This window comes from Chiloscyllium punctatum, chromosome 38 (assembly GCF_047496795.1).
Source record: "Chiloscyllium punctatum isolate Juve2018m chromosome 38, sChiPun1.3, whole genome shotgun sequence".
Lineage (NCBI taxonomy): Eukaryota > Metazoa > Chordata > Chondrichthyes > Orectolobiformes > Hemiscylliidae > Chiloscyllium > Chiloscyllium punctatum.
In genome coordinates this window covers 65,907,871-65,979,959 of record NC_092776.1, presented here as the reverse complement: position 1 = coordinate 65,979,959, position 72,089 = coordinate 65,907,871, and the positions used below count along the sequence as shown (strand labels likewise).

General features: G+C 45.6%; 1 long non-coding RNA gene across 1 annotated transcript; it reads left to right on the top strand.

The window, feature by feature from the left end:
- The first annotated feature begins 29,154 nt into the window (after positions 1-29,154).
- Positions 29,155-67,184, top strand: LOC140463687 (uncharacterized). The gene is made up of 3 exons (XR_011954728.1): positions 29,155-29,280; positions 63,685-63,819; positions 65,081-67,184. It is a non-coding gene; the product is annotated as an uncharacterized lncRNA (long non-coding RNA).
- Positions 67,185-72,089: the final 4,905 nt, after the last annotated feature.

The window sequence follows — 72,089 nt, the reverse complement described above, 5'->3', positions numbered from 1 at the left end:
ATCTTCAACCACATGGGAAAGGAAGTTCCGGTCTTTCAAGAAGGAGGCCATCTGGTGTGATCTGTGGTGGAACTGGTCCTCTGGGAGCAGATGCGGCACAGGCGGAAGAGTTGGGAACACAGGATAGCATTTGTGCAGGAGGTGGGGTGGGAGAAGGTGTAATCCAGATAGCTGTGGGAATCAGTGGGCTTTTAAAAAAAATATCTGTAACACAGACCTCCAGGGATATTTTTCCCTCCCCACCTCTATCCACTTTCCCCAAAAACCGTTCCCTCCACGACAACCGAGTTAAGTCCACGCCCTCCAATGACCAACACTGCCCTCCCGACACCTTCCTCTGCCAACACAGGAATTGCAAAACCTGCGCCCACACCCCCCACCTCCGCCCAATGCCGCAAAGAAACCTTCCACATCCATCAAAGTTTCACCTGCACTTCCACCCATGACATTTATTGCATCAGCTTCTTCCGATGCAGTTTCCTCTACAGTGGGGCCACTGGACACTTTCTCATAGAGCGCATCAGAGAACATCTCCAGGACATCGGCAACAATCAACGGCCCGTGGCTGAACACTTCAACTCCCCCTGCCACTCTCCAGAGGACATGCAGGTCCGGGGCCTCCTCCACCGCCACTCTATCATCACCCGACGCTTGGAGGAAGAACTTCTCATCTTCTACCTCATGACAAGTCATCCCCATGCCATCAATGTGGATTTCACCAGTTTCCTCATTTCCCCTCCCCCCCCCCACCTTACCCGAGTTCCAACCTTCCAGCTTGGCTCCGTCGTACTGACCTGACCCACCTGTCTATATTCCTTCCCACTTATCTACTCCACCCTCTTCTCCGACCTAACACTCTTATCTCCACCTCCATCCACCTATTGCACTCTCAGCTGAATTCTTCCAATCCCCACCCCTTCTACTCATCTCTCCAACCTCGAGGCTCCCATCCTTAATCCTGATGAAGGCATTTTTCCCAAAACATCATTATTTTCCTGCAACTCGAATGCTGCCTGACTTGCTATGGTTCTTCAACATCGTCCTAATCTTGACTCTGATCGCCAACATTAACAGTACGCACTTCCATCCAACTGATTCCCCTGTCCATTGATCTTCAGTGATCATGAATGTCCACTCCCAGATCTCTTTGTCTGTCTACATGACATAGAATATTCACTGCTGTTGTTTCTTCTCCCCAATTTCCTTAACGTTCATTGATCTGGATTCAATTCCATTCAGCATTTTACCTTTCCACCTAATTGATGCATCCCTGCTGTCCCTAGCATTCTTCATCATAGTCAACTACACGACCAATTGTTACATCATCAGCAAACTTCTGCATCATGGCAATTACAACTCAGTCTAAATCATTGGTCGACATCAGAAAACAGCGGAACTCCACTGGAAACATGCATCCAGACATGGTTCATTGCTGGTTGGGATTAACAGCTTCAATAACAGCAGAATAGAACTCCTGATGTCATTTGTAAACTTGCTGGTGACTCTGTCAGTTGGTGTCCTGAGTGAACACTTCTCACATATGGGAGTGGTGAATGACCTGTGCGCATTTTGACTGAGCAAGTGAGTTTACACCTAAGCGGGTAAGTGAATCCCTTCCTGCAGTCACCCCATGGCCCTGCCTTCTTGGCCCTGCGGTTATCCTTTTGACTATTTAGTTTTATAATCAGTTGAATTCGAGTCCACACAGACACGATTCCCACTTTCCCCTTTGTCCATGTAATTTTTTATTCTTCCTGATTCTCCCGTGGAATGTTGTTATCATTGGTCTGAAGAGAATTTGTTGATCATTATAATCCACCTTGAACTGAGTGAGAGGGCATTCATGGTTGAACCACATAGTTGTGGATCTGGAGTCACATGTTGACAGGACTCATTACGGTCAGCAGATTTCCCTTTCAAAGGGACAGGAATGAATGAGTTTTCAACAAAATAAAGTTATTGTTTTTGTTCCTGAGATTGGGTTTATTTTCCAGATTTTATTCATCGAATTTAAATAACAGCAGCTGCCACGTTCCAGTCTCCAAGGATTACGAGCCCAATAGAATGCTGCTGCACTAACCCCCTACTGCATTTCTCCATTCAAAGAATGACATTGTCGATTCAGATTATTCCAGATGGAGAGAGAATAGGACGCATTTCTGTGTTGGAATGGAAGCAATATACGCTGGATTGGAGAGTTTACTGGAGCAAGAGACTGATGTGGAGACGATGTGAGCAAAAGAAATTCTTATTGTCAAAATAACAAAATATCGTTTTGTTAAGGAAGCTGTCTTAGAATGCTTTCAATACATCGACCTCTCACTTTAGGCTCCAGCACGCCTCCTCTGAGCAAATCCTCAGTGCGGGTTAATGCTGCTGCTGAATATTAATAATATAATAAATTGAGACCAGTATACCCATCCACCTCGAGTTTGACAAGAAGCACTCCCAATCTCAGCATTTCACGTTCTTGGATCAATGGACAAAGTCTTTTCCCTGGGGTCGGGGAGTCCAGAAATAGAGGGCATAGATTTAGGTTGAGAATGCAAAGATATAAAGGAGATGTAAGGGGTAACTTTTTCATACAGAGGGTGAGGCATGTATGGAATAAGTTGCCAGAGGAAGTGTTGGAGGCTGGTACAATTGCAACATTTCAAAGGCATTTGAATGGGTAAATGAATAGGAAGGGTTTGGACGGATATCGGCCGGGTGCTGGCAAGTGGTATTGGATTGGGTTGGGATATCTGATCAGCATGGACGGGTTGGACCGAAGAGTCTTTTTCCATGCTGTACATCTCTATAACTCTATGATTCTATGACCGCACCTTTACCAGTCATGTCACTGGTGCCACAAAATACCTTCTTGTGCTCATTTCCACCGCCACTTCCGGTTTGGTATTCGCGGCTGCGCCAGAAAGTTTGTCTGATTCTGGTTCTAGTAACTGGGGTTATGTGACTGACTGCAGCAATGGGCACTTCTTTGTGTGGGGAAGTTGGTGAAGAAACTGTTATTAACACATTGTTATTGAAACATACATTGCACCAATATACCACGCCATCCCCTGAAATCTTTCAAACTCAGTCTTCAACATGCAGTACTCAATTGAACCACCACAGAGTCTGGGGATATCTAATTTTAAAATTCAGCTAATTATAAATTCCCACAAGTCTGCTATCGCTCGCCTAATATTCCTGTTGTGCATCTGCTACTCTTCCTAGTATCTCCTCTGTCACTGTAATTATTACTGTTTTTAAACGCATGCATGACTCAATGATGGTTTGAATGTTAAAATATTCTGCATTGTGGCCGCAGTAAGCTCGTTCGAATCCGAGTGACTGCATTTTACTCCTTGTGACTCATGCTGCAGAAACACAGAAAGGAATTAGTTGATTTTGCATGAAAGCATTCCCAGAGATTATTAATTTTTTTCCATCAAACCCCTCTCACTCTCACATCTCTGCGAGTCATATATCAGGATTCAGACTCACCCATTCTCGGAGAATTCCCTCCCTCCCGCAATCACTTACCTCCTTTAAGTTCCTCCTCCCATTTCCCTTACAATCACTTTCACATTGACCTCGTTCAGTATGTGCTGCTGTGCTCATTGCTGCTGGGTGACCATGCCCAAGTCTCACCATCGGGACCTTCAAACCAGGTGATCCATTTCGATACCACGGTCGTGAGATCAATCCTCATATCACAGCTTTTACTGACATGGACCAGGGATTATTAAAACATAAGGCTCAGGAAAAGGGCACAGGGAAGCATTGAGGAAAAGAAACTTTGTTCAAAAAACATAATTTTCTGACGACTTCCGCATCATTGACTTCACTTGTACATTCAGCTCTAGTGAGACTATTGTGTGCAGTTATGCAATTCACATTATAGCAGGGATAGGATAGCACTGGAAACGATGCAGGGGAAATTTGCCAGGATATTGTTTGGGATGATGAAGAGAGATTAAGATGCATAAAGTACTGAGGGATATGAATAGCATAGACTGAAATACCTGTTTCGCTTTGATGGAGATTTCGATCATGGGAGGCTATCGATTTAAGGTCAGAGGCAGAAAGATTATAGTGAATGCGTGGAAAAACATTTTCAAACAGTGGGTGGTTGAAATCTCAATCAGAGTGTATGCAAGGAACGGAGAGGCAGAAATCCACATAACTTTCCGAAGTATTCAGTTGTGAATTTGTGATGACAAGACATACAAGGTTATGGGTCAAGTGATTTAAAAAGGATTTAGGATAATTATTCGATTGATATTGATCAATACAGATACTCCGATCCAAGTAATACCTGTCCTTCCATTCTCGAAGGGAAATGTCACATCAAGAACTGTGCTGTCTGAATCAGCGTGGGGGAGTACTACTGCTCCCTGGGAGACAGAGTGACAGTGACAGTGCAAACACGTGACTTATGCAAGCTGTACCTAGTGTCGGTGTTGGAATGAAAACCATGAAATACTTTTGCTCGGTAGTGCGAAGTTTATTTACAGCAGGTCGCTCAGGAAGATGTACATTCTACTGTCCATTCCCCAAGAGCTCACAACACTGAATACCGGCATTATGCAGGACAATTTCATTCTATACACACTTGTCCAATCCTCCTTGACCCCGAGCACTTCCCTATATGTCACCATGACACGAAATCCCAGAAGGTGTAATGCTGCCCGTTGACGATGTCTCCCCTCACTGTGGAAGGTTCCAGTGATTTATCTGCCCATCACTCAATTTAGCAAACTGCGTTTCCTGCTCATAATGTGATATCGTCTAGACTGGGGAGGGAAAGACAGAGATGGTATCAAACGTGTGTACACCTACGTTCTGTCTGCAAGCAACAAAAGACACTGAGCTTCCAGGTCCCTGTCACTGAAACATCCCACTGTGTTCCCATGCCTCCATTTCAGTTTGGTCTGCTGCAGAGCTCCCGCATCGCACAGCGCGAGTTGGAAGAGCGATACGTCATTTCCTACTGAGAGGTCGTGCGATCTTCAGTGCCCAACATCGAGTTCACTCATTTTAGACCGTGTCCACCTTCTCTGACGTTCCTTCCAAAGGCGGATCGTTTGGCTCGAAAGTCTCTCCCCAGATGCACTAGACCTGCTGGTTGTGTACAGATATTTCTGCTTTTCTTTGGATAATTTTGTTCTGTTCTGATCGCCAGCCTTCAGGAAACATGTGTTTGCACGGGAGAATGGTCAGAGGAGATTTACCAAGGTGGTTCCTGAGCTCGAACATCCTCCTGTGAAGATAAGCAAAAAGTGAGGGCTGCAGGTGCTGGAGCTCAGATTCGAGAATGCAGTGCTGGAAAAGCCCAGCACGTCAGACAGCATCTGAGGACCAGGAGAATTTATGCTTCGGGCACAAGCCAAGGCCATTCCATTACCAGCCGGTGTCTGGAGGAAGAACGTCTCATATTTCACCTTAAGACACTGAAACCACACGGGATAAATGTGTATTTCAACAGTTTCCTTTCTTAACCTCCCCCTACATTAGGTAAAAACAATGACTGCAGATGCTGGAAACCAGATTCTGGATTAGTGGTGCTGGAAGAGCACAGCAGTTCAGGCAGCATCCAAGGAGCAGCAAAATCGTCGTTTCGGGCAAAAGCCCTTCATCAGGAATAAAGGCAGAGAGCCTGAAGCGTTGAGAGATAAGCTCGAGGAGGGTGGGGGTGGGGAAAAAGTAGCATGGGTAAAATAGGTGAGTAGGGGAGGGGATGAAGGTGATAGGTCGGGGGGAGGGTGGAGTCGATTGATGAAAAAGAAGATTGGCAGGTAGGAAAAGTCACGACAAGTCACTGGGACAGTGCTGAGCTGGAAGTTTGGAACTAGGATGAGGTGGGGGAAGGGGAAATGAGGAATCTTTTGAAGTCCACATTGATGACCTGGGGTTGAAGAGTTCCGAGGCAGAAGATGAGACATTCTTCCTCCAGGCGTCTGGTGGTGAGGGAGCAGCGGTGAAGGAGGCCCAGGACCTCCATGTCCTCGGCAGAGTAGGATGGGGAGTTGAAATGGTTGGCCACAGGGCGGTGTGGTTGATTGGTGCGGGTTTCCCGGAGATGTTCCCTAAAGCGCTCTGCTCGGAGGCGTCCAGTCTCCCCAATGTAGAGGAGACCACATCGGGAGTAACGGATGCAATAAATTATATAAGTGCATGTGCAGATAAAACTTTGATGGATGTGGAAGGCTCATTTAGGGCCTTGGATGGAGGTGAGGGAGGAGGAGTGGGCGCAGGTTTTGCAGTTCCTGCGGTGGCAGGGGAAAGTGCCAGGATGGGAGGGAGGGTCGTTGGGGGCGTGGACCTGACCAGGTACTCACGGAGAGAACGGTCTTTGTGGAAGGCATAAAGGGGTCGGGAGGGAAATATATCCCTGGTGCTGGGGTCTGTTGGAGGTGGCGGAAATGTCAGCGGATGATTTGGTTTATGCAAAGGTTGGTAGAGCAGAAGGTGAGGGTTCTGTCCTTGTTACAGTTGGAGGGGTGGGGTCTGAGGGCGGAGGTGAGGGATGTGGACCAGATGCATTAGAGGGCATCTTTAACCACGTAGGAAGGGAAAGTGCAGTCTCTAAAGAAGGAGGCCATCTGGTGTGTTCTGTGGTGGAACTGGTCCTCTTGGGAGCAGATCCGGCGGAGGCGGAGGAATTGGAAATACCGGATGGCATTATTGCAAGAGGTAGGGTGAGAAGAGGTGTAATCCAGGTAGCTGTGGGAGTCAGTGGGTTTGTAAAAAATGTCAGTATTAAGTCGGTCGTTGTTAATGGAGATGGAGAGGTCCAGGAAGGGGAGGGTGGTGTCAGAGATGGGCCAGGTAATTTTAAGGTCAGGGTGGAATGTGTTGGTAATGTTGATGAATTGCTCAACCTCCTCGAGGGAGCATGAGGTGGCGCAAATGCAGCGGAGGAAGAGGTGCATGTGGTGCCAGTGTAATTATGGAAGATCGACTGTTCTTCATAGCCAACAAAGAGACAGGCATACCTGGGGCCCATGCGTGTGCCCATGGCTACCCCTTTGGTCTGGAGGAAGTGGGAGCATTCGAAGGAGAAATTGTTAAGGGTGAGGACCAGTTCGGCCAAACGAATGAGACTGTGGGTGGAAGGGTACTGTTGGGGACGTCGGTAGAGGAAAAAACGGAGGGCTTGGAGGCCCTGGTCATGGCGGATGGAGGTGTAGTGGGATTGGATATCCATGGTGAAGAAGAGGCATGGGGCCAGGGAAACGGAAGTATTGGAGGAGGTGGAGAGCTTGGGTGGTGTCTCGAACCTAGGTGGGGAGTTCCTGGACTGCGGGGGTTGGGCAGTTTCGAGGTAGGTAGAGGTGAGTTCAGTGGAGCAGGAGCATGCTGAGACAATGTGTCGGCCAGGGTGGTCAGGGTTGTGGATCTTGGGAAGGAGGTAGAACTGGGCAGTGCGGGTTTCCTGGACTATGAGGTTGGAATCTGTGGGTGGGAGGTCTCCTGAGGTGATGAGGTTCTGGATGGTCTGGAAGATGATGGTTTGGTGATGGGGTTGGGGTCATGGTCGAGGGGGCGGTAGAAAGAGGTGTCCTCGAGTTGGCATTTGGTTTCAGCGGTGTAGAGGTTATTGCGCCAGATGACCACTATGCCCACTTTATCTGCTGTCTTGATAGTGAGGTTGGGATTGGAGCAATGGGATTTGAGGGCTGCGCGTTGTGAGGGTGAGTGGTTGGAGTGGGGAGGGGGATAGACAGGTTGAGGCGGTTAATGTCCTGGCAGCAGTTGGAAATGAAGAGGTCGAGGGTGGGTAATAGGCCAGCGCGGGGTGTCCAGGTGGATGCAATGTTTTGGAGGTGGGTGAAAGGGTCCTCGGAAGGTGGGCGGGAGTCCTGATTGTGAAAGTAAGCTCGGAGGCGGAGGTGGCAGAAGAAGTGTTCGACATCACGGCGTGTATTAAATTCATTGATGCGTGGACGGAGGGGTATGAAGCTGAGTCCTTTGCTGAGGACTGATCGTTTGTCCTCAGTGAGGGGAAGGTCTGGAGCGATGGTGAAAACTCGGCAGGGCTGAGAGCTGCGATCTGGTGTGGGTGTGGGTGTGGAGCTGGGAGTGGGGGTTGAGCCAGTAACTGGAGTGAGTGTGATGGTGTGGGGAATGGGGGTGGAGTCTTGAGCAGGGGTGGTGCTGCCCCTACATTATCCTAGTGCAAAGCCTCCAACTAGGCACTGCTCTCTAGACCCGGCTATCACCCCCCCCCCCCCGTCTGAACTACCACCTTCTCCCTCTCCTTCATCCATCTATCGCTTTCCCAGCTCCCTGGCCATCAACCCCATTCCCCTCCCTCAACCCCGACTCAAAATTTTCATTCCTGATGAAGGGTTTATGCCCGAGACATCGATTCTTCTGCTCCTCGGATGCTGCCTGCCCTGCTGTGCTTTGAAACCACGACAATCTCGCCACTGCAAAGATAAATGAGCTGGACTGGGGCTCTTTATCTGAGAGCAGAGAAATCTGAGAGAGAAATTGATTAACGTGCACAGAAAGGGGATAGATATGTGTGACTGGAATGAACTTCTTATCTGAAGAGTTAATAATTACGGATATAGATGAAACACTAGAGAGAGGATGTTCAGAGAAGAATGTTTACATCCTGAGAGTGTTGTTTGTAGAGAACTCACTGTTTGAACATGTGGCAACTTCAGGAGTATTTAGCCAAACACTTGAGGAGCGAGAGCATGCACGGATAAGGACCAGGTACTGAAAAGTGGAGAGAGGATAAACAGATGTTTGATGAATGACTTGAACACCGTAAATTTGGGTGCAGTAAAATGGAGGCTAACGCAGCTCGGCAGCACAATGAGAGACGTGTTGGACATCTACTGCATTGTTAAAATTACGATTCAAAGTTTGCGGGTTTGAGTCCTACCAGAATCGGAGTCTCGTTCAGATTTCAGCTGAATCAATGATTTTTTTTTGCTGATTCATCATCAGTTTCCATCGTCTGGAGTTCTTGTCCCTGCTACTGACCAGAAAAGGTTCCTCACTTTCTTGGTGGTGAGTTTTGAGGGAATCATATCATTTGAAACATGATCAGCCCAGAATCGGCTGCTCATTCACAAAACCCACTGCAGAAGCCCACTGTCTCTAAACACATTTCCCTCCCACAGTTGCACAGAGTTTTTCGATTTATCCAGTGTCTTTTTCCCTTTGGGCGACGGGTTGATGGGGATGCACTGGGAAAAGACATTGACGTGTCCAGTCAGCCATAATGATACCAAACGGCGGGGTAGCGCTGGCGGGTGAAATGGCCCCTTCTTATTCCTTTCTGTCTGTGCTGTTTCTAACAGAGAGTTTTAAACAATAACATGATGAGGGCAATGTGAATCTACACCACAGAATTCCAAGGTATCTCACCGCTCTCACAGCTGGAATACACAGCTCCTGTTGCAACTTTAGATCAGACAGTGGAGGATTCTCCCAGGCGCTCTATCAGACTGCATGCTCCTTCACACAGGTTTCCAACTAGACACATGGACCAAACGGCCGTGTGGATAGTGGGGTTTCAGGGACAGAATTCCCCTTTTCCTGCCTAGACTTCTGGCTATGGTAATAAACATGAATTTTGGACATTCAGTATCTTACTCTTGATTCTCGTCACTTTACAATTTAAACTGCAATTCAGTTTACTCTTGCGTAACATTCTTATATCTTCAGTCATTCACGAAAACTGTGCAACATGTCCTTGGATGTAGCCATGGTGAAGATTGATGATTAGATTACTTTACAGTGTGGAAATGATGAGTGCAGTATGTTTCATGTTGTCTGTAGCAACTTGCAGAAGGAAGTTTGTGAAGTGTCGTTGAATCGAATTCTGTGCCAAATTTAAGCTGACTGAATGAGAAGCCCTGTGACAGCGATAATATAACATTGTCTGTAAACAACGCAGCAACCCACGGAAAACCAGTTTTCAATCAAGTCTATTTTACGCAACATTTTTCTCTGTCCCATTTCCTGAACGTGATACTCGAAAAGTCATAGGTCCATATCAGTTCCTCCTCCTCTGTCTTAGCTTTACTTTCAGAACCACAGCAAAAGTAGAACAGGCAGGTCGAAGATCCCAGAGGTACGAGTAGGGCACGTTATAGGCTTGCTGCCGGCGGCTCCAGTGGATCAACTGATCAGCGCTTGGTACCTAACACCGTGTAAAAATGCCGCAGTTGTATCCTTAATCCTTATCTAAAGCTGCTTTTACTGAGGTTGATCAGGAATTATTGGAGCATCAGACTGAAGAGTAGTTGAAGAATAATGTCAAATAAAGCAGAATCTATTCTGAAACTCCAGTTTCTGATTTCTGGGATTGTTCTGTCTTTGGTAAATGTATCAATTATTAACTGTAAATCTGCACATACTCCCCAGGTGATTATCCATCTGTGTATCGAGAAACAGAGGTTATATTTTATCGTGATGATCACTTTCAAATCTCTGACAGTGCGCTGGTTACATTCTTGAAAAGGCTGTTAAACTCGTTTCACTTTGTCCTATTTGCTGCAAACTCAAACAGCTCATTACACCTTTCGAATGTAATTAGATTTATCTCTTTGGGTAGATTGAATGTTGTCAACAAATCTGGTAAAGTCATCACAAATAGTTTTGCTGCTGTGTGGAACAGAGTGTTCAAACAGAAATAAGGATGAGTCTTGTCATTGAATTTTTTGGGCGGAGATCATTGAGTATTAAAAGGACATAGTCCCCGTTCCTAGTCATTGTGACCAAATGTTCAAGGCAAAAGATGGCAATGATAATGATGCTTGACATCGACAGGTCCATTCCTACTCACTGGAGTCACCATTGTATTACAGATCACGTGAGCAGAGGAGATGATGATCCTCATGGCAACGTGAGACAGTGCGATAATTAATCCCATGTTGTTACACTCACTCTATACCATAAACCAGTTAGCCAGCGGACTGAGCTAACCAGCTTCCATTTAATGCAAAGCGAAAACAAACAGCTCAGCACATTAGCAATTTACAGTAGATCACGTAGAACCAGCTGCTACACCTTTCAACACCACCAGATCGTCTTACACTTAACATGTTCAGTTGCAGGTATGTAGCAATTTCTTTCCGATGAACGCTGAACAATTCGCGAGTGCGTCACTATTGCGTCCCCATCCAGGCAGCCCAGAATCCTGTCCTTGTTAAATTCGCTCCTTGTGTGACTTTTCATCTATTCTGGAATCATCTTCTAAAATGTTTTATTCTTTCTCAAAAATAAATTCCGATGCATGGATACAGAAAACAAATTCCAATTTGGCCGATCATTTTAAATTATGCCCCAATTAAGTTTGAATTTGGCATTTGTACAATGTTAAAACCAATGAAAAGATCGGATGTTTTGTGGGACAAATATCGGACATTTTGAATAGTTACCCAGAGCGGCAAAGAACAGCAAAGAGAGCAAGTAAAGGACCAACAGATGTAGAAAGTAAGTAAAATCTCCAAGAGGTGCCTATCTGGAGAAATATATTGCATAGAAAAACAGCATCAACACCGATCTGGAGAAAAAATCTACAAAGGAAGATACAAAGAGAAGATTCGACAAGTCGCTGGTTTTTAAAATTGAATTTTTTTGTAAATGACAATGGGGTCGGGGTTGGGGAAGGTATTGTAGAGCGGAAGATTAAAAACCGTTTTAGCAAAAGTAGTTGTAAGTAGTTGCCTCTGTGGGCGGCACGGTGGCACAGTGGTTAGCACTGCTGCCTCACAGTGCCTCAGACCCGGGCTCAATTCCCGCCTGTGCGGAGTTTGCACATTCTCCCCGTGTCTGCGTGGGTTTCCTCCGGTTTACTCCCGCAGGCCAGGTGAATTGGCCATGCTAAATTGCCCGTAGTGTTTGGTAAGGGGTAAATTTAGGGGCATGGGGGGGGGGGTTGGTGTGGACTTGTTGGGCCAAAGGGCTTGTTTCCACGCTGTAATGCAATCTGATCTTATTGTAAGTTGAATATTCTCTGTCAAATGTTAAAAAAAAGTAAAGTTGTTATTTTTAACTTTAAATTGTGATTTTTGGGATAGTTATTTGCCTGTTGAATTTTAACAGAATACAGCACGGGGTGAATCCTTTCTGTTTTGCTGGTTTACAATAGCAGAGGGGTTTACCCCGTCATGTAACACCAGTTTCTGGGGTTGCGTTATTGTTTCGCTTATTTGTTGTGCATTATGCCTCATTAACGATTTTGAAGTTGTCCCCTCCATAGAAAAGGTCCGTGATTTTGCGTCATTGTCCTAAGGTGCAGTGTGTCTTAGTGACAGGGCTCCCTAAGATAACATTCGACGCTGTTTTAATCTATCTATCCGGATATTGACCCATGGAAACAGTACTGCGCACTCTCATCGATTCTGGAACAGAGTGGTTGATGGTGAAACAATGTCTCATTATTAACCCTAGCGTCTGCGTTCGACAGTCTGCAGCCTCGCGGCTAAGGGACATGGGGATGGATCTCAGTGAGTGAGGGTTTCACTCAGATTGTCAACATCTGGTACAGTTGGGGCTCAGATGATTACTGCTGACCGATTGTAGCAAAGAAGCTGATGTTAGTATTACAAAAGCCTTTCTGCAGGATTGTTGTGTGAAGATGGATTCTGAACAGCAAACAGGCTGCACAAAAATGCCCTCGCAAGAATTTACCTGAGGGTATAGAGTGCGGAGTACATTTCCGTCCTTTCCGTCAGCTCAACATGTTTATCACTGTGTCAGATAAATGATATTTGCAGGGTGGGGGTGGGGAGAAGGTAGCATAGAGTACAATAAGTGAGTGGGGGAGGGGATGAAAGTGATAGGTCGGGGCGAGGGTGGAGTGGATAGGTGGAAAAGAAGATACGCAGATAGGATAAGTCAAGGGGACAGTGCTGAGCTGGAAGTTTGGAACTGGGGTGAGGTGGGGAAGGGGAAATTGGTTAGGGTCTGTAAACCGCTGCCTGACGTTGACAAAGACGTCGTTTCAATCAAGTAGTTTAAAAACTAATTCGATGTTTGTGTTGGAAGTAAAAATATGTAGAGTTACAGGGAGAAGGCAAGAGAATGATACCAAAAGAGAATCACATTTATCTCTGTAGAGAGCCAGCACAGCTAAGGTGGTTTGTGATACATTTGTGATTCTGACTGGAATCACAGTTCGACCAACAGAATGTAGGGAGTTAGACCACGGTGATATTGGCAAAGCCGGGACACGTCTACGCAACAGAATATTATCCAGCACGTACATGTCACAGGGAGGATGGCGCTGTCTGAAAATCCTGCAGGGATTCCTGCGGATCAAACACAGCACACTTCACTATTGAGGTAAAGTTAGCGCTCTGTTGGGTGGCCAAACGACCTAAGGGGCTGGATTTCGATTCCAATCTCGTAGGTTCACATCGCACCGCTGCAATTTCTGTGGCTGCAGCGTGTTCAAAGCCCCAAAGGAAAAAGCAGAACCGTGGGTTTGCTCCTTAGAGAACCAGCTAGGATATGGTCTGTATCATGATCGTGTTCGCCTCCCACACAGTAAATCGCGGGCTCAAGCAGCTCTACTGCTGCAGCTTTGTTCGAGGCAAGTTGAGTTTTCACCGGAATCGAAGAGAGACCGTTGTTTCATCGCTGTTGTGGAACAAAGTCCTGAGGTGACTCTACTCGTCACTATTTGGTTTTCTGGCGAATGGGAAAATAATTCCAATGAATTGCGATGTCATATGTTATTAAATTTCTCCTATTTCCTTCATTTCTGTCCTGGAGACGGCGGAAAGCAAAGGTAATCTAATCGAGACTGTGATTGGTAAAATTCACTTTTTATGGCCCATTCTTATTGTGTTCTTTCTTTCTTTCTTTTCAGCACTTTCTGGGAAGTGGTGGTGGCACTAAGGCTCCAGTATTTTTGAAAGAGTAGTTTGGAATTTAACTGCTGTTAATTGTGAGATTAGTTCATGGCTCATGCCCTCGGACTGTCTCACATTCAGCATTCATGTTTCTCTGTGTCTGAAAATGCATTTGGTTTGTCATTTTTGTTTGTGTTCCCTGTTAGATGCTGCCTGTTTTGCCATTCTATAAATACATTACGAGATAACACGGTTTGTGAGGTAATTTTCAGCAGTAAAAATCCTCAACTGAAGATCCGAGAATATTTGACAGAGTATGGTCAGTCTGGGCAAAAGTAAGGAAGTATTTTGGTTCTTCAGTGTTTCACAATGCTATCTTTCCAGTGAACCGCCACAGAGAGCGATGGCAAGCCACGCTAAAAGTAATCCTTTCAAGTCGGTGTAAGCAACACAACGTTATTAGGGTACCCAGCATGGAAACAGAGTCTTCAGTGGATCTCGTCCATGCTGACCACATAGCCAAAATTAAACAAGTCCCATTTCCCAGCATTTTGTCCCATCCCTCGAAACCCTTCCAATCCAGAAACTCATCCGGTTACTTTTGCAATCTTCTGAGTGTACTAGCCTCCTCCACTTCCTCTGGTAGCCTATTCCATACACCCTCAGCCTTCTGTGTGGGAAATATGCCTCAGGTTCGTTTTAAATTTCAGCCCACTCACCTTAAACCAATGCTCTCCAGTTCTCAACTCGCGCCAGCTTGGGTAAGAAATGTAAATACTCCGTTTACAAACCTTCCATAACATCATGCCCCAGCTGCTACGCTGCAGGTAAAGTTGTCCCAGCCTATTCTGCCTCGCCCTACAGTCCAAACATTGACGACATTCTTGTCTATAATTTGTAAGCAATTTTACATGGTTTCTTATCTTTTCGATTATGCCAATTACGCTGGACAACAACGAGCTATTGGAAACGGAAAGGTGAAGCATAGAATTGCTGCAAATATCAGTATTGCACGCCAGGGAGCAGTGGCAGGCCTTGTTTCTGTAATGTAATGGTTATCACATTCGCTTTAAATGCGAAAGTTCCTCAGTTCGAAACAGCGCCGTTCCCAACGGCAGCCTTTTAGACGGGCGGGAACGGAGCTTTCGTGCTTGCGTTACCATCAGCAAACCTAGCATTATGTTTGCTTGCGCACATCTGCTCTCATGGTGAAAAGTAATGCAATTCCATTTAATTGCTGTGTGAAACATTGTTAAGATTTTCTCCAACCTGGTTATGAACGTGCGCCATTCTGTTGAAGCGTGTAGATTCCGTGTTCTCATCCTTCCACGAAAAGCAGCACCACATTTGCATTCCTTGTATAGGCAGCCCGGTTCAAAGACAAGGAGAACGCTGATGTGAATCAGGGCTTCCTAAAGTATCCTCACTGTCAAATGTATCCCAAAGTAATCTTTGAAAGGCCTCATTTGGAGGGTGGCTGTCGTTATTCAATGTGCGAGAATTAGCACCAGAAATCCTGAATCATCTTTTGCATCATTTTGGACATTAGTGGCTCATTCAATGAGTAAAAACAATGAATGAATTTACATCTCAGATGAACCTCTGGACTTCTGCTGTCAAAGCATCACTCATATTATTGTGTGCCGTGAGATCTAAGCCATGTTGGAACTGAAACTTTGGTAATGACAGACAGGCTACTGAATGACATTGCATCCATTTGGCTTTCTTGAAATCACAGATGAGCAGGAAAATGTAAACGGGGAAGGGGGAGTGGGCAAGGGGAATATCATAGTAAGGCAGTTGCAGCTCTGCTGCAACTCCTTCTTTGTGATTCATTCAGCAACAAGAGACGTGAAAGTGACTCAGGCGGGACAGCTCCTCACATCGAGAACAAAGAGTCCTCAAGTACAGTTATTCTTTGACATCTTCAGGAGTGAGGGGTGGGGTAATCACCTTTTGACTTCTGTTAATATGTTCAGAAACTGCCTTTTACATTGACCTGATCAGTAACTGCATCGATAATAACTACCATAGAATTTAGTAAAATTTACTGAGTCGCTACTCATCGATTCCCACACAGGGTTCCACCTCAGGTGGCAGCCATGTGGCTCATGTCCTGGTGTGGACATTCTGCAGCAATGATTAAGGTAAGAGACAAGGAAAGTGCCAACTCGTACTGGCACCGAGGTTTGATCATCCTCACAATGTGATCTGCATTCTCGGATTGTCCTGCTACCTCCGCCTTTCAGGTGGAGAACATTCTTTGGGACGCTTATTCTGCAAAACAGACAGTAACTGTAAGTATGCTGCACGGTATGATGTGGAACACGCCTGCTCAGCTTTGTGCATTTCCCCTGTAGTCCGGTGTGTTTCGAGTTCCATGTAAACGTGAAAGTTGTTCTGTTTTGAGCAAAGGACGAAATCATTTACCAAGGCAAGAATCAAAATAGCAGTAATGTCATGGAGCTCATGGTTTCTTTGTCAAGGGGGCATAGCTTTAAATTAAGGGGTGGTAGGTATAGGACAAATGTTAGGGGTAGATTCTTTACTCAGCGAGTCGTGAGTTCATGGAATGCCCTGCCAGTAGCAGTGGTGGACTCTCCCATTTTATGGGCATTTAAACGGGCATTGGATAGGCATATGGAGGATAGTGGGCAAGTGTAGGTTAGGTGGGCTTGGATCGGCGCAACATCGAGGGCCAAAGGGCCTGTACTGCGCTGTAATTTTCTATGTTCTATGTTCTATGAATCATAACCGAATATCCATTCTCTCATACAGACATTACATTTGTGGCTTAAGCGAATCTCAGAAGTTTAATTGCAGCTTTCCAATGATTTTTGCCTGGATTGAAAGTTTGTTGCGAGATTGATATTGCAGTCGGGCATATCCCTCCAGCTGTGCGAGCAGGAGATTGATCGCAGAACTGTTTCCCTGTGACTTTGTTTCTAATGTTTCGCAGGAGCACTATGGAAGGTGTAAGAAAACATGCTGCATTTGTGGCTGGTTTCGTGGCCGAGTGGTCGAAGGCACCGTTTTCCCACTCTAAGGTGGCGTGTGTTCAGATCCGACCTATGCCCTTTTTGTGTGTGTTGCTGTGTTTAAATTCCAACACAAACATGCGGTTTTGCTTCTTGGAAATGTACCTGTGTTTTGGGAGAGCGCAGACTCTCCATCCTGTCAATGTTGATGCTGTTATGATCACCTTTGCGTCCCACATGAAATGTCCCGGTCTCAAGCGGTTCCATTGCTGCATCATGTTCCGGCCAAGTTGTGTTGTTCACTGTTTTCACTGAAACCTAATTTCATCGCTGTTGTGAAACAAATTCCTGCAGTGACTGTACTTCTCATTATTTGGTGTTCTGGCGAATGGGAAAATAATTCCAGTGAATTGTGATGTCATATGGTCTGAAATTTCTTTTATTTCCTTCACTTCTGTCCTGGAGACGCGGGCTGCAGGCACTGCTGCATGTTGATCGGATGGGCAAATTAATCTAACCGAGATTGTGTTTGGGAATCTTCACTTTTCATGGCCCATTCATATTCAGTTCTTTCTTTTCCCTCATTTCGGAGCATTTCGGGAGGTGGTGGTGCACTAAGTTTCCAATACATTTTGGGAGTGCTGTTTGGAATTGCTCTGAAGGATCTGGGAGTCGTTTATGGCTGATTGCCCTTAGAGTGTCCCCAGAGCAGCATTCATGCTTCAATTTCTCTGAAAGTGCATTTTAAACAAACTCCCATTTCCCAGTATTTGGCCGCTATCCCTCTAAACTCTTCCTACCCAGAAACTCATCCGGTTGCCTTTGAAATCTTCTGAGTGTACTAGCCTCTTCCACTTCCTCTGGTAGCTGATTCCATACACTTACAACCTTCTGCGTGGGAAAGCTGCCTGAAGTCCCTTTTATATTTTCCCCATCTCACCTTAAACCTATGTTCTCAAGTTTTCAACTTGCCCCACATTGAGGAAAACAAAAACTGAAATATTCTGTTGACAAAGCTTCCTTAAGGTCATGCCCGACGATGAAGGGAAAGTTGTCTCAGCATGTTCAGAATTGCCCTACATTCCAAATTGTGCACCTCTGACAGCATTCTTGTCTATATTTTGTGAACAATTTCACGTGATGTTCATAATTTTTCAATGATGTCAATTACGCTGGAGAATAACCAGCTCCTGGAAACAGAAAGGTGAAACTTTGAACGGCTATAAATTTTAGTGCTGGCCGACTCTGAACACCAGCTGCTCGCGGTGATGCTTCTTGTAGTACAGTGGCTTTTGGAGTCACTTCATTCACAAAAACTCCCCACTTCAAACTCCCCGCTTCAAAATCCGGCAAGAATAGCTTTATTCCCGATGGCAGCCTTTCAGACTGACATGAGCAGAGCAGAGTTTTGTAACTTGCTGTTCACATCAGCAAACCTGGCTTTGAATTTGCTCGCTCAAACGTGCTCTCGTCGTGAAAACGAATGTAATCCCGTTTCATTACTGTGCGAAACATTGTTACGGTTTTCTCCAACCTGGTTCTGAATATGTACAGATGTGTACAGCATTGGTGGTCATTCTGTTTCAGAGTGGAGTTACCGTGCTCTGATCCTTCCACTAAAAGCAGACCACATTTGCTTTCCTTGGGCAGGCGACAGGTTCAAAGCCAAGGAGCAAAGGTTCCCAGCAAAAATCCTCAACTGAGGACCTGGGCATGTTTCATGGGGAATGGTCAGTGGGGGCAACATCGTGGAAGTCCTCGCTTCTGCAATGTTTCTAAACACTAAATTCAAGCGTGATTGGATTTTAGTGTTCTGAGGCATAATGTAAATTGATTGGTAAAATAGGAATTGTTTCCTAATTAGCAACCAACTCAGGTTTGTTTCACAGCCAAATGTTAATCTTTCCAATTTTCCAGGACACGCTGAGACTGCTAGCCGGCCATCACAGGTATTTGTCAGCTCTCAGTTCTGAACAGCATTCACTCTCATTTAAAGGTGGAGGGTACGCCTTCAAAATCATAGCAATGTTCTCATCACAAAATCCTGCAGCTTCTAGTCTTGGGGACAGGGGTTGGAATGCAGACAAACTGCATTGAATGTAAAGATTTTCACAAGGGAAGTGCCGTTCATGAGGTGAGAGTTTCTGTAATCCGTGTCCCAGGGCTCTGCAGAGAGCTGCAGCGGCCACTTTCTGTTCACAGCGGGTGTCTGGAGAGAACAGTGTTTGTCCCTATCGCACTACATGTGGGTTCAGGGAACACAGAGTCATCAATGGTTTGTGCTGCAATTCAACCTTGCCATAGATTTACCGGTTTAAATTGAGGTAGGGTGGTATTCCCATAGTCTGATCTGGAACAACCAAAGCTCCATACCTGGATGGTCTCAAACTCCTAACCTTTATGTTGCAGCCTGATGTTGATCATTTGAGCCACACAGCCTATCACGAAACAGGCGTGCCGATTTCCTGTAAGCAGGAAGGTTAGCTGGGATCTGAAGAACGGAGCCCTCACCGTTTTCAGTCTGTCACCATTTTTCCTGTTTTCATCACTGAGAGTGTCAGAGAGCTTGAGTGGTTCTCAGACACCCAAAGGGAAAGGAACCATCACAAACTGGAAGATACCCAGGCCCATAGATGTGACTGCCTGAGCTACATCACTATGAATCTGGTACTGGGATAATTCAAGCCCACGGCTTGACAGAAACTAAAGATTAAATACAGCGCTTCAGGATACTCAGTGCAACTGTATACCATTGAGATACAGTGGGTATTGAATCCCTTCTGTTTCACCACTTCATCAAAGCCTACCGGTCAAGCTATCCAAAATCTTAATTTTTGTATCTCATCGTCGATTTCCCCCAGCTAATGTGAACATCTTGTTTTCATCTTCCTTATCTACACTAATTGTAAACCAATAAGTTCTGTGGCATCTCGCTTCAACTCCAGTTGCTCCATTGCATCTTAAATAACTCCTGAAACTTTCTGGTAAATGAATGAGCCTATCCCCTCTCTGGACCCTCCTATCCTTCACAATGTATGATGATCGCTGTTGTGAGTATACTGATCACCCTTGGCCAGGAGGAGGGAAATTATAGAGAGAGTGCTCAAGGAACACAATAGGACTGGCACATTTTGGGAGAGAGAAATAATGTTCTTGTTTAGAGACAATTTCTTACTTTATTTTGATTATTCTTTTCTTTCTGCCTTAATAGTCATGGATTTTGGAAGCTTCTTTCTCTGAGGATTGCAAGGAAGGATATACACACAAAAACATCAAAGAAAGGGAATTATTTGTCTGTCTGATTTCTCACTTGGACTCACACTGTCTTTATTAAACTTCTTTGAATATTTGAAGAAGATTCACAGACAGGACACAACAAACAAACATTTAATCAAAATCTGATCGATTCATCAGAAACTGAAAATTATTGTCGTTTGAGTAAGTGTTGCATCCTCAGTCATTACCAATCACTGCATATAATTTCTCCACCATATCCGCCCTGACGATCTGAACCACAGTCTTAGGTGATTGTTGGTTTGTCCCATACATCGGGTAGGTGTGTTCCAGGTCGAGGAAGCTGGTAGATGACTGGATGAACTGGGGTTGGGGAGGAGATGGGTTTTGAGTGACAGACCTTGCGAGTATTTGAACTGAGCTCAATCAGCCATTACCCTCACGCCATGCCAGCTGACCGGGGGAGTATCTAACTGTTATTGTCTCTGTCTGTCTGTGACAGAGTGTGGGCTAGGGGTCACTTTTTCCCTTTTTGCCTTTCTATCGCTCTCTCTCGCTCTCTCTTTCTCTTCTCTCTACTCTCTCTCTCTCCTTCTCTCGTTTTCTCTCTCACTCTCATTCTCCTGCCCTCCCTTCTCCACCTCTTCTCCACCTCTCTTCTGCCCCAATCCCCCTCTTCTCCCCCTCTTTTAACCGTCTCTCTCATCCCCTTCTCCTCCTCCCTCTCTCTCCTTCCCCCTCTCTTCTCTCTCCCAATTCTCCTCTCTCCTCCCCCTCTTTTCTCTCTCTCCCCTCTCTCTTCTCTCTCCCCTCTTTCTCTTCTCTCTCCCCTCTCTCCTCTCTTTACCCCCGCTCTCTCTCACTCTCTCGTTAGGGTGGCACGGTGGCTCAGTGATTACCACTGCTGCCTTTACAGTGCCAGAGACCCGTTTCATTTCCTATCCGAAACGACTGTCTGTGTAGAGTGTGTACATTCTCCCCAGTATCTGTGTGGGTTTCCTCACACAGTGTGCAGGTCAGGGTGGATTGGTCATGGGGGAGTTACCTATCGCATTAATTGAACTGGTCAGACGGAGAAAGGTCTGGGCGGGTTATACTCCTACCCATCTTCCCACCCCCTCTTTTACTGTCCTCCCCTGCACCCCCACCCCTCTGTTCTCCCCCTCCTCCCTACACCCGCCTTCCTCCTCCCTCCTCACCCCCCACTCCTCAGCACTCCACTCCTCACACATACTCCTCACCCCCTCGCCTCACCCCCATTCCTCACCCCCACACCTCACCCCCACTCCTCACCCCACTCCAACATGCCCACTCCTCACCACCGCACTCCTCACAGCCCCCACTCCTAACCCACCCCCTCTTTTCTTCACCCTGTGTCCTCCCTTTGTCTCCTCTGCTGTCTCCTCCCCTCCTTCCGCCCTCTCTCCACCCCATATCCTCCTACCCATTCCTCCCTCTCTCTTATCACACCCTTTCCAAACCCCTCTTCTGCCTCTCGTCATCCCTCTCTTGCTCCTACACTCCGTCTCGTCCACCCCTCGCTCTTCCTCCTTTCTCTCCTCTGCCCCTTTCCCTTTCCCCACCTCTCCACCCCTCTCCAACACCCTCTCCTCCTCCTGTCATCCCCGTATCTGTGTCCTAACCCCCTCAGGTCCACCGCTCTCTCCTCGCTCTTCCCCCCTCCATCCCTTTCCCTTTCCCCGTCTGTCCTCCGCCTCTCCTTGCCACTCTCCTCGCCTCCTCCTGCTTCGCTGCTCCCCTTCTCCCTTCCATCCGTCCACATTCCTCTCCTACCCCTCTCCTTCGCATCTCTCTCCCTCTCCTTCCCCCTCTCCTCTCTCTTCTCCTCCTCCCACTTCCTCCTCCCCTCCTCCCCCGTCTCCCCAATATCTGCTTCCCCACTCCCGTCTATTCCCTCCCCGCACGCCGCAACACACTCTTCTATCCCCTTTCCCCTCTCTGCTCTGCCTTCTCTCCTCTCCCCTCTCTCCTCTCCCCTCTACCCTCTCCCCTCTGCCACTCTCCTCTCTCCTCTCTCCTCTCCCCTCTCCCCTCTTTCTTCTCCCTTCTCCCCTCTCTCCTCATCACCTCTCCCCTCACTGTCTCCTCTCCCCTGCTCCCACTCCCCTCCCCCTCCCCTCACCATTCTCTCCTCTCGCATCTCCCCTCTCCCCGCTCTCCTCTCCCATCACCCCCTCCAATATCACCTCGTTCCATTTCTCTCACTCCTCACCACTCTCTCCTCTCTCCTCACCCCTCTCTCATCTCTCTTCACATCTCTCCCCTCGCTCCTCTCCCCCTCCCCTCTCTGCTTATCCCCTTGCCCCTCTCCTCGCTCCCCTATCCTCTCTCCTCTCCCCTCTCCTCTCTCCCCTTTCCCTTCTTTCCTCTCCCTCTCCCCTCTCTCATCATCTCCTCTCCCCTCTCCCCCTCTCCTCTCGCCTCTCTCCTCTCTCCTCTCCTCTCACTCCTCACCACTCTCTCCTCTCCCCTCTCCTCCTCCCCTCTCTCCTCATCTCCTCTCTACTCTCTCCTCTCCCCTCTCCCCTTTCCATTCTTTCATCTCCCTTTCCCCTCTCTTATCATCTCCTTTCCTCTCTCTCCCTCTCCTCTCACCTCTATCCTCTTTCCTTTCCTCTCACACCTCACCACTCTCTCTTCTCCCCTCCCTCCCCCTCTTTTCTCTCCTCTCTCCTCTCTCTCGTTATCCCCTCTCCCCTCTCCACCTCTCCTCTCTTCTCTCTGCTCGCTCCTCTCCCCTCTCCCCTCTCCCCGCATCACCTCCCCTTACACCCTCTCCTCTCTCCTCTCTCCCCTCTACCCTGTCCCCTCTCCCCCTCTCCTCTACCGTTTCCTCTCTCCTCTCACTCATCAGCATGCTCTCCTCTCCCCTCTACCGACTCTGTTCTCTGCCCTTTCCTCTCCCATCTCCCCCTCTCCTCTCTCCCCTCTCCACTCTCACCTCTCATCTCACTCCTCACCATTCTCTCCCCTCCCCTCCTCCCCTCCTCTCTCCTCACTCCTCTTTCCTCTCCCCTCTCATGTCTCCCCTCTCCCCTCTCCCCCACTCCTCTCACCTCTCCCGTCTACGCTCTCCACTCTCCTCTCTCCTCTCTCCTCTCCCCCTCTGCTCTCTGATCTCCCTTCTCTCATCACCAATCTCTCCTCTCCCCGCTCACCACTCCCCTCTCCGCTCTCCCCACTCCCCCTCCTTCCTCTCCCCCACCCCCTCCCCTCTTCTCCCCTTCCCCTCTCCTCTCACACCTTATCACGCTCTCCTCTCCCCTCTCCCCTCTCTGCTCTCTGCTCTTAATTCTCTCCTCTCCCCTCGCCTCTTTCCTCTCTCCTCTTCCCTCTCTCCTCATCCCCTCCCCACTCTCCTCTCTCCTCTTCCCTCTCTCCTCTCCCCTCTCCTCTCTCTCCTTATCTCCTCTCCCCTCTCCCCCTCTCCTCTCTCCTCCCTCCTCTACCCTTTCCCCCTCCCCTCTCCCCTCTCTCCTCTCCCCTCTACCCTCTCCCCTCACTTCTCACCACTCTCTCCTATCCCCTCTACCCCACCCCTCTCCCTCTCTACTATCTCATCTCCCCTCTCTCCTCTCCCCTCTCCCCCTCACCTCGACCATCTCTCCTCTAGCCTTTAGCCTCTCCCCTCACGCCTCACCACTCTCTCCTGTCCCCTCTTCCCTACCCCCACTCCTCTCTCCTCTCCCCTCTATCCTTTCTCCTCTCCTCTCTTTGCTCTCTCTTCTCCCCTTTCCCCTCTCCCGTCTTCCATCTCTGCTCTTTCCTCTCCCCTACCCCCTCCCCTCTCTCCTATTTCTCCTCTCCCCTCTCGCTTCCCCCCTCCTCTCCCTTCTCCCCTCTATCCTCTCTCCTCTCCTCTCTTCGTGCTCTCCTCTCTTATTTCCCCTCTCCCGTCTCCCGTCTTCCCTTTCTCCTATTCCCTCTCCCCTCTCCCCCCACCTCGCCCCACTCCTCTCACTTCCCACCACTCTCTCCTCTCTCCTCTAACCTCTCCCCTCTCCCCTCTACCTTCTCCCCTCTCCCCCTCCTCTCTCCTCTCCCCTCACCGCTCTTTCCTCTCCCTTCTCCCCTCTCTCCTCATCTCGTCTCCCCTCTGCCCCTCCCCTTCTCTTCTCTCCTGTCTCCTCTCCTTCTCCTCTCACTCCTCGCCACTCTCCCCCTACCGTCTCCCCTCTCCCACTCTCCTCTCTCCTCTCCCATCTCCCCTCTTTCCTCTCCATTCTCCCCTCTCTCCTCATCCCCTCTCCCCTCACCACTGTCTCCTTTCCCCTGCTCCCACACCCCTCTCCCCCTCCCCTCACCGTTCTCTCCTCTCGCCTCTACCCTCTCCCCGCTCTCCTCTCCCATCACCCCCTCTAATATCACCTCGTTCCATTTCTCTCACTTCTCACCACTCTCTCCTCTCCCCTCGCACCTCTCCTCTCTCCTCTCCCCCTCCCATCTCTGCTTCTCCCCTTGCCCCTCTCCTCGCTCCCCTTTCGTCTCTCCTCTCCTCTCTCCTCTTTCCCTTCTTTCCTCTCCCTCTCCCCTCTCTCCTCATCTCCTCTCTACTCTCTCCTCTCCCCTCTCCCCTTTCCCTTCTTTCATCTCCCTCTCCCCTCTCTTATCATCTCCTCTCCCCTCTCCCCCTCTCCTCTTGCCTCTATCCTCTTTACTTTCCTCTCACTCCTCACCAGTCTCTCTTCTCCCCTCTCTCCCCCTCTTTTCTCGCCTCTCTCCTCTCTCTCGTTATCCCCTCTCCCCTCTCCACCTCTCCTCTCTGCTCTCTCCTCTCTCCTCTCCCCTCTCCCCGCTATCACGTCCCCTCACACCCTCCCCTCTCTCCTCGCTCGTCTCCCCTCACCCTTCTCTTCTCTCGCCTCTCCCCTCTCCCCGCTCACCTCTCCCATTACACCCTCCAATCTCACCTCGCTTCACTTCTCTCACTCCTCACCACTCTCTCCTCTTCCCTTGACCCTCTCTCGTCTCTCATCGCACCTCTCCCCTCCTCTTCCTCTCCCCTCTCTGCTTATCCCCTCTCCCCTCTTCCCTTCTCCTCGCTCTTCTCCCCTCTCTCCTCTCCCCTCTCCCCCTGCTCTCGCCTCTCTTCTCTTTCCTCTCCGCTCACTCCTCTCTCCTCTCTCTCCTTATCCACTCTCCACCACTCCTCTCTGCTCTCTCCACTCCCCTCTCCCCGCTATCTTCTCTCCTCACACCGTCGTCTCTCTTCTCTCTCCTCTCCCCTCTCTGCTCTCTCCTTTCCCCCTCCCCTTCTCCTCTCCTCTCCCCTCACCCTTTTCACCTCTCCCTCCACCTCTCCCCGCTCTGCTCCCCGCTCTCCTCTCCCCTGTCTCCTCTCCCCTCTCTCCTTTACCCTCTCCCTTCTACCCATTCCCCTCTACCCTGTCTCCTCTCCCCTCTTTCCTCTCCCCTCTCCTCATCCCCTTACTCCTCTCTGCTCTTCCCTCTCCTCTCTCCCCTCTCCCCTCTCTCAGCTCCCCATTCCCCTCTCCCGTCTCTCCTCTCCCCTCTCTCCTCTTCCCTCTCAAATCCCCTCTCTTACCTTTCTCCTCATCCCGTCTCCCCTCTCTACCTCCCCTCTCACTGATTAGTTCTCAGAGCATTCCGCGTCCATTTCTTTTCATTAAACTTCTGGCTTGAGGTGTTTTTATCGGCGGTTTGTACTGGAGACATTTTGGCAATACCCATTTTCTTAAACATTCATGCAGGAAGTACAGCTGTTTGCGGGTGGAACTCTCTCGGATGGCATTCCTTTCCCATCTTCGAGCAAGCTGTAGCATGTAGCGCCCATAGGTTTTTGCGAGGTTTGTGAAGGTTTGTAGCTCAGGTTGAGGTTTAGGGTGTAGGTTTGCTCGCTGAGCTGTCGGTTTGATATCCAGATGTTTCATTACCTTTCTGCTCTCTTCTTTCTCCTCAATCCTCTCTGCTCTCTGCTCTCGCCTCTCCAGTCTCTCCTCTCCCCACTCCCCCTCCCCCTCTCCTCTCCCCTCTCCAATCTCTCCTCATCCCCTCTTCCCTCTCCGCTTTCTCCTCTCCACTCTCTCCTCTTCACTCTCCCCTCTCCGCCTCCCCTCTCTCCTCTCTCCTCTCCCCTCCCTAGTTTCCGTTCTCCTCTCTTTCCTCTCTCCTCTCCCCTATTTCCTCTCCCCTCTCTCCCTCCTCTCGCTCCTCACCACTCTCTGCTCTATCTCTCTCCGCTCTCTTCTCTCCTCTCCCCTCACTCCCCTCCCCTCTCCCCTCTCTCCACTCCCCATCTCCTCTCCCCTCTCCCCTCCTATCACTCATCACCACTATCTCCTCTCACTCCTCACCACTCTCTGTTCTCTCCCTCCCCTCTCTTCTCTCCCCTCTCCCCTCTATCCTTGTGGGGTTAATTTGTACTTGCAGGATTACATTGTACTTTGCTCAAAACCTGCATGGATTCATGTCGAATTCTGAGCTCAAAAACTGCATGAATTTATGTAAAACTCCGTTATCTCACTTTTTAAGATTAGAATCAATCTAAACATCATGGCATAGACAGAGAACACAGTGGGCCAACCTTCAACATGTTGTCTAGCTATCACCATTGTTAACAGCTAACCCGAGAATGCACCTTTTTTTTAAAATAAGGTTTTGTGATTAAAGCTTAACAGACAATCGATTTTTCAATGTATAGTTTCAGTTACATCACACTGTAATTTTTTTCTATTAATTCTGTGTTAGGACTGCGCCCTCCACTATCACCTGATGAAGGAGCGTCGCTCCGAAAGCTAGTGTGCTTCCAATTAAACCTGTTGCACTATAACCTGGTGTTGTGTGATTTTTAACTTGGTACACCCCAGTCCAACACCGGCATCTCCAGATCAAGAAATTAGGGAGGTGATCACATTGAAAGATGAGGCATACAAAGTGGTCAAAAACAGTATGAAACTGGAAGATTGGGAAAGCTTTAAAGGTCAAAAGAAAGCCACAAAAAGAGGGATAAAGAACCGTAAGAAAATCCAGCAGAGAAAAGATGTATCACTGAATTTAATGACAGATAGTAGAAGTTTCTATGAAAACTTTAAATGAAAAAGAGTGGCTAAGGTAAATGTTGGTCCTTCAGAGGATGAGAAGGGGCATTTAGTTATGGGATGTGATGAAATGGCTGAGGCACTGAACAGGTGCTTTGTATTGGTCTTCACAATGGAGGGCGCTAATAACACGCCAGTGATTTGACAAAGATATGGAATCAGTGAGGATCTGGAAATAAATATTATTACAGAACACTAGTGTTGGGCAAGCACATGGAGCTAAGTATAGACAAGTCACCTCGTCCTGGTGTAATGCATCCCAGGGTGCTAAAAGAGATAGCGGGGGATAGAACAGGTGCACTGTCAGTAATTTCCCTAATTTGCTGGACTCTGGGGCAATTCCAGCAGATTGGAAAACAGTAAATGTGGCGCCAGTGTTTAAAAAAGGAAGGTGAACAAAAGATGGGGAATTTTAGATCCATTCGCGTAAGCTCTGTAGTGGGGAAAATGCTTCAGACTCTTATCAAGGAAGAAAGAGCAAGGCATTGCTGGATCCCCAAGTGAATAGCGCTGAAAATGTGTTGCTGGAAAAGCACAGCAGGTCAGGTAGCATCCAAGGAGCAGGAGAATCAACGTTTCGGGCATGAGGCCTTCTTCAGGAGCCCCAAGTGAATACCTTCCCACACATGGACCAGCTGAATGATGTCTCCTCCATGTGCACAGGGTGATGTTAAATAAAGACCATTGAATTTAAGACCTTTAAGTTATTTTTCCCCACAGTTAGGGGAAAGGTCTCTTGTCAGTGTAAAGCCACTGGTGTGACATGAAGCAGAATGACAAAATAAATCTCTTCCCACACATAGAGCAGGTGAACGGTCTCTCCCCGGAATGTCTGTGTCGATGAGTCTCCAGCTGGTCTGCGAATTTGCAATTCTTCTCACAATCGAAGCATTTCCATGGTGCTGATCTCCTCACATATCTCCAAGTTGGATGATCTGGTGAATCATTTCCCATAGACACAACATATTTATGGCTTCTCTGTCTGTGAATTTTTTTTTAGATTGTTAACTGGATAATGTTAAATAATTTCTGCAGTCAGTTCACTGGAACACTCACTCTCTTATATATGTGCGTGTGTGTGCGCGTGTCTATCTGTCTGTGTTGGTGCTTTACCACACACAAAGTTCTTTGAAACCTTTGCTAACTGATATACCTGATAAACATGTTCCCTTTATATCCAAATGAATTTAGTGACTCTGTTGGATCTTTATATCATGTTTGATTTGTCTCCCTGATCTTCAGTTCTTTCAAATTATTTCTCTGTGAAATGATTTTCAAATATTATCGTGGTCCACACAATGTAAAATCTTAGATCAAACAAATCCAATTTCATAAAGACATCCATTCTCGATTCCACCCTCCTCCCAAACAAATTGTCCAATCATCTTGACAGATGCAAAAAGCACCATCAAATGCAAAAACGAACCTGAGACATTGTGAATCCTGAGATGCAAACCTATTGCAGAATATACATCACAAATTGATGGATAGCACAGCCCCCTCACAGAAGGATGTTACACAAGAGATGATAGTCTTTGCTGCTATTGGACATCAATGGCGAAGGTTGTTGACAATCGAAAGTGCTGTTTTGCCCCAGATGTTGACAAGCTCAGATGACTTACCGTGTGGAAACAACCGACCTGCAACACAACCCGGCCCACTTCCCTACATTTACGCCATTACCAAACACTACGGGCAATTTAGCATGGCCAATTCACGCAACCTGCACAATTTTGGATTGTGGGAGGAAACCGGAGCACCCAGAGGGAACCCAAACAGACACGGCGAGAATGTGCAAACTCCACACATAGAGTCACCTGAGGTGGGAATTGAACCTTGATCTCTGGTGCTGTTAGGCAGCAGTGCTAACCACTGTGTCACCATGCCAGTTCTTGTGTTGCTGAAGCAGCATTCAACCAGTCAAGTGGAGAGGATTCCGTACTACACCTGACTTACATCTTGTAAGGTGGGGAGGCAGGAGGTGAGTTGAGCAGTCATCCTCACTGCCTCAGTCTAATTTCCCATTCTGTCTGTTTCTCTCTATCCTGTAGATTATCAGGATGTTCCTGACTTAGCCGAATTCCTAATTCTCGTCCATTACCACATTGAAAACAATTGGTCTGCCAGAGAGAGATGGGGAATGAAATCTGGAGCCTTCAGTAAATCCTGCAGCCGGTAAGATCACTCACAGTAAACAGCACAGGGAGGAGTTAGTGGCCTTCTGTATTCAGACCCGGAAGACAGGACATAGACACAGTGCTGGGCAAGGAACATCAACATTCTAGACTTCATTCCCACCATCTTGTGAGAGTCGTGCTCTCACCTCTGCTGTACTGGTCCTCACTGAGACAGCACAGAGGATCTCAGCCATCAATCCTGGCCCATGCTGTTTTAGTGATCTCTGTAATATCCTCCAGTCCCAATAATCCTCTCTCTGTTTGGAATTTCCTCTAATCCCTACATTCTTCTAGTAGATGCTAAATTCCTTCATCCCTGTAAACCCAGACAGTGCTGTTTATCCCTGTAAGCTCCACCTACCAACACCACGCTCCATGTCAATGGATTTGTCTTTGACTTCTTCATCTGTCCCTGTCTGTGCAAACTTCTCCAGCTCCTACAATCCTTCCTTAGCTGTGAAAAAATTGTATTCTCCTTATCCTTCTCCAATTCTTCGAACTTAATCTATGTAAACTTCACCCTCAGCACCCCCACCCCCACCAACCCTCCCGACAACCGAACCTCTTTCAGTTTGTGCAATCGTCCCCATCTATGTAACTGTCTCCAACCCAGCAACCTGGCATTGTCCCATGTTTTCCTGTCTACATCGCCTCTAGAGCCTAGAAGTCCACTTACATCTTTGAACGTCTTCAGTCACTAATATCTTCCATATCCCTGATATTATATACAATACTCTTCTCTCTGAAACACCCTGAACCTCCCAGACAACTATAGACCAGTGAGCCTGATGTCAGTGGTGGGCAAGTTGTTGGAGGGAATTCTGAGGGACAGGTTGTAAAAGGCAAGGACTGATTCGGGATAGTCAACATGGCTATTTGGTGTGGGAAATCATGTCTCACAAACTTGGTTGAGTTTTTTGAGGAAGTAAGAAAGGGGATGGATGAGGGCAGAGCGGTAGATGTGATCCACATGGATTTCAGTAAGGCGTTCGACAAGGTTCCCCATGGGAGAATGATTAGCAAGGTTCGATCTCATGGAATACAGGAAGAACTAGCCACTGGATACAGAGCTTGCTCGAAGGTAGAAGACAGAAGATAGTGGTGGAGAGTTGTTTTTCAGACTGCAGGCCTATGACCAATGAAGTGCCACAAGGATCATTTACATAAATGATTTGGATGCAAGCATTAGAGTTACAGTTAGTAAGTTTGTAGATTATTCCAAAATTAGAGGTGTAGTGGACAGCGAAGAAGGTCACCTCAGCTTACAACAGGATCTTGACCAGATGGGTCAATGGGCTGAGAAGTGGCAGATGGAGTTTATTTCAGTTAAATGTGAGCTGCTGCATTTTGGAAAGCAAATCTTTGCAAGAATTATACACTTCATGGTAAGATCCGAGGGAGAGTTGCTGAAGAAAGAGACCTTGAGGTGCAGGTTCATTGCACCTTGAAAGTGGAGTCGCAGGTAGATAGGATAGTGAAGAAGGCGTTTGGTACGCTTTTGTTTATTGGTCAGAGTATTGAGTACAGGAGGTGGGAGGTCATGTTGTGTACAGGACATTGGTTCGGACACTATTGGAATATTGCTTGCAATTCTGGTCTCCTACCTACCGGAAAAATGTGGTGAAACTTGAAAGGTTCAGAAAAGATTTACAAAGATATTTCCAGGGTTGGAGTACTTGATCTATAGGGAGAGGCTGAAGAGGCTGGGGCTGTTTTCCTTGGACCGTTGGAGGCTGAGGGGTGACCTTATTAGATGTTTACAAAATTTTGAGGGGCATGGACAGGGTACATGGACAAAGTCTTTTCCCTGGGATCGGGGATTGCAGAACTAGAGAGCAAAGGTTTAGGGTGAAATTGGAAATATATAAAAGAGACTTAAGGGACATTTTTTTCACAAAGAAGGTGGTACGTGTATGGAATGAGTTTCCAGAGGAAGTTGTGGAGGTTGGTACAATTGCAACATTTAAGAAGCATTTGAATGGGTATTATGAATTGGAGGCGTTTGGAGGGATATGTGCCAGGCGCTGGTAGGTCGGACGAGATTGGGTTGGGGTATTTGTCCATTATGGACGGGTTGGACCGAATGGTCTGTTTCCATTCTGACATTTCTATGACTCTATGACTATGCCTCGATGATTATCTGTCGGTGCCTATCAGTCTGCCTGCCTCTAACATATACCTTTCCCTATCCCTATCTCCAGAATCTAACCCAGCTCCCTCTCTCTCTGTAAATTCCTCCAATCACCAAACCCCTTTGTCCCACTGACGTTCTTGACCACTTGTAACTCTGTTTAACTCGAACATGCCTCTGTCACCGCTATCCATCTGTTCAACCTCCCACTACTGAGGAATGACTCCCTGCATTCGCTATAAAGGAGATGGAATGACAGTGAACAGATCTGATCGAACTGTCATTCCGGAGATGTTGCTGCAGAATGGCCATCGCAGGGAAGTGAATACTGAACGGTTTTGTGGGATCGAGCCAGGCTAGGCAAAAAGCTAACAAGAAGAAAAGATTAGATGAACGCAGTAATGAGACATAAATGTGGAAGTGAAGATCAAAATTTGGAGTCTTATTTGAGTGGAGCTGAGAATAAGCAAGCAGCAGCTGCCCTGAGCGGGAATTATTTTGTAGGAACCAACCAGTGATAGTAATGTCATTATGGTTACAGTCAGGACACTGAATGTACTTGTAGCAAGGGCAGTACAGTAAATGTGTGTGAAAGTGGTCTCCATCCCGACTGGATAACTAATGAGTATCAGGGCCGTAATGGATGGAATCCTGGATTATATACAAGATTTTTTTTATAACATCACATCAAGGATCCATCAACAAAATTGTCTTTTGTAGATCAAAAGCTATGTAAGAATAAATATCTAATAATCCCATTATAAAGATGTTTTGTGAACCGAGCCCCATAATTTTATGCAGGACATATTGAGTTTGAGTTCCGACCATGAGATGAAGGAGCGGAATTAGGCCATTTGGCCCAATGCATATGCTCTGTCCTTCAGACAGATCATGGTTGATCTTATGATCTTCCTCTCTTTTTACCTGCCCTTTCCACAAAACCCTTCTTTTCCTGATTAATTAAAATCTGACCATCTCTACTGGAAATGTTCTTAATGACCCAGCCTTGAAAGCCCCTTGCAGTCAGGAATTCCCACAAACTCACTACCCTCTGAATGAAGACATTCCCCCTCATCTCCATCTTAAATGGGTGAGCCCTTGCTGGGATTTTCTGCCCTCTGGTTGTAGATTCTCACACCATTGAAACGAAAGGAAGTGACAGAGATCATTATTGCAGATGACATGAAATTTGATGGAGTTGGGGTTAATTTGCAAGGAGATCAAAGGTCGCAGGAGGTTACAGATCAGTTGGAAAGATGGTCAGAGAAATGACAAATAGAGTTTAAGCTGGACAGGTCTGAGGTCATGTCAAATTCAAGAAGAAAGTTAGCATCCTGAGGGACATTGATATACAGAAGGATCTTGGTGCAAGTCAGTAACTCCCTGAAAATGGCAACAGAAGTGTTTCAGATGGGAAAGAAAGCAAATGGAGCCTGGCCTTCATCGGTCACAATGTTGGGTATAGTGGTTTGCATCTGACGTTATAATTGTACAAAATGTTTGTTTGTCCACATTTGGAGTACTGTGTACAATTCTCATCTCCACACAATAGAAAGGATGTGGAGGCTTTGGAGAGGGTACAAAAGAGGATTATAAAAATGTTGCCCGTGTTAGGTTTTTGAAGAGAGTGTTAAGCATAAGACCAAATTAAACAACGTTGGATTGTTTTGTGAGAGTATCAGAAGCTGACAGGTGACCAGGTACAGGAAAATAAAATTAGGACAGGGGCAGATTATGTGGATAGTCGTAATCTCTTTCCCAATGTGTAAGTTTCAAATAGTAGATCACATACATTTAAGGTGAGAAAGAGGAAGTTTAAATGAGATGTGTAAGGCACATTTTTCTAACGTAGGAGTGGAAGTTATTGAAGGACGTTGCAGAAGCAGAAATATGAGCAAAGCATTGAAGTGGCATTTAGACAGAAACATGAACAGGGCAGAGAATAGAGAGATATGGACCATGTGCAGGTTGATGGGACTAGTTTAGAATAGCAACATGGACAGCACAGCCATGGTAAGCCGAAGAGCCTATTACTGTGCTGTACTGTTCTGTTTTCTAACTTCCCAGCATCTAACCTGTCAAAGCCTTCCAGAATCTTGAATGTTTCATTGAATTTCTCTCTCATGTTTTCTGAATGTCAATGGGTTCAACCTCAGTCTACTCCACCTCTTCCCAGTAGAAAATCCCCCCATTCGCAGGATCAGCCGAGTGACCATTCTCTGGCCTGCCTCCAATGTGACAATGTTGTTCTTTAGGGCACTCAGACTGCTCATAATATTCTAGGTGTGGTCTGATTGTACCTTACTCTAGATCTCCCTCTTTTTAGACTCTATTCCTTTTGTAATAAATGCCAGCATTTGATTTGCCTTCTCTATTACCTGATGACCCTGTAAGCTACTTTTTTCACTTCGATAAGCAAGAACTCCCACAACCTTTTCTGCTGTCAGTCAGAAACCAAATAGTGTTAGCCTGACAGTAAGTCAGGAGCTGAAATGTGTTAGAAAGGATATGTCAATAAACAATAACAGGACCCTCAGAAACACATTATACAGAAAATGTGTTAGTGAGCCTGTTGGATTTTATTTGTTGGTGTGAATATAAATGGCAGAGTAGATAAGGGTGTCGGAGATGTGTGGTGGTACCGAGGTTATTGATTATTTGAATTTTCAGAAACCTTTGCACAAGTTTTAAGAAGGGCTAAAGAGTAACTTGGTCGACAATAGGGCCCGTTAAGGATCAATGAAGTCACCTATGTGTGGAACCAGAGGAGATGGGTGAGATATTAGACAAAATAGTGTTGTCAGAATTTACTGTGGAGAAAGACACGAAAGCTCAGGAACGTGGGGAAATAAATAGTGATGTCTTCGAAAGAATCCTCACCAGAGAAGTGAAAGTGCTGGAGTCTTAAAACAAATAAAGGTCGATCAATCCTCAGGAGCTCATTAGGTCGATCATAGAACATTGTGGGAAGCTAGGCAAGAGATTGCAGTGTCCCTAACAGAGATATTACATTTCAACAGACACAGTGAGGTACTGGAAAACTGGAGGGCGGCAAGTGTTGTTCCATCACTTCAAGCTGCAGGGAAAAGCCTGGAAATTTCAGCCCAGTGATGGGTAGGTTGTTGGACTAGCTTCTGAGAGAAAGGAGCTAAGTATATTCGGAAGGGCAAGGGCTGGTTGGAGATAGTCAGCATGGCTTTGTGAGTGGATAACAGTGTTTCTCAAACCGGATTGACTTTTCAAGGAGGTGGAGACAGTGAGGTCTGCAGATGCTGGAGATCAGACTTGAGAGGGTGTTGCTGGAAACGCGCAGCAGGTCAAGCAGCCTCTGAGGAGCAGGAAAATCTACATTTCAGGCCGGAGCCCTTCATCAGGAATGAGGAGGTTGCCAAGAGACAGATGAAGGCAGAGCAGTCAATTGTGTCCAATATGGACTTCAACAAAATATTTGACAAGGTTCCAAGGGATATAGAACGTCTAGTCAAGAGGAAGAAGGAAAGTGACTTAAGGTTGAGGAAGCAAGAATCAAATAGAACTCTAGAAGGTTACATGGGGCAGCACGGTGTCTCCGTGGTTAACACTGCTGCCTCATAGCACCAGGGACCTGATTTTAATTCCAGCCCCCGGTGACCGTATGTGGAGTTTGCACGTTCTCCCATTGTCTGCGTGTGTTTCCTCCCGGTGCTCGGCTTTCCACCGACAGCCCAAAGATGTGCAGGTTAAATGAATCTGCCATGCTAAATTACCCATAGTGTTCAAGGATGTGTAGGTTTAGCATTTTAGTCAGGGAAAATGTAGAGTCATATGGTGGGGACATGTGTCTGGGTGGGATACTCTTTGGAAGGTTGGTATGGAGTTGTTGCGCCAAATCGCCTGTTTACACACTGTAGAGATTCTCTGAAGGTACCAGGGAAAGTACTTAGGACAGCTTGAAGGGGGCATGAAACACCTTTGTTGGGAAGGATTCAGGAAAACTGTAAGGCATTCTCCACTTACATGCAGAACAAGAGGGTGGCCAGAGTGAGGGTAGGGCTAATTAGGGATAGTGGATGGAACTTGTGTCTGGAATTGGAGGAGGTAGACGAGGTCCTTAATAATTAATATGTCTCAGTACTTACTACTGAGAGGGACCTTGTTATTTGTGAGGACAGCATGAAAAGGATTGATGCATATTTACAGGTTGATGTTTAGAAGGAGCATGTGCTTCAGAATAGATAAAACTGTTGCACCCAAATGGATATGTCCAAAGTTACTACAGGAAGCGATGGAAGAGATTGTTGCGCCTTTGGCGATGACCTTTGCACTCTCACTGTCCACTGGAGTCACACCAGATGATTGGAAAGTGGCAAATTTTATTCCCTTGTTCAGGATAGGTAATTTGGATAATCTTGGGATTTACAGACCTGTCAGTCTTATGTCTGTGGTGTGCAGATTATTGAGAAGGACTCTGAGAGACATGATTTATGATTCATAGTTTGATTAGAGATAGTCAGCATGGCTTTGTAAGGGGCCGGTCATACCTCACAAATTTTATTGAATCTTTCGAGAATGTGACAAAACATGTTTATGGCTCATTCAGAAATTACAGAGGCATGGGGTACAGGAAAACCTGTCTGTCTGGATACAGAATTCCTGGCTCATAGAAGATAGAGGGTGATGCAAGATAGAAAGCATTTAGCATGGAGCTTGGTGACCAGCGGTGTTCTGCAGGAATCCATTCCGGGAACTCTGCTGTTTGTGATTTTTATAAATGACTTGGATGTGAGTGTGGAAGAGTGGGTGAGTAAGTTTTCCAATATCACGAAGGTTGGTGGAGTGGTGGATCGTGTGGAGGTCTGTTGTAGGTTGCAATGGGACATTGACAGGACGCATAGCTGGGCTGAGAATTGGCATTTGGAGTGCGGTCTGGAAAAACGTGAAGTGATTCATTTTGGAAGTTCGAATTTGCTTTTAGATTACAGGGTTACAAGATTACAGGGTTGACAATGTAGAGGAACAGAGGAATCTTGGGTTCCATGTCCATAGATCCCTCAACATTGCCACCCAAGCTGATAGGCTTTTTAAGGACTGTGTTGTGTTGACTTTCATCAGCTGGGGGATTTAGGTTTAAAGCCGTGAGGTTATGCTGCAGCTCTATAGAGCCCTGGTTCGACCCCACTTGGGTTATTGTGTTCAGTTCAGGTTCCCTCATTACAGGAAGGATGTGGAAGCTGCAGAGATGGTAAAGAGGAGATTTACCAGGATGCTGTCTTTCTAGGAGAGCATGTCTTATGAAGAAAGGTTGAGGGAGCTAAGGCTTTTCTCACTGATGTGAAGAGGGGTTGGGGCAACTTGGTCCAGGTGAACAAGATAGTGTGAGGCGTAGACAGTGAATAGTGCGAGACTTCTTTTTCACATGGCATAAATGTCTATTAGTAGGGGGAATAATTTCAAGGTGATTGGAGGATGTTTAAGGGCAGATGTCAGAGGTAGGTTCTTTACATAGATTGGCATGTAGGTGGAATGCACTGCCAGCTGTGGTAGTAAAATTAGATACATGAGGGACATTTAGTACACTCTTGGATAGGCAGATGGATGATCATAAAAAGAAGGGTACATAGTTAGTTTGATCTTACAGGCGTATAATGATTGGCATGACATCTTGGCCGAAGGGTCTTGTGCTGTACTGTTCTGTGTTCTACCTTCCATGTGGTAAGCTCAGATCAATGCAAAAGGATACGGCATTCAGCAGGAGCTAGTCAACTGTATATAAAATTGGCTTGATGGTAGGAGACAGAGTGTGTTGGGAGACATGTTGTTTTTCTGACTGGAGGCATGTGACCAGCAGCGTAGTGGGCCCACTGTTCTTTGTCATTTGGATAAATGGTTGGAAGTGAATACTCGTTTCTTGATAAGTAAGTTATTTGAGTGACACTGAAATTGGTGGTAAAGTGGGCTGTGAAGAAGGTTATCTATGATACAACAGGAGAACAGTACTGCTGGGATAGTGGACTGAAGAATAGCAAATTGAGTTTAATTAGATAAATGTGAAGTGCTCCATTTTGGTGAAACAAACCAGGGTGGGACTTGTACAGTTAATGTTCGGGCCCTGGGTCGTGTGGTCAATCAGGGATGCAGGGACACAGTCTTTTTGAAAATGATGTCACAGGTAGACATACTGGTGAAGCAGGCGTATGGGATGGTCACCTTCATTGAAGCAGAGCATTGAGAGTAAGGAGTTGGGATGTCATGTTGTGGATCTGTTACTCCTGATTCGGTCTCCTCTACATTGGGGAGACTGGACGCCTCCAAGAACGCTTTAGAGAGCATCACTGGGACACCCGAACCAATCAACCATACCGCCCTGTGGCCCAACGTTTCAACTCCCCCTACCACACTGCCAAGGACATGGAGGTCCTGGGCCTCATTCACCGCCACTTCCTCACCACCAAACGCCTGGAGGAAGAACGCCTCATCTTCCACCTCGGAACACTTCAACCCCAGGGCATCAATGTGGACTTCAACAGTTTCCTCATTTCCTCTTCCCCACCTCACCGCAATTCCAAACTTCAAGCTCAGCACTGTCTCCATGACTTGTCCTACCTGCCTATCTTCTTTTCCACCTATCCACTCCACCCTCCCCCACGACTTAGAGCCTTCATCCCACTCCCACTCACCTATTTTACTCTATGCCACTTTCTCCCCACCCCCACCCTCCTCTCACTTATCTCTCCACTCTTCAGGCTCTCTGCCTGTATTCCTGATGAAAGACTTTTGCCAGAAACGTAGATTTTACTGCTCCTCGGATGCTACCTAAACTGCTGCGCTTTTCCAGCACCACTCTAATCTAAACTCTGGTTTTCAGCATCTGCAGTCATTGTTTTTACCTAAGACATTGGTGAGGCCACCATAAAAGCATTGTTGATCAGTCGAATGAACTCATTGGGTTCACTTACCTCCTTTAGGGAAGGGCATCTGATATTCTAACCTGGTCTGGCCTACATGTGACTCCAGACCCAAAGCAATATGGCTACGTCTGAGCAGCCCTCTGGGCAATTATCAGTTGGGGCAAAGAATGCTGGTCAAGGTAGTGATACCCACATCCCACGAATGAATAAATAAAAATACATATGTCCCTCCCGACCTCTGCAAACTCCTCCTGCTGCAGCTGTTTGTCCTGGTTTTGTAATACCGTTCAGGACATGACCACTCTCTGTAACACTCTCACCACCTCCAGCACCTTCACCACTCCCTGTTCCTATCGTGTCATTAAACCCTGACAATGATTCCCCTTCCCACTACCCTCCTCCTGCTAGCAAACCCTTTGCAATTCTTTTAAAACTGCTAAAACACTCTCTCACTTTAGGATTTTAAGAACTTTTGGTGAACTTCTCAGCCTGATAATCTAATATGATCCATTTGTCCTGAATGAGGGCCGGGTGGGAATTCCTTGCTGAGGTTTTGTCTGTTTCAATATCCTTTCGTTGAGTGATTTACACTGTTCCTTCAAATGTTTTCCACTGTACATTTACATGTTTCAGTCTGTTACGCCTGTTTACCTTGGTCAGTCCTCATCTCAAACCCGTGTAATTGACTGTTTTTAGTTCTAGTTGTAGCTTGTCCTTTCTGTGATTCACTTGAAAACTTTATATTTCTTTAAACTGCACTTTATCATAATTTCCCTGAGGATCTCTCCACGTGCCATTACTCATTCACTAAGTTTTATCGCACAATGGTCAATCTGAGATAGTTACATCCCTAGCCAGTTGCACAATGAGTTATTCAAAGAAACACAAAAAAAATTCTCCGAACTCCTCTTCCAATATCACTCTTATCAGTGTGACTGTCCCAGCTTATGCGAATATTGAAATATCCCAAAATTATCACATCGCCTTTGTTAAAAATTCCAATGAATTCTTGCTTAATGCTGTGATGAGCAATGAAATACTGTTCAGTGGCCTAAAATTGAACTGCTGCTTGTGTCCTTGGCAAGTCGTAGCCAGAATTTACATTCAGACTGACTCTACTTCATGATCTGAGGCCAAATACTTCCTCTGTAATACCTTTGTTATCCATTATTGTTAGCGTTGTCCATTTTGCCTGAATTTCTGCAATTTTGTGAAGCATTGAATATTAATGTTCGACCTTTTGTTCGCCCTGTAAACATGTCTCCCTGGTGCCTAACTCTTTCTTCTGTGTCACAAATCCATCTACCTTATTGCAGAGATTATGTGCATTCCAAAAAAAAACATGATTTATTCTTTCCCACAATCTCCTGTCACAAACCTATTCACTGATATACAGTTTTATTTAAACTCTGCCCCTTCCTGTTCCTTTCTGCTTGACATCAGACACATTCCCATGTTGTTCCAATGCTTCACCTTTTCTCTTTGGATTTGGAAAGCTCCTTTCACCTGATCCCAGTACCTGCATACGCTATGTTAGTTTAGAGCCCTCTCCATAAACCTATCGACATGATTGGCCAGGACATCGTTCACATCACAGTTACATTCGGGCCCAGTGCAATGGGATTGTTTTTATTCACTCGGGGGATGTGGGTGTCTCTGGCTGACCAGCCTTTCTTGCCCAGCCTTAATTTGCCCTTGAACTGAGTAGCTTGCTCAGCCATTTCAGAGGGTAATTGAGAGGCAAACATGTTGCTGTGGTTATGTCGTGCAGACCACGTGAGAATGGCAGATGTCCTTCTCAAAAGGACAGGTGTTTGGAATTTTTGTACATCAGCAATAGTTTCATATTATTTATGGATTATTAATTATTATGTTTCAAATTATTGATTTCAAATTCCACCATTTCAGATGATGGGATTCAAACCTGCCTCCCCTGAACATCAGCTGAGGTTTGGAATACATGCTGTTGCAATAATACCACGAGGCCTTCACTTCACCTGCTCACTGGTTGCTCATTCCTAAGCACTGATACCAAGGCATCATGAAGTGGAACCCCTTCTTCCCACACAATTGTTTGAGCCTGATACCTTTCAGCACTCTGGTGATATCACTGAGTCTCTCTCCATGTGGTATCCCTCACTGTGTGGGTCTAATTGCTGCCTCTGTCAGCACTTCTCGCTACTCCAGATCCTGAGCCAACAGAATTCTACACTCCAGAGAGACGAGGCAGCACAGGTCAGGGATGGAGCCTGGGGATTTTTCCAGATTACTATGGGAGTCAGGGCCATTTGACATGTGTATCCCTCACTGCATCAGTTTAAGTTCCCATTCTGTCTATTTCTCTGCCTCCTGTAGGTATTTAGAAAGTTCCCTGACTCAGTATATTTCCCAGCTTCTGGGTGTCTCGTTCCTCACCTTATTGAAGATGGTTGGTCACCCAGAGAGACAAAGGGGAGGGAGATCTGGAGCCTTCAATAAATCCTACAGTGAGGTAACATCACTCACAGTGCACAGAGCAGAGAGCAATGTGATGGCTCCAAACATACACTAACAAGGCATGGCATAGATCCAGTGCTGGACGGGGAGAACATTACAGACACACCCCAGTTTCAGTCACCGCCCATCATGTAAGTTTTGTTGTACTGAGACTGCTTCGGAAGTACAGAGTAATGAATCCAGGCCTGTGCTGTCTTAGTGCGCATCAGTACAACAGAGGGGAAAGCAGGCCTCCCATCAGAAGGTGGGAATGCTGTCTGGCATCTTTCTGCTCTGTCTTCTCCCTCCAACACTGTATCTATGGCATGTCTCGTGGTCCGATGACTTCAATAATTTGTAACTCCTATAAAAGTTCCTGTCCCTGGGACCTTCTCCATTCCCTATTGTCTCTCCACGTGTTTGAAATCGACTGCATCCCAGACTAAGATCCCGATCTCTGTAACTTGCTTCAGTCTCAACAAGATGCCTTATCTCAGTAGGCCCCTCCTCCAATGACAGAACCGAATCAGAACCTTTGGTTTGATCTAACTAGTCCATGCTGACCAGTGTCCCTGAAAGAGTTGCTTTTGCCTGAATTTGACCCATATCCCTTCAAACCTTCTCCTCTCCTTGTACGTGACCAAGTGTCTTTCACGTGTTTTAATGTACTTTTCTCTGCCATTTCCCCTGGCAGTTCATTCAATATGTGCACCATCTTCTGTGTGAGAAACGTTCTCCTCCGGTCCCTTTTAACTCTTTCCTCTCCCACCCCACATTTATGCCCTTTAGGTATGGACTCCTGGGGTAAAGATCTTGGTTAATTCAGCTTATGTATACCCCTCATGGTTTTATAAACCTTCATCAGGTCATCCCTCAGGCACCTAAACCCAATGGAAATATGAAGGATAATGATACAAATACATCTGCCATGGTAACTTTGCTACAATGTGCTGGGATACACTTGTTCAGGACCTCGGTTTTTAACTACCTTTGTGTTTTAAGACGTCTAACACCACCTCTTCTGTAATGGGGAACTCTTTTCAAGACATCACTGTTTCTTTCCCTTTGTTTCCTAGTCTTTATACACAATGTGATTTGACATGAAATATTCATTTTGGATCTCAAACATCTCCTGTGGTTCCACACATGTGGGGCCCTATTGTCTCTCTCGTTGCTTTTTTTTGTATTTGTGTGCTGTAGGATCTCTTTGGATTCTCCTTAACATTTTCTGAGAAACCATATCTTCCCCCCGTTTTGCTCTCCAACTTATCTAGCCCCTCCTTGTAAGTCACACCCTCCAGAATCAGTAACTCCTCGTCAATCTTTGCTCCATTTACAGTTTCAGAAAATGCTTCCTAAATTGGGATGATCCGAATTCTACACAGTACTCCAACTGGGGACAAATCAATGTCTGATATAGCCGTATCATGGTGTCCCAACTCATGTACTCATTGCTCTAACCACTGAGGACAGGTGAGCCTAATGCTGCATTCACCACCCTGTCCACCTGTGATACCACATCCAAGGAACAATGTAACTGCACCCCTTGGTCTCTCTATGTTTGACAACACTGCCCAGGGCCCTACCATTAACTGTGTTAGTCCTCCCTCGTTTGTCTTACCTGAATCCAACACCTGAATTAAACGCCATCATTTATTCTATGTCCCACTGTCCCTGTTATTCAAGAGCCCCTTTGATAACTGTATTCCCTGCCCAATATAACACGGATATTATTACCACAAACCTACTAACAATGACTCCTATATTCTGTCTATCTTCTTGGTCAACTCTTCAGCAAATTCAATTCATTTGTGAGACATGACATCGTATGTATAAAGCTGTGCTGACAATCAGTAATCAATCCTTACTTACTGAAATACATGTATCTCCTGTCCCACGGAATCACTTCCAACAACATTCGCACGACTGACATCGAGCTAATTGGTCTTTAGATCTCTGCCTTTTCCTTGTAGCCTTTCCTAAATACATGCACAACATTAGCTACCCTCCAAGCTCCAAGCTTATCACCTTTGGCTATCAGTGATAGAAATATCTCTGTGAGGGACTCTTTAGTTTCGTTCCTAACTTCCTCCAATATCCGGGGCAAACTTGATTAGTTCCCAGAAATTGTATTTATTAATGGATTTTAAAGGCTCCAGCACCTCCTGCTTTGTAATGTGGACACTTTTGAAGATATCACTGTTTATTTCCCTGACTTTCCTAGCCTTTGTCCACAGTAAGTTGTAATGTAATTCTTTTGTTTAAGATGTCACCCATTTCCTGTGATTCCACACATTGATGGAGCTATTGATCTTTAAGGGGCCACATTTTGTCCCGAGTTAATCTTTTTTTAATTAATATTCTTGTAGAATATCTATGGATTTTCCTGAACCTGTTTGCCAAAGCTTTCTCTGGTCCCCTTTGAGGCCTCCTGATTTCCCTCTTAAGTGTATTAATCCAACCGCAATATTCTTCAAGAGACTCCCATAATGCAGCTGGCTATATATGACCTGTGCCCCATTTTTCTTGACCATAACCTCAATATTCCCGGTCATGCAGTGTTTCCGACTTGTGTCGGCATTGTGTTTCACACTAACAGGAATATCCTGGCCCTGAACTCTCATTTTCTCTCTTTTGAAAGCTTCCCACGTGTCTGAGGACCCTTTACATGCAAATAGCCTCCAAATATCAACTTCTAAAATCTCTTGACTAACACCTTCTAGATTGGGGCAAGGCAAATTGTGATCTTTAACTTGTAGACCAGGCCTATCAGTTTTCCATAGCTGTTTTCAAACTAATGCATTTGTGGTTACTTTACCAAAATGATCCCCCACTAACACCTCAAGCATTTTTCCCTACCTTGCTTCCCAAGGGGAGGTCAGATTTTATCCCTTTCTCCAGTCGGGTCATTTACATATTGACGGAGAAAGTTTTATTGAACGTACTGAACAAATCCCTCCCCTCGGAGCTCAGAACGCTTTTGCAGTCTCAGTCTCGGTTTAGAAAGTTAAAATCCCTATCATTCTTACAGATATCTGAGATGTCCTGACAAATTTGCTGCTTAATTTCCCGCTGACTATTGGGGGCCTGAAGTACAATCATATCAAACTGATGACCCATTCTCATTTCTCAGTTCCACTCATATATCTTCCCTGAGCGATCTCCAGGAATATCTTCTCTAAGTGTTGCGGTTATGTTTTCAGGAATCTAAACCTCCACTTCCCCTCCTCACTTGCTTCCCCTTTTATCCTCCCTGTCGCTACTGTACCCTGGAACATTGAGCTGCCAGTCCTGGCCCTCCCTCAGCTGTATTTATCACATGCCTATGGTATCTAAGTCCCATGCATGCATTGAGTTCATGTGCTTTCCCTGTCCGGTCTTTTACAGCAAAATAAATGCAGTTTAATTGATCAGTATTCCCTCATTGTCTGCTGTGCTCTTGCCTGCCTTGTCGATTGAAATGACTCTCTTGATATTCTGTCCTAGCTTCAACTTTCAAACTGTCGCATGGGACCATCCCTCTCACTGTCAACAACACCCTCACATTCCATGTCATCTGCAAACCTGATAATGATACCTTCTGCATTTACATCCAACTCATTAATGTACGTAATAAACAGCGATGGTTCCTGCACAGATACATCCGCTAGTGAAAGGCTTCTCATCACAGAAACAACCCTCCACCAATTTTTGATCCAATTTGCCAACTTGCCTTGGATCCCATAGGCTCTTCCCTTTTGGACCAGCTTCCACGTGGAACCTTGTCGAAGGCCTTAATGACCGCCATGTAAACCACATCATCTGCACTGCACTCATCAATATTTTCAGACACCATTTAAAATAGCTAAACTGAATTCCTCAGACAGTATCTTCCTCTACCAAATTGGTGATGACTTTCCCAAATCGATTCCTACCTTTCCAAATATTGTTACATCTTGTCCCTCAGAATTGTTTCCAAAAACACTCTCCTACTGCTGTCAGACTATCTGCTCTGCCGTTACCTGGCCTGCCCCAGCTACCCTTCTTGAACAAAGGAACCACATTAGCTATCCTCCAGTCATTCTGCACTGCACCTGTGGCCAGCAAAGTATTAAATATCTCCACCAGGGCTCCAGCAATCTCCTCCCTTACCTCCCACAGGAGCCTGGGATACATTTCATTGGGCAGTGGGGTTTTCCCCACCTTTATGCCTGTGAAAGCATTTAGTACCTCCTCCTTATGGATCTTCACATGTTCGAGAACCTCACCATCCCGACTGAAACGCCCAGCAACAATTTCTTTCTCTTTTGTGAATACAAATGGGAAGTATTCATTGAAGGCCTCTCTTACTTCCTCTGGCTCCATGTACAGTTTATCCCTTTCGTTTCTCACAAGTCCCACTCTTTCCCCAGTAATCCTCTTACTCTAGCTGTATGGTAAAATACCTTATGGCTTTTCCTTAACACTATCTGCCAAGGATATTTCAGAACCATTGTTTGACCCTCATTTTTAAGGACCTTCTTGCGCTCTCCATATTTCTGAAGTGCTTCATCTGGTTTTATTGCACTGTATTTTCTTTACCACATTCACAATATTGCTTGATCAGTATTCGCTGAATTTGCTGCCTTTGTCATTCCAACCTCATGAACACACTTACCTTGAATTTTCACTGTATCACTTTAAAATGCTCCCATTTTTCAAAAATAGACCCAAACGCAGATGGTTCTTCCCAGCCTATGTTTGCCACATCCTGTCCAATAATCGTGATACTGATAGGAGACCTAGTTGTGAGGGGGATAGACAGGAGACTGTGTGGCTGCAGAAGAGCCCCCAGGATGGTGTGTTGCCTCCCATGTGTCAAGGTCAAGGATGTCTCTGAACAGTTGCAGAACATTCGGAACGGAGAGCGTGAACAGCAAGAGGCCATTGTGCACATTGGTACGATTGACCAAGGTAGTCAAAGGGATGGGGTCCTGTGAAATTAGTACAGGGAGTTGAATAAGAATTTAAAAAGCAGGACCTCAAGGGTAGTGATCTCTGGATTACACCCAGTGCCACGTGCAAGTGAGGATAGTCATACGAAGTTAAGCCAGATAGATATGTGGTGAGGAACTGGTGGAAGGGGTAGGGTTTTCAGTTCTTGGATCATTGGGATCTCTTCTGGGGTAGAGGTGATCTGGAAAAAAGGGATGGGTTGGACTTGAACCAGAGGGGCACCAGTATCACTGCGGGGAGATTTGCTAGTGTTACCCCGGAAGGGTGTAAAATAGTTTGGCAGGAGTTTGGGACTATCAATAAGAGAGGGACGATCGACCAGTCAGGAGAAGATACATCAGCCACCAAGTTCAGGTTTCACATTCAGGATATCCAGGAATACAGTCAAGGGAGGGAAAAAATTTCTGGTTTAACGGGCATTTATTTCAACGCATGAGAACTGACTGGAAAGGCAGATGGCCTGAGAGCATGGATTAGCTCTGGGGACTGGGATATTATAGCCATAACAAAAACATGGCTGAGACAAAGGCAAGACTGGCAGAAGCTACAGGCGTGACAGAAGCATAAGTAAGTGAGGAGGGGGAATTGCCCTTTTGATAAGGGAGCATATAACAACAGTGTTTAGTGAGGATACTCTTAAGGGATATTCAAATAAGGCCATATGTTTGGAAGTGATAAACCAAAAGGGGATGGTCAAACTGTTGGTATTGTGTTTTGACCCTCAAACAGCCAGCGGGTACGAGAGGAGCCGATGTGTTGAGAGATTGGTGATAACATAAGGAATAATAGAGTAGTCTTAGATTAGATTACTTACAGTGTGGAAACAGGTCCTTCAGCCCAACAAGTCCACACCGAACTGCCGAAGCGCAACCCACCCAGACCCATTCCCCTACATTTACCCCTTCACCTAACACTAAGGGCAATTTAGCATAGCCAATTCACTGAACCTGCATATTTTTGGATTGTGGGAGGAAACCGGAGCAAACCCATGCAGTCACTGGAAGAATTTGCAAACTCCACACAGAGAGTCGCCTAAGATGGGAATTGAACCCAGATCTCTGACACTGTGAGACAGCAGTGCTAACCACTGTGCCAACGTGCTGCCCTAAAGGTGTGCGCAACTATCATTTTCAGAACTCCCTATTTATTGTTTAGACTAGATTCCCTACAGTGTGGAAACAGGCCCTTCAGCCCAACAAGTCCACACTGACCCACCGAAGGATAACCCACCCAGACCCATTTCCTCTGACTAATACACCTAACACTATGGGCAAATTAGCATGGTCAATTCACATACACCTGAACCTGAGGGGCACCAGTATCCTTGGGGGGAGGTTTGCTAGTGCTGTTTGGGAGGGTTGAAACTAACTCTGCAGGGGCATGGGAACCTGGACTGCAGCTTTAGGGTACAGGACCTTGAGTGGAGGGAGGTTAGGAACATGGCATCGATCTCGAAGGAGGGTGCCTGTAAACAGGAAGATGGCTTGAACTGTGTATACTTCAATGCCAGATGTATAAGAAATAAGGTAGGTGAGCTTGCAGCATGGGTTGGTACCTGGGACTTTAATGTTGTGGTCACGACAGAGACGTGGGTAGAACAGGGACAGGAATGGCTGTTGCAGTTTCCAGGGTTTAAATGTTTTAGTAGGGTCAGAGATGGGGGTAAAAGAGGGGGAGCTGTGGCATTGCTTGTCAAGGATAGTATTACAGCAGTAGAAAGGGTGATGGAGAAAGACTTGCCATCCGAGGTAGTGTGGGCGGAGGTTAGAAATAGGAAAGGTGAGGTCACCCTGTTAGGAGTTTTCTACAGGCCTCCTAATAGTCCGAGAGAAGTAGAGGAAAGTATTGCGAGGATGATTCAGGAGAAGAGTGAAAGTAGCAGAATGGTTGTTATGGGGGACTTTAACTTCCCAGATATTGACTGGGAAAGCTATAGCTCGAGTTCATTAGATGGGTCGGTGTTTGTCCAATGTGTGCAGGAGGGTTTCCTGACACAATATGTAGACAGGCCAACAAGAGGTGAGGCTATACTGGATTTGGTTCTAGGTAATGAACCAGGCCAGGTGTTAGACTTGGAGGTAGGTGAGCACTTCGGGGGCAGTGACCACAACTTGGTGACTTTTACTCTAGTGATGGAGAGGGATAAGTGTGCTCTGCAGGGCAACAGTTATAGCTGGGGGCAGGGAAATTATGATGCAGTGAGGCATGACTTAGGATGTGTGGATTGGAAAAATAGGCTTCAAGGGAAGAACACAAATGATATGTGGAGATTGTTCAAGGAACAGCTAATGGGTGTCCTTGATAAGTATGTACCAGTCAGGCAGGGAGTAAAGGGTCTTGTGAGGGAGCCGTGGTTTAATAAGGAATTGGAATCCCTTGTGAAAGGGAAGAGGGTGGCCTATGTAAAGATGAGGCGTGAAGGTTCAGTTGGGGCGATTGAGAGTTATAAGGTAGCCAGGAAGGATCTAAAGAGAGAGCTAAGAGCAGCGAGAAGGGGACATGAAAAGTCCTTAGTTGGTAGGATTAGGGAAAACCCAAAGGCTTTCTATAGGTATGTCAGGAATAAAAGGATGACTAGGGTAGGTATCGGTCCAGTCAAGGATAGTAGTGGGAAGTTGTGTGTGGAGGCGGAGGAGATTGGTGAGACACTAAATCAATACTTTTCGTCAGTATTCACTCAGTAACAGGACACTGTTGCTGATGTGACTATTGAGTCACAAGTGATTAGAATGGATGGCCTTGAGGTACGTAGGGAAGAGGTCAGGGGAATACTGGAAAGGATGAAAATAGATAAGTCCCCTGGTCCTGATGGCATTTATCCTAGGATCCTCTGGGAAGCTAGGGAGGAGATAGCGGAGCCATTGACCTTGACTTTTATGTCGTCATTGTCTACGGGAATAGTGCCAGAAGACTGGAGGATAGCGAATGTGGTCCCCTTGTTCAAGAAGGGGAGCAGGGATAGCCCGAGTAACTATAGGCCAGTGAGTCTTAATTCTGTTGTGGACAAAGTCTTAGAGAGAATTGTAAGCGATAGGATTTATGAACATCTGGATAGGAATAATGTGATCAAATAAAGTCAGCATGGTTTTGTGAAGGGCAGGTCGTGCCTCACAAACCTTATTGAATTCTTTGAGAAGGTGACCAAGGAAGTGGACGAGGGTAAAGCAGTAGATGTGGTGTATATGGATTTTAGCAAGGCGTTCGATAAGGTACCCCATGGCAGGCTAATGCAAAAACTATGGAGGTATGGCATTGAGGGTGCATTAGAGGTTTGGATTAGGAATTGGCTGGCTGGAAGGAGACAGAGGGTAGTAGTTGATGGAAAAGGTTCATCTTGGAGCGCAGTTACTAGCGGTGTTCCACAAGAATCTGTTTTGGGACCATTGCTGTTTGTTATTTTTATAAATGACCTGGAGGAGGGGCTTGAAGGCTGGGTGAGCAAGTTTGCGGATGACACGGAAGTCGGTGGAGTTGTGGACAGCGAAGAAGGATGTGGCAGGTTACAGCGTGATATAGATAAGTTGCAGAGCTGGGCAGTAAGGTGGCAAATGGAATTCAATGTAGCTAAGTGTGAAGTCATTCACTTTGGTAGGAGTAACAAGAAGATGGATTACTGGGCTAATGGTAGACTACTTGGTAGTGTGGATGAGCAGAGGGATCTTGGTGTCCATGTGCACAGATCTTTGAAAGTTGCCACCCAGGTAAATAGTGCTGTGAAGAAGGCATATGGTGTACTGGGCTTTATTGGTAGAGGAATTGAGTTCCGGAGTCCTGAAGTCATGTACTGCGCTGTATTTTTCTATGTTCTATTTCTATGTTCTATCTGCTCCTAAATCACTCCTTGTCTGTGTAAACCACTCCATCCTCCCGACATCCTTATGTTTGTAAACTGCTCCTTCCCTCCCAGCCTCCCCAGCTCCATAAACACCTGTCGGCCCTACAGCTCTCCACATTTCTGTAACCTCCTATGGCTCTGCGGTCCTCCTTCCTGGTGAAGCCAAGTCAAATCCCCAGAACCCTCGGATCCTGCGTCATCTGGTCCTGACCAGGCCATTGCTTCTCTGTTACCACTGACATTCCTAGCAACCCATCCTATTTGTGTCCGTTCCTCCATATCTCATCCTCTCCAGCTTTCTGAAACATCAGTGTGCCATTGTAACCCTTCTCAGAGAGAATAGTAGAGCACACGACATGCCCTTTGGCCCTTTTACCCTACTCTGTGATCAAACTATAATCTACAGACCCTACATTTTATTGTCATCCATGTGCCTATCGAAGAGGTAATTAAATATCCCGAATGCAACTAACTCTACTATCTCCCAACATGTGTCTTTTGTCATCTCATTTTACAGAGAATTGAAAATAATAAAAACTGAAGTGTTTCTCTGATCCCAATTCTGTGCTATCTTCTCAGCTACAAGGTCCAGCCAGAGAGTTGACATTGAAGGATGATGAAATTGATTTAAAGTTGAATATTATTGAGCATTCACCTATAATTCAACACTGAACTTGCTTTGCTGTGGTTCATTGGTCAAGCCCTGGTTTGATCCCTTTACTGTGGATCTAAATCCATGTCCATCCATTGTTCTGTTTCATCCCTGTCCTCCATGACAATCTCTTTTCCATTGTCCAACCTGCGCCACCTTTAATTATGTGGATTTTAACCCGATGTGATCGTTTATTGTTATTCCTTCCAGTCATGTTCAAATGAGGGTTTCGTCACTTCATGTCCCTAAGTTATGTGTTGTTAATTTATTCCACTCGTATATGTAGCCTCCCTCACAAACCTCACTGAGAATTTCCTATGGTCCTGCTTCCTTTTATTCTTCATGCTCCCTCTTACACACTGTATTCCATTCCGTGTTCTTACCACCCCAATTCCCCTTCCCTGTTCTTACCAATCCATCTCCCCCACAACCTGGGGCGGCACGGTGGTACAGTGGTTAGCACTGCTGCCTCACAGCGCCGGAGACCCGGGTTCAATTCCCACCTCAGGCGACTGACTGTGTGGAGTTTGCACGTTCTCCCCGTGTCTGCGTGGGTTTCCTCCGGGTGCTCCGGTTTCCTCCCACAGTCCAAAGATGTGCAGGTCAGGTGAATTGGCCGTGCTAAATTGCCCGTAGTGTTAGGTAAGGGGTAGATGTAGATGTAGGGGTATGGGTGGGTTACGCTTCGGCGGGGCGGTGTGGACTTGTTGGGCCGAAGGGCCTGTTTCCACACTGTAAGTAATCTAATCTAACCTCTTTCATTTCTCTTCAATCCCTGAGAGGCCAGAGTCTTTTCTCGGTGCAGATCCTCCCTTGAAGCATAATTTTTAAAGAGTTACACAGAACATGGAACAATACAGCACAGGAACGGGACCACGATGTTCTGTTGAACAAACCGCCCAAAACCCTTTGTACAGTCAGCCTGAAACCAAACTGTGTCAGACTGACTGTAAGTCGGGAACATGCTGGAATGTATTATAAAGGATATGACAGAATATGATAACTGGACACTTCGAAACAATGGGAGAAATATGGTTTTGTAGAAGCAGAATATTTTTAAATCTGCTGTATTCTATATTTTGGTATGGGCATAAGTGGCAGAATACATAAGGGTGTGGCAGGCTATTGGTGGTGGTGAATATTTAAAATTTCAGAGGCATTTTGACAAGGTTCAACAGGGGCTTAAGTATAGCGAGGGAGAGAAAAGAGCCCCTAAAAGATCAATGAGGCCGTTTATGTGGATTCACAGTTGATGGCGGAGATCTGAAAAAAAAGTGTTCAGATTTACTGTGTGGAATCCAGGAGAAAACAGCACAAAGAGAGCGCTGTCAGCTCAAAGCCGCACCCACCCCCTTCACATGGCCACTTTCTGCCCCAAGTGTTACAGAGTCTGTGGAAGGCCACATCAGTCTGTACAGCCACCTACAGACTCCCCCTGATCGTGGGAGATAGTCAGCCTCATCTGTGACCCATCGCCAATGCGATGACGAGAGAGGAAAGTTGAATCTCCTCACTGTTATCCCAATGCCTTTGTTACAAATTCAAATAATGCCCTGTTAAGCCAGTGTCTCTCAATGTAATGCTGTAAAGGAGCCTTAATACTGCTCTTACACTTCTGTGTTCTGACCCTTATTACACAGAAAATGGTCAACGACTGATTGATAATCTAAGGCCACTTATTTTCTTGATCATCCCATTGTTATCCCTAACAATGAGAAAGACTCGTCCTTCTTCCCATTCTGTGTGACTTTCCACAATGTAGTGGAGCTGTGAATATTAATGCCCCACCTTCTTGTTCACCCTGTGACCATGTCTCCCTGATGGTGATTAGATAGAAATCACAAGTCACACGTGCATACCATTTTTGCAAATACTTCGTGCATTCAAATTTAGAAACAGTAATAAACTTTTTATCACAATTTCCTGCCACAAAAATATTTGCTGATGTTCAATTTTAGTTAAACTCACTGCCTTCCTGTTTCTTTCTGTTTCTCCTCAGCCACGTCCCCATGTTTCAATATTTTAACCTTTCCCCATGGAATTGGGATTTCCTTTCATCTGAGCCCTATCCCTCCTCATGTGTGTCAGTTTAAAGCACTCTGCATAATCCTGGTCATATGATTGACCAGGGCACTGGTTCCACCACTGTACCATCCCAATAAAATAGCTGACTTCTCCCTGAGAACTGGTAGCAGATCCCACTGCATCAGACCCACTTCTTCTGACATCATTGTTTGATTCTGAAAACCTGCTGCACTCTGGTGATATCACTCAGTATCTCTCCATGTGATATCCTTCACTGTGTGGGTCCAATTGCTGCCTCTTTCAGTGCTTCTCACTCCTGCAGCTGGTCTGAGATTCTAAGCCAACATAATTCTCCACTCCAGAGAGACGCAGGAGCACAGGCCAGGGATTGAGACTGGCATTTTCCAGGTCTCTGTTGGACTCAGTGCTACTCGACATGAGTCATCTTCACTGCCTTAGTCTCATTTCCCATTCTATCTATTTCTCTGTCTACTGAAGGTAATCAGGATGTTCCTGACTTAGCTGAATTCCTAATTCTCGTCCATTACGACATTGAAGACAATTGATCAGCTAGAGAGAGATGGAGAGTGAGATCTGGAGCTTCCAGTAAATGCTGCAGCCGGTAAGATCACTCACAGAAAACAGCACAGGGAGGAGTTAGTGGTCTTCTGTGTTCAGACCCGGAAGACAGGACATAGACACAGTGCTGGGCAAGGAACATCAACATTCTAGGCTTCATTCCCACCATCTTATGGGAGTCCTGCTCTCACCTCTGCTGTGCAGATCCTCACTGAGACAGCACAGAGGATCTCAGGCATCAATCCTGGTCCATGCTGTATTGATGACCTCTGAAATATCCTCCAGTCCCAATAATACGTCCTTTGTTTGGAATCTTCTCTAATCCACACAATGCTCTCTGTCTCTGTCAGGTTCTCCAATCCCTAACACCCTAATCCCTAATTTTTTCAGTGGATACTAAATTCCTTCATCGCTGTAAACCCCGACAGTGCTGTGTATCCCTGTAAGCTCCTCCTATCAACACCACCGTCCATGTCAATGTGTTTGTCTTTAACGTCTTCATCTGTCCCTATCTGTGTAAACTTCTCCAGCTCCTACAATCCTTCCTTAGCTGTGAAGAATTGTAATCTCCTTATCCTTCTCCAATTCTTCATTCTTAGCCTATTTGAACTTCACCCTCAACCCCCCCCCCCACCCCCACTAACCCTCCCAACCAACGGAACGTCTTTTAGTTTGTGCAACCGTCCCCATCTGTATAACTGTCTCCAACCCAGCAACCTGGCATTGTCCATTGTTTTCCTATCTACGTCGCCTCCAGAGCCTAGAAGCCCTCTCAAATCTTTAAATGTCTTCAGTCACGACAACCTTTCATATCTCTGTTCGTATATACAATGCTCTTCTCCCTGAAACACCCTGAAACTCCCAGACAACTATATACCAGTGAGCCTAACGTCAGTGGTGGGCAAATTGTTGGAGGGAATTCTGAGGGAAAGGTTGTACATGTATTTGGAAAGGCAAGGACTGATTCGGCATAGTCAACATGGCTTTGTGTGTGGGATATCGTGTCTCACAAACTTAGTTGAGTTTTTTGAGGAAGTAACAAAGAGGATTGATGAGGGGAGAGCAGTAGATGTGATCCATATGGATTACAGTTAGGCGTTCGACAAGGTTCCCCATGGGAGAATGATTAGCAAGGTTAGATCTTATGGAATACAGAGAGAAGTAGCCACTGGATGCAGAGCTGGCTCAAAGGAAGAAGGCAGAGGATGGTGGTGGAGGCTAGTTTTTCAGTCTGGAGGCCTATGACCAGTGGAGTGCCACAAGGATCGGTGCTGGGTCCTCTCGTTTTTGTCATTTACATAAATGATTTGGATTCAAGCATCAGAAGTACAGTTAGTAAGTTTGTAGATGATACCAAAATTGGAGGTGTAGTGGACAGCGAAGAAGGTTACCTCAGATTACAACAAGATCTTGACCAGATGAGCCAATGGGCAGAGAAGTGGCAGATGGAGTTTAATTGAGATAAATGCGAAATGCTGCATTTTGGGATTGCAAATCTTAGCAGGACTGGTACATTTCATGGTAAGGTCCTAGGAAGTGCTGCTGAACAAAGAGACCTTGGTGTGCAGGGTCATTGCTCCTTAAAGGTGGAGTCGCAGGTAGATAGGAGAGTGAAGAAGGCGATTGGTATGCTTTCGTTTATTGGTCAGAGTATTGAGTACAGGAGTTGGGAGGTCATGTTGCGGTTGTACAGGACATTGGTTAGGCCACTGTTGGAATATTGCGTGCAATTCTGGTCTTCTTGCTATCGGAAAAATGTTGTGAAACTTGAAAGGGTACAGAAAAGATTTACAAGGATGTTGCCAGGGTTGGAGGATTTGAGTTACAGGGAGAGGATGAACAGGATGGGACTGTTTTCCTCGGAGCGTCGGAGGCTGAGGGGTGACCATATAGAGGTTTACAAAATTATGAGGGGCATGGACAGGACAAATAGACAAAGTCTTTTCCCTGCGGTTGGGGAGTCCAGAAATAGAGGGCATGGGTTTATGTTGAGAGGGGAAAGATATAAGAAAGACATAAGGGGCAACGTTTTCACAAAGAGGGTGGTAAGTGTATGGAATGAGTTGCCAGAGGTAGTGGTGGAGGGTGGTACAATTGCAACATTTAAGAGACATTTGAATGGGCATATGAATTGGAGGCGTTTGAAGGCATATGGGCCAGGTGCTGGCAGGTGGGACTAGATTGGGTTGGGGTATCTGTTCAGCATGGACGGGTTGGACCGAAGGATCTGTTTCCATGTGTACATCTCTATGACTATGTCTCTATGACCCTCTGTCTGTGCCTGTCAGTCTGCCTGCCTCGAACCTATATCTATCCCTATCCCTATCTCCAGACTCTAACCCAGCTCCCTATCTCTGTAAATTCCTCCAATTCCCAAACCCCTTTGTCCCACTGACATTCTTGACCAATGTAACTTTGTTTAACTCGAAAATCCTCGAGCCCCTGTAAGCTTCCCTATCTCTGTAACCTCTATCCATCTGTTCAACTCCCCACAACTGAGGATTGACTCTCTGCATTCGCCACAAGGCAGATGGAATGATAGTGAACAGGTATGATCAAACTGTCATTCTGGAGATGTGGCTGCAGAATGGCCATCGCAGGGAAGTGACTACTGAAGGGTTTGTGGGTTTGAGGCAGGCTAGGCAAAAAGCCAACAAGTTGAAGAAAGGATGAGATGAACGCGTTAAAGAGACATTCATGTGGAAGTGAAGATCAAAATTTGGAGTCTTATTTGAGTGGAGCTGAGAATAAGCAAGCAACAGCAACCATTAGCAGGAATTCTTTTATAGGAACTGACAGTGATGTTAAAGTAAATATGGTTACGGTCAGGACAATGAATATACTGGCAGCAAGGGCAGTACAGTAACTCTGTGTGACAGTGGTCTCCATCCCGATGAGATAACTAATGAGTATCAGGGCTGTAATGGATGGAATCCTGGACTGTATACAAAATGGTTTTCTATAACATCACATCAAGGAGCCATCAACTAAATTGTCTGTTACAGACCAAATTCTGTGTCACAATAAATATTTAATAATCCCATTATAAAGGTGTTTTGTGAGTAGAGACCTATAATGTTATACAGGACATTAGTTTGAGTTCAGACCATGAGATGGAGGAGCGGAATTTGGCCCATTGACGATGCTCTGCCCTTCAGTCAGATCATGGCTGAACTGATGATCCTCCACTCTATTTACCTGCCTTTTCTACAAAACCCTTGTTTCCCTGATTTATTAAAATCTGACCAGATCTGTTGTAAATATTCTCAATGACCCAACCTCGATAGCTCTCTGCAATTAGGAATTCCCACAGAGTCATTACCCTCTGAATGAAGACATTCCTCCTCATCGCCATCTTAAATGGGTGAGCCCTTGCTGGGATTTTGTGACCTCTGGTTTGAGATTCTCACACCATTGGAAGGAAAGGACGTGACAGAGATAATTATTGCAGATGACATGAAAATTGATGGAGTTGGGGTTAATGAGCAAGGAGATCCCAGGTTGCCGGAGGTTACTGATCAGTAGGAAAAACGTGCAGAGAAATGAAAAATAGAGTTTATCTGGATAAGTCTGAGGTCATGTCTCATTGAAGAAGGAAGTTAGCATACTGAGGGACATTGATACACAGAAGGATCTTGGTGCAAGTCAGTAACTCCCTGAAAATGGCAACAGAAGTGTTTCAGATGGGAAAGAAAGCAAATGGAACACTGGCCTTCTTCGATCACAACGTTGGGTAAAGTGGTTTGCATCTGATGTTGTAATTGTATAAAATGTTTGTTTGGCAACATTTGGAGTACTGTGTGCAGTTCTCATCTCCTCCCAATATGAAGGATGTGGAGGCTTTTGAGAGGGTGAGAAAGGGGTTTATCAGCACATTACCTGTGTTAGGTTTTTGAAAAGAGTGTTAGGTATAAGAGGAAATTAAACAAAGTTGGATTGTTTTGTGAGAGTATCAGAAGCTGACAGCGACCAGGTACAGGAAAATAAAATTAGGACAGGCACAGTTCATGTGGATAGTCAGAATCTCTTTTCTAACGTGTAAGTTTCAAATAGTAGAGCAGAGAGTTTTAAGGTGAGAAAGAGGAAGTTTAAACGAGATGTGTGAGGCACTTTTTTTTACCGTAGAGAGTGTAAGTTACTGAGGGAGGTCGGAGAAGCAGAAATACGAGCAAAGCATTGAAGTAGTATTTAGACAGAAACATGAACAGGGCAGAGAATAGAGAGATGTGGACCATGTGCAGGTAGATGGGACTAATTCAGAATAGCATCATGGACAGCACAGTCATGGTAAGCCGAAGGGCCTATTACTGTGCTGTACTGTTCTGTTTTCTAACTTCCCAGCATCTAACCTGTCAAAGCCTCCCAGAATCTTGAATGTTTCTTTCAATTTCTCTCTCATGTTTTCTGACCGTCAATGGGTTTAACCTCAATTGACTCCACCTCTTCTCATGAGAAAATCCCTCCATTCTCAGGATCAGCCGAGTTACCCTCCTCTGGCCTGCGTTCAATGTGACAATGTTGTTCTTTCGGGCACTTCAGACTGCTCATAATATTCTAGGTGTGGTTTGATTGTACCTTACTCTAGATCTCCCTCTTTTTTTAGACGTCATTCCCTTTGTAATAAATGCCAGCATTTGATTTGCCTTCTCTAATACATGATGACCCTGTAAGCTACCTTTTTCAGATTGATAAGCAAGATCTCCCATACCCTTTCTGCTGTCAGTCAGAAACCACATAGTGTTAGCCTGACAGTAAGTCGGGAACATGCTGGAATGTGTCAGAAAGGATATGTCAATAAACAATAACTGGACCCTTAGAAACACATTTTATACAAAAGAATTTGTCAGTGAGCCTGTTGGATTTTATTTCTTGGTGTGAATATAAATGGCAGAGTAGATAAGGGTGTCGGAGATGTGTGGTGGCACGGAGGTTATAGATTATTTGAATTTACAGAAGCCTTTGCACAAGTTTCAAGAAGGGCTAAAGAGTAACTTGGTCGAGAATATGGCCCATTAAAGATCAGTGAAGTCACCTATGTGTGGAACCAGAGGAGATGGGTGAGATATTAGACAAAATAGTGTTGTCAGAATTTACTGTGGAGAAAGCCATGGAAGCTCAGGAACTTGGGGAAATAAATAGTGATGTCTTGGAAAGAATCCTCACCAGAGAAGAGAAAGTGCTGGAACCTTAAAACAAATAAAGGTCGATCAATCCTCAGGAGCTCATTAGGTCGATCATAGAACATTGTGGGAAGCTAGGGAAGAAATTGCAGTGTCCCTAACAGAGATATTAAATTTCAACAGACATAGTGAGGTACCGGAAAACTGGAGGGCGGCAAGTGCTGTTCCATCACTTCAGGCTGCAGGGAAAAGCCTAGATATTACAGCCCAGTGATGGGTAAGTTGTTGGACGAGCTTCTGAGAGAAAGGAACTAAGTATATTCGGAAGGGCAAGGGCTGATTAGAGATAGTCAGCATGGCATTGTGAGTAGATAACAGTGTTTCTCAAACTGGATTGACACTTCAAGGAGGTGGAGACAGTGAAGCCTGCAGATGCTGGAGATCAGAATTGAGGGTGTTGCTGGAAAAGCACAGCAGGTCAGGCAGCATCCGAGGAGCAGGAAAATCAACATTTCAGGCCGGAGCCCTTCATCAGGAATGAGGAGGTTCGCCAAGAGATAGAAGGCAGAGCAGTCAATGTTGTCCACATGGACTTCAGCAAAGCATTTGACAAGGTTCCAAGGGATGTAGGACATCTAGTCAAGAGGAAGAAGGAAGCTGACTTAAGGATGAGGACGTAAGAATGAAATAGACCTCTATAGGGTTACATGGGGCAGCACGGTGTCTCCATGGTTAACACTGCTTTCTCACAGCACCAGGGACCTGATTTTAATTCCAGCCCCCGGCGAATGCATGTGGAGTTTGCATGTTCCCATCATCTGCGTGTGTTTCCTCCCGGTGCTTCGCTTTCCACCAACATCCCTAAGATGTGCAGGTTAGGTGACTCGGCCATGCTAAATTACCCATAGTGTTCAAGGAGGTGTAGGTTTGGCATTTTACTCAGGGAAAATGTAGAGTAATATGGTGGGGGAATGGGTCTCGGTGGGATACGCTTTGGAGGGTTGGTATGGAGTTGTTGGGCCAAATGGCCTGTTTACACACTGTAGGGATTCTCTGAAGGTACCAGGAAAGAACTGAAGAATGTACTTAAGACAGGTCGAAGGGGGCATGAAAAAGCTTTGTTGGGAAGGATTAAGGAAAACCGTAAGGCATTCTCCACTTACATGCAGAAAAGAGGATGGCCAGAGGGGGTGTAGGGCTGATTAGGGATAGTGGAGGGAGCTTGTGTCTGGAGTCGGAGGAGTTAGAGGAGGCCCTTAATTAATACTATGCCTCAGTATTTACTACTGAGAGGGATCTGGTTATTTGTGAGGACAGTATGAAAAGGACTGATACATGTTTACAGGTTGATGTTAAGAAGGATGATATGCTGAGCATTTTGTAAAGCATAAGAATAGATAAATGTGCTCCGCCCGAAGGGATATGTCCAAAGTTACTACCGGAAGCGAGGGAAGAGATTGTTGCGCCTTTGGCAATGACCTTTGCACCATCACTGTCCACTTGAATCGTAACAGATGATTGGAGGCAGGAAAATGTTATTCCCTTGTTCAGGAAAGGTAATAGGGATAATCTTGGGAATTATACACCCGTCTGTGGTGTGCAGATTATTGAGGAGGACTCTGAGAGACATTATTTATGATTCATAGTTTGATTAGAGATAGTCAGCGTGGCATTGTAAGGGGCAGGTCATACCTCACAAATCTTATTCAATACTTCGAGAATGTGACAAAATACGTTTATGGCTCATTCAGAAATTACGGAGGCATGGGATACAGGGAGACCTGTCTGTGGACACAATATTCCTGAATCACAGAAGAAAAAAGGATGATGAAAGATGGAAAGTATTCAGCATGGACCTCTGTGACCAGTGGTGTTCTGCAGGGATCGGTTCCGGGATCTCTGCTGTTTGTGATTTTTATAAATGACTTGGATGTGGGTGTGGAAGAGTGGGTTAGTAAGGTTGCCAATGTCATGAGGCTGGTGGAGTGGTGGATATTGTGGAGGGCTGTTGTAGGTTGCAATTAGACTTTGACAGGATGCTGAGCTGGGCTGAGAAGTGGCATATGGATTTCAGTGTGGAAAAATGTGAAGTGTTTCATTTAGTAATGTTGAAGTAGATTTTAGGTTACAGGGTTAAAGGCGGGAACCTTGGCAATGTGGAGGAACAGAGGGATATGTTGTGTTGACTTGTGTTAAGGAGGGATATGTTGTGTTGACTTTCATCACCTGGGGGATTGGGTTTTAAAGCCGTGAAGTTATGCTGCAGCTCGATAGAGCCCTGGTTAGACCCACTTGGAATATTGTGTTCAGTTCAGGTTCCCTCATTACAGGAAGGATGTGGAAGCTTTAGAGAGGGTAAAGAGGAGATTTTCCATAATGCTGCCTAGATTGGAGGGCATGTCTTCTGAAGAAAAGTTGAGGGAGCTAAGGCTTTTCCCATTGGTGTGAGGAAAGGTGGGGTCAACTTGGTCGAGGTGAACAAGATGGAAAGGCAGACAGTGAATAGTGCGAGACTTCTTTTTCGCCTGGCATAAATGGCTACTATTAGGTGGCATAATTTTAAGGTGATTGGAGGATAGTTATGGGTAGATGTCGGAGGTAGTTTTTTTACATGGAGTAGTGGTTGGCTGGAATGCACTGCCAGCTGTGGTAGTAAATTTAGATACATTAGGTACATTTAATAGACTCTTGGGTAATCACATGAATGATCATAGAATGAAGGGTACGTAGCTAGTTTGATCTTACAGTCGGATAAAATATTGGCATGACATCATAGCTGAAGGTTCTTGTGCTGTAATGTTCTGTGTTCTACCTTCCATATGGTGAACCGAGTAATAAGCTCAGATCAGTGCAAATGGATATGGCATTCAGGAGAAGCTAGTCAACTGGATACAAAATTGACTTGATGGTAGGAGACAGAGTGTGATGGGAGACATGTTGTTTTTTTTGACTGGAGGCATTTGACCAGAGGTGTAGTGGGCCCACTGTTGGTTGTCATTTGGATTAATGGTTTGGATGGGAATATTGGTCTCCTGGTAAGTAAGTTATTTGGGTGACACTGAAATTGGTGGTAAAGTGGACAGTGAAGAAGTTTATCTATGATACAACAGGATGAACAGTACTGCTGGGATAGTGGGCTGAAGAATAGCAGATTGAGTTTAATTAGATAAATGTGAAATGTTCCATTTTGGTGAAACAAGTCAGGGTGGGACTTGTACAGTTAATGTTCGGGCCCTGGATCGTGTGGTCAATCAGTGACCAAGTTTTTTTGAAAGTGGTGTCGCAGGTAGACAGGCTAGTGAATCAGGCGTTTGGGATGGTTAACTTCATTGGGCAGAGCATTGAGAGTTGGAGTTGGGATGTCTTGTTGTGGCTGTAGAAGACATTGGTGAGGCCAACATAAAAGCTTTGTTGATCAGTAGGAAGAACTGATCTGGTTCACTTACCTTCTTTACAGAAGGACATCTGACATTCTCACCTTGTCTGGCCGACTTGTGACTCGAGACTAACAACAATATGGCTGACTGTGAACTATCCTCTGGGCAATTATCAGTGGCGGCAAAGAATGCTGGTCGAGGTAGTGATATCCACAGCCCATCAATGAATAAATAAAAATATATATGTCCCTCCCTATCTCTGCAAACCCCTCCTGGCTTTGCAACACCGTTCAGGCCCTGACCACTCTGTAACACTCTCACCACCTCCAGCACCTTCACCTCTCCCTGTTCCTATTGTGTCACTATCCTGACAATGATTCCCCTTCCCACTGCCCTCCTCCAGCTAGCAGACACTTTGCAATCCCTTTAAAACTTACTGCGATAGCACTCACACTTCAGGATTTTAAGAACTTTCGGTGATCTTCTAAGCTTGATAATCTAATTTGATTCATTTTGTCCTGAGTGAGGGTCGGGTGGGAATTTCTTGCTGAGGTTTTTTCTGTTTCAATATCCTTTTGTTGAGTGATTTACATGTTCCTTCAAATGTTTTCCACTGTTCATTTACAGACACATGTTTCAGTCTGTTTCGCCTGTTTACCCTGGTCAGTTCTCCTCTCAAACTCATGTAATCGGCGATTTTTGTTTCCAGTTGTACCTTGTTTTTTCTGTGATTCACTTGAAAACTTTATATTCCTCTAAACTGCACTTAATCATAATTTTCCAGAGGATCTCTGCAGGTGACATGACTCATTCACCAAGTTTTATCGCACAATGGTCAATCTGAGATACTTACATCCCTAGCCAGTTGCACAATGAGTTATTCAAAGAAACACAAAAAAAATTCTCCAAACTCCTCTTCCAGTATCACTGTTGTCAGTGTGACTGTCGCAGATTATGCGAACGTTGAAATATCCCAAAATTATCATGATGCCTTTTTTAACAATTCCAATGAATTCCTGCTTAATGCAGTGATAAGTAATGAAATCTTGTTTGGTGGCTAAAACTGTGCTGCTGCTTGTGCCCTTGGCAAGTAGTAGCCAGGATTTACATTCAGACTGATTCTACTTCATGATCTGAGGCCAAATACTTCCTTTGTAATACGTTTGTAATCCATTAGTGTTAGCGTTGTCCATTTTGCCTGAATCTCCACAAGGTTGTGAACCTTTTGTTCACCTTGTAACCACCTCATCCTGGTGCCTAAAGCTCTTTCATCTGTGTCACAAATCCATCTACTTTATTGCAGAGACTTTGTCCATTCCAAAAAAAATACATGATTTATTCTTTCCCATAAACTCCTGTCACAAACGTATTCACTGATATACAGTTTTATTTAAACTCTGTCCCTTCCTGTTCCTTTCTGGTTGTCTTCTCTCACATTTCCATGCTGTTCCAATGCTTCACCTTTTCTCTTTGGATTTGGAAAGCTCCTTTCACCTGAACTCTGCCCCTGCATCCTCTCTGTCAGTCTTAAGCCCTGTCCATAAACCTACCGACCTGATTGGCCGGGACTTTGGTCCCATCAGCGTTCCAGTGGCACCCCAGTGCAATAGAATTGTGTTTATTCACTCGGGAGTTGTAGGTGTCTATGGCTGACCAACCTTTCTTGCCCAACCCTAGCTGCCCTTCAACTGACTAACTTGATCAGCCATTTCATAGGGTCATTGAGTTAAACACTTTGCTGTGTGTAAGTTGTGCAGACCACGTGAGAATGGCAGATGTCCTTCTGAAAAGGACAGGTGTTTGGTTTTTTGTTCATCAGCAATGGTTTCATACTTTTTATGGATTATTAATTATTATGTTTAAAATTATTGATTTCAAATTCCACCATTTTAGATGGTGGGATGCAAACCAGCCTCCCCTGAACAACAGCTGAGGTCTTGAATACATGCTCTAGCAAGAATACCACACGGCCATCACTTCGCCTGCTCACAGGTTACTCATACCTGAGCACTGATAACAGGGCATCATGAAGCATAACCCCTTCTTCCCAAACAATTGTTTGAGCCTGATACCTTCCAGCACTCTGGTGATATCACTCAGTCTCTCTCCATGTGAGATCCCTCACTGTGTGGGTCTAATTGCTGCCTCTGTCAGTGCCTCTCACTCTTGCAGTTACTCCAGATCCTGAGCCAACAGAATTCTCCACTCCAAAGAGATGAGGCAGCACAGGCCAGGGATGGTGACTGGGATTTTCCAGATCTCTGTGGGACTCAGGACCATTAGACATGTGTAGCCCTCACTACATCGGTCTAATTTCCCATCCTGTCTATTTCTCTGTCTCCTGTAGGTACTCAGGAAGTTCCCGAGGCAGTATACTTCTCAGCTTCTGGGTGTCTCGTCCATCACCACATTGAAGATGGTTGGTCAGCCAGAGAGTCAAAGGGGAGGGAGATCTGGAGCTTTCAATAAATCCTGCAGTGAGGTAAAATCACTCACAGTGCATAGAGCAGAGAGCAATGAGAGGGCTCCAAACATTTCTTAACAAGGCATGACATAGATCCAGTGCTGGAGGGGGGAGGACATTACAGTCACACCCCATTCTCAATCACTGCCCCTACTGTCAGTTTTGTTGTACTAAGACAACATCCGGAGTGTCATAGTTATCAATCCAGGCCTGTGCTGTCTTACTGAGCATCAGCAGCACAATGGGGAAAGCAGGCCTCCCATGAAAGGGTGGTAGTGCTGCCTGGGAACTTTCTGTTCTGTGTTCTCCCTCCAACACTGTATCACTGGCATGTCTCATGGTCCGATGTCTTCAATAATTTGTAACTCCTATAAAAGTTCCTGTCCCTGTGAACTCCTCCAGTCTCTATAGTCCTTCCTAATGTTTGAAATCTACTGCATTCCAGATTAACATCGCTATCTCTGTAACTTGCTTCAGTCTCTACAACATGCCTTATCTCAGTAGTCTCCTCCTCCAATGACAGAACCAAACAGAACTGAATCAGAACCGAAAGTTTGATCCAACTAATCCATGCTGACCAGTGTCCCTGAAAGAGTTGCTTTTGTCTGCATTTGAACCATATCCCTTCAAACCTTCTCCTCTCCATGTACGTGCCCAAGTGTTTTTCACGCGTTTTACTGTACATTTCCCTGGTAGTTCATTCAATATGTGCACCATCTTCTGGCTGAGAAAAGTTCTCCTCCGGTCCCTTTTAACTCTTTCCTCTCCCACCTCACATTTTTGCCCTTTAGTTGCGGACTCCCCTACCCTGGGGTAAAGATCTTGGCAATTCACCTTATGTATACCCCTCATGGTTTTATAAACCTTTATTAGGTCACCCCTCAGCCATCTAAACCCAATAGAAATATGAAGGATAATGATACAAATATCTCTGCCGTGGTAACTGCCACTACTTTGCTACAATGTGCTGGGATAAACTTGTTGAGGACCTGGGTTTTTATCTCCAGTTGTGTTTTAAGACATCTAGCACCACCTCTTCTGTAATGTGGAACTCTTTTCAAGACATCACTATTTCTTTCTCTATGTTTCCTAGTCTTTATCCACAATATGTTTGACATGAAATATTTATTTTGGATGTCACCCATCTCCTGTGGTTCCACATATGACGGGCCCTATTCTCTCTCTCGTTGCTTTTTTGTACTTGTGTGCTACAGGATATCTTTGGATTCTCCTTAACCTTTTCTGAGATCTAACTCTTTCCCCACATTTTGCTTTCCAGCTTATCTAGCCTCTCCTTTGAGTCACACCCTCCAGGAGCAGTAAAGTCTTCGTCAATCTTTACTCCGTGTACAGTTGCAGAAAAAGCTTCCGAAATCTGGATGATCTGAATTCTACGCAGTATTCAAACTGGGGACCCAGCAATGTCGGATACAGCCATATCATGGTCACCCAACGCATGTCCTCAATGCTGTGAGCCATGAGGGCAAGTAAGCCTAATGCTGCATTCACCACCCTGTCCACCTGTGATACCACTTCGAAGGAACAATGTAACTGTACCCCTTCCTCTCTCTCTGTTTGACAACACTGCCCAGGGCCCTACCATTAACTGTGTTAGTCCTCCCTTGTTTGTCTTAACTAAATCCAACACCTGAACTAAACGCTATCTTTAATTCCTTGTCCCACTGTCCCTGTTACTCAAGAGCCCCTTTGATAACTGTATTCCCTACTCACTATAACATGGATGTTATTATCCACAAACCTACTAACAGTGATTCCAATATTCTGTCTGTCTTCTTAGTCACCTCTTCAGCAAATTTAATTCATTTGTGAGACACAACTTTGTATGCACAATACTGTGCTGACTATCCGTAATCACTCCTTACTTTCTGAAATGCATGTAACTCCTATCCAACGCTTCCAACAATATTTGCACGACTGACATCGAGCAAATTGGTCTTTAAGTGTCTGCCTTTCCTTTGCAGCCTTTCTTAAAATACTGCACAACATTAGCCACCCTCCAGGCTCGCAGCTCATCACCTCTGGCTGTCAGTGATAGAAATATTTTTGTGAGGGACTCCTTAATTGCGTCCTTAACCACTTCCAATATCCAGGGGAAAAGTTGCTTAATTCCCAGAAATTGTCTTGTTTTTAAATCCTCCAGCACGTCCAGCTCTGTAATGTGGACTCTTTTGAAGATATCACTGTTTATTTCCTTGACTTACCTAGCCTTTGTCCACAGTAAGTTGTAATGTGATTTTTTTTGTTTAAGATGTCACCCATCTCCTGTGATTCCACACATTGATGGCGCCATTGATCTTTAAGGGGCCACGTTTTGTCCCGAGTTAATCTTTTTTATTAATACTCTTGTACAATATCTATGGATTTTCCTGACCATGTTTAAAAAGCTTTCTCAGGTCCCCTTTGAGGCCTCCTGATTTCCCTCTTAAGAGGGAATCCAAGCGCAATATTCTTCAAGAGGTTCCCTTAATCCAGCTGGCTATATATGACATGTGCCCCATTTGTCTTGACCATAACCTCAATACTCCCAGTCGTGCAGTGTTTCCTACTTGTGTCGGCATTGTGCTTCACACTAACAGGAATATCCTGGCCCTGAACTCTCATTTTCTCTCTTTTGAAAGCTTCCCACGTGTCTGAGGACCCTTTACATGCAAATAGCCTCCAAATATCAACTTCTAAAATCTCTTGACTAATACCTTCTGGATTGGGGCAAGGCCAATTTTGATCTTTAACTTGTAGACCAGGCCTATCAATTTTCCATAGCTGTTTTCAAGCTACTACATTTGTGGTTACTTTTCCAAAATGCTCCCCCACTAATACCGCAAGGATTTTTCCCTACCTTGCTTCACAAGGGGAGGTCACATTTTATCCCTTTCTCCAGTCGGATAATTTACATATTGACAGAGACAGTTTTTTGAACATACTGAAAAAATCGCTCACCTCAAAGCTGAGAACATATTGGCTGTCTCAGTCTCGGTTTAAAAAGTTAAAATCCCTATCATTCTTACAGATATCTGAGATGTCCAGACAAATTTGCTGCTTAATTTTCCGCTGACTGTTGGCGGCCTGTAGTACAGTCATATCAAACTGATGACACATTCTCATTTCTCAGTTCCACTCATTTATCTTCCCTGGGCGATCTCCAGGAATACCTTCTCTAAGTGCTGCGGTTATGTTTTCAGGAACCTAAACCTCCACTCCCCCTCTTCACATGCCTCCCCTTTTATCCTCCCTGTCGCATCTGTACCCTGGAATATTGAGCTGCCAGTCCTGTCTCTCCCTCTGCTGTGTTTATTTCGTATCTTTGGTATCCCAGTCCCATGCATGCGTTGAGTTCATGTGCTTCCCTGTCAGGTCTTTTACATCAAAATAAATGCAATTTAATTGATCAGTATTCCCTCATTGTCTGCTGTGCGCTTGCCTGCCTTGTCGATTGAAATGACTCTCTTGAGATTCTGTCCTAGCTTCAACTTTCAAGCTGTCGCATGGGACCATCCCCCTCACTGTGAACAACACTCTCACCTTCCATGTCATCTGCAAACCTGATAATGATACCTTCTGCATTTACATCCAACTCATTAATGTACATAATAAACAGCGATGGTTCCTGCACAGATACATCCGCTCGTGAAAGGCTTCTCATCACAAAAGCAACCCTCCACCAATTTTGGATCCAATTTGCCAACTTGCCTTGGATCCATAGGCTTTTCTCTTTTGGACCAGCCTTCTATGTGGGACCTTGTCAAAGAACTTAATGAACTCCATGTAAACCACATCATCCACACTGCACTCATCAATATTTTCAGACACCATTTCAAACAGTTAAACTGAATTTCTCAGACAGTATCAACCTCTACCAAATTGGTGATGACTTTCCCAAATCGATTCTTGCCTTTCCAAATGTTGTTACATCTTGTCCCTCAGAATTTTTTCCAATAATCTCTCTACCCCTGCTGTCAGACCATCTGCTCTGTAATTACCTAGCCGATCCCTGCTGCCCTTTTTGAACAAAGGAACCACATTAGCTATCCTCCAGTCGTTCGGCACTTCACCTGTGGCCAGCAAAGTAGTACATATATCCACCACGGCCCCAGCAATCGCCTCCGTTACCTCCCAAAGCAGCCTGGGATACATTTCATTGGACACTGCGGATTTCCCCACCTTTACACCTGCGAAAGCATTTAATGCCTCCTCCTTATTGATCTTCACGTGTTCTCGAACCTCAACATCCCATCCGAAACGGCCGGCAACAATGTCTTTCCCTTGTGTGAATACAGATAGGAAGTATTCATTGAAGACTTCACCTTCTTCCTCTGGCTCCATGCACAGTTTGTCCCTTTGGTTTCTAACAGGCCCCACTCTTTCCCCAGTAATCCTCTTACTCTAACTGTACTGGTACAATACCTTGTGGCTTTTCCCTAACAGTATTGCCAAGGATAGTTTGGGACCCTCATTTTTAAGGACTCCCTTGCAGTCTCCATCCTTGTGAAGGGCTTCACCAGGTTTTATTGCACTGTATTTTCTTTATCAAACTCACCATATCACTTGATCAGTATTTGCTGGATTTGCTGCCTTTATCATTCCATTCTCATGAACACACCGGCCCTGAGCTTTCACTGTATTACTTTAAAATGCTCCCATTTTGCAAAAATAGACCCAAACGCAGATGGTCTCTTCCCAGTCCATATTTGCCACATCCTGTCCAATGATCGTGATACTGATCGGAGACTCAGTTGTGAGGGGGTCAGAAAGGAGACTGTGTGCCTGCAGAAGAGACCCAAGGATGGTGTGCTGCCTCCCGGGTACCAGGGTCAAGGATATCTCTGAACAGTTGCAGAACATTCGGAACAGAGAGGGTGAAAAGCCAGAAGCCATTGTGCACATTAGTACGATTGACTAAGGACACAAAGGGATGGGGTCCTGTAAAACTAGCACAGGGAGTTCAATAAGAATTTAAAAAGCAGGACCTCAAGGGTAGTGATCTGTCGATTACTCCCAGTCCCACATTCGAGTGAGGATAGTCATAGAAAGTTCCGCCAGATGGATATGTGGCTGAGGAGCTGGTGGAGGGGGCCAGTTTTTCAGTTCTTGGATCATTGGGATCACTTCTAGTGTCGAGCTGACCTCTTCAAGGGGAGGGGTTGAACTTGAACCAGAGGGGCACCAGTATCCCTGGGAGGAGATTTACTTGTGTTCCCCCGGAAGGGTTTAAACTAGTTTGGCAGGAGGTTGGGACTCTGAATGAGAGGGATCATTGACCAGTCAGGGAAGATACCTCAGCCATCGAGAGCAAGTTTCCTATTCAGAATATCCAGGGCACAGTCAAGAAAGTGAAAAAGATTTCTGGTTTAACGGGCATTTATTTCAACACACGAGACCTGACTGGTAAGGTAGAGGAGCTCAGAACATGGATTGGCTCTGGGGACTGGTATATTATAGCCATAACAGAAACATGGCTGAGAGAAGGACATGACTAGTAGCTCAATGTTCCAGGATACAGAAGCTACAGGCGTGAAGTAAGGACAAGTAAGTGAGGAGGCGGAGCTGCCGTTTTGATAAGGGAGGACATAACAACCGTGCTTAGAGAGGATACTCTTTCAGGATCATCAAATAAGGCCATATGTTTGGAAGTTATCAACAAGAAGGAGATGGTCAAACTGTTGGGACTGTGTTATGACCCTCAAACAGCCAGCTGACACTAGAGGAGCAGATGTTTTGAGAGATTGGTGAAAACAGTAGAAATATTAGAGTAGTATTGTTGGGAGATTTTAATTTCCCCTGGATTGACTGGGCCAGACAGAGAGTAAAAAGCCTGTACGGAGTGGAATTTGACACGTGCCCTAGAACATTTCATAAATCAAGACGTAGACGGCCTAACTCTACTCAGGCGGGTACAACACTGGATCTCCCCTCAGAAAACAAGGTCAGGCAAGTGACTAAAGTCTCAGACGGACAGCACTTTGGGTCAAGTGACCGAAATTGTCTGAGAATTCACATAGTTATGGAAAACCATCGAACAGGTCCACAGATTAAGATGCTAAACTGGAGCAGGGCCAGTTTTGGGGCCATTAGGCAGGATCTGCCAGAGGCCGATTGGGTGAAACTAAAAATCACTCAACACCTGTTTATTGTCCAACTAGATTTGCAAGTGCTATTGATCATTCCAAAAGATGAAAGTCTTTATCTAAATTTGCTTAATATTACATTCCATGACACTGCAATCCTGTTGCTATAAATTCTGTGCCTTATGACTGTGCTCCACAACCACCGATGAAGAAGCAATGCTCCGAAAACTAGCACTTCCAAATAAACCTGCTGGTTGTGGTGTTGTGTGACTTTTAACTTTGCCCACCCCAGTCCAACACCGGCATCTCCAAATGATGACTATCATCGAGTGGGTGAATCTGTTTGGATAAAAAGGAACGACTGGCAAATGGGAGGCTTTGAAAAGTGTGATCTCAAGAATCCAGGGTCAGTATGTCCCTATTAGGGTGAAGGGAAAAGCTGGCAGGTTCAGGGATCCCTGGCTGATGAGGGATATTGAGGCTCTACTCAGGAAGTAGAAGATAGCATACATTTGCTTTAAGGTTTCTGTATCTACATAACCTCTACATAACCTCTTCCAGTCCGAGAGACACAATCAAACTTTAGGGACCCTACAAACCTCTCAGGTCCCGATCTGTGGAACTCACTCCAATGCCTGTGGCTCTCCCGATCCAGTTCCTACAAGACCAATGTCTGTGTAACATCCTCCTGTCGCTCGCAACCACCCTGTCAATGTAAGCTCCTCCGGTCTCTCCATCCATCTACTCATCTCCATAATTTCTTCCAGCTCTGAAATCCCAATCTGTGTAAATGTCTCCTTCCCCTACAACTCTTCCCTTGACCAAACTGTAGGAGCTGACTAATGGTCCTTTTTTTTTCTGTCACAATACCTCCAACCAAAATTGCTGTCCTTGATCTCTCAGAAAATCTGTCAGACTCCGCAGCCTCCATATCCAAATAAACTCCTGAACCTTAGGCTTCCTATATCTATAAACATTTTTGGTCTGACTACTCTGCATATGTCTGTTTGTTCTTTCAATTTGTGCAATCCACTTTATCTCTGTGATCTGCTCCTAAAGCACTCCTTGTCTGTGTAAACCACTCCATCCTCCCGACATCCTTATGCCTGTAAACAGCTCCTTCCCTCCGAACCTCATCATCTCGATGAACTCCTGTAGGCCCTACAGCTCTCCATATTTCTGTAACCTCCTGTGGCTCTATGTTCCTCTTTCCTGGTGAAACCACGTCCAAAACCCAGAACCCTCGGAGCCTGCATCGTCTGCTCCTGATCAGATCATTGTTGCCTCTATTACCTCTGACATTCCGAGCAACCCCTCATATCTGTGTCCGTTCCTCCAGATCTCATCCTCTCCAGCTTTCTGAAACATCTGTGTGCCATTGTAGCCCTTCCCTTATAGAACACAGAAAATAGAGCACACGACAGGCCCTTTGGCTCTAAATGATGTGCCGACCTTTTATCCTACTCTGTGATCAAACTATAATCGACAGACGCTACATTTTACTATCATCCATGTGCCTATCGAAGAGTAAATTAATATCCCTAATGTAACTACCACCGTTGGCAGTGCATTCCATGCACACACCGAACTCTGTGTAATGAACCTACCTCTGACAACCCCTCTGAATCTTCTTCCAATCACCTTTAAATTATGCCCCTTTCTGATTACCATCATCACAATGGGATAATTCTCCGTCTATCCACTCTATCTCAGACTCGCATCATCTCGTGAACCTCTATAAAGCGATTTATCATCCTCAATGAGAGAAGCCCTAGCTCCCTCAGCCTTTCTTCATTAGGCCTGCTCTCTAGTCCAGGCAGCATCCTGATAAATCTCCTTTGCACCCTTTCTGAAGCTTCCATATCTTTCCGATAATAAGACAACCAGAACTGAACATGATATTCCAAGTGTAGTCTAACCAGGCGTCTATAGTGCTGCAGCATAACTTTGTGGCTCTTAAACTCAATTCCCCTGCTAATGAAAGCCAACACACCATACACCTTCTCAACACCCCTATCAACTTGATTGACAACTTCGAGGGATCTATGGATTGAACCCCAAGATCCCACTGTTTGTTAACACTCACCAAGAATCCTGTTTTTAACCTTGTCAAGGTTTTCTGTGAAATCCTTCCAATCTTAAACCCTCCCAATCTTGGTAACTTCCTCCAGTCCATACAACACTCCTAAACTGTGAAATCTCTTC